This window comes from Syzygium oleosum, unplaced genomic scaffold (genome assembly GCF_021117445.2).
Source record: "Syzygium oleosum isolate NSW1041296 unplaced genomic scaffold, Sole_v2.1 Sole_v2.65, whole genome shotgun sequence".
NCBI lineage: Eukaryota > Viridiplantae > Streptophyta > Magnoliopsida > Myrtales > Myrtaceae > Syzygium > Syzygium oleosum.
The window spans coordinates 687,151-758,423 of record NW_026607549.1 but is presented as its reverse complement, the minus strand read 5'-3'; the positions used below and the strand labels follow the sequence as shown (position 1 = coordinate 758,423).

The following is a 71,273-nucleotide window of genomic DNA, read 5'->3' as shown; positions in this document are numbered from 1 at the left end:
TGATATTCTAACTCTTTTCCTTTATTAGCAGTTACAGCTCAAACCAAAAAATGGTGATACCTGGTAGAAAATTCAGCTGCTGGATCTGGGCTTATAGCAAATGGAAAGAATGTTTAGCGGTTGAGGATCATGGGGTGTACTTACGGGGCTTGCTGTAAGAGCAGAAATTTGTTAGTTTGACATGATAGCTATTTATTTACATCAGTTCTTGATCCCTTGTTACGATCAAATATGTCTCATTGACATTGAGCAAATGTATTGTAAAAAATGCAACAAGCATGAAAAGTAGTATGAAGTGATATTATAACTGAATGAAAATGAGGTGGCTTATTAATTCCATGGGGAAACTGAGTGAAACCTGCAATTACCCAAACTAAACCCTACCCAACACTCGTGATGGCCAAAGATGGGAGTAATTATTGGTCTGCTGTTTTGGGAGGAATGATACGAGGTGCTTTTCAAATGCGAAAGGGTGCATGTTTAAGTGAAAACACATGAAAGATAGTGTGATGGGCATGTTCCAAGTTTTTATGGGAGATCAATCAGATAATAAGAAAGTGGAAAAACTAACTTTTGACACTCTTTAATTGTAGCGATCATACTAAAAATGATTTAGAATTCATATTCCTCGCTCAGTAATGAAACCTGAGCAGTAGTTATAGCTCTTGAGTCCTATTCCCACTCCGCATTCCTACTCGTTGGAATGAGGGATGAATTCCCGTTCCTCTTATGTTACTCCCAACAACCAAACTAGGTCTTATTACAGTGTAGGTAATTCGAGCGTGTTTCCTCTTGAATTAATTGTGCAGTCTAGGGTGAGCATTAGTTTTCTTATGGAATCTGTCCCAAGCTGATTGCAGGTAGTATCCAGGAGTCATAAGCTCATAGGGAACGATGAATTGATAATTCGAAGTTGCACTTGCATCTGATGTTACTGAAATAGGGGATATGAAACTTAGTCTATTCCATTGAGGAGACTCTTTGGCTTGCTCACCAGTTCATTACTTAGGAGTTAGCCACATGCAGGATCTTGAAATTTTTTTTATTGGCATTTGACAGTCACAAAATCTGACCCTAATCAATCCGCATGCCATTCTGGTGTGTGTCTGTGACTGTGTAACTATTGGAATTCGATAGACAAAATCTAACCCTAAACCATCAACAGGCCTGTCATTCTGTTATGGCTTATTATATAAATTGTGCATATTGATTGTTCATTCATTTCCTCTTGCTATAGCCCAAACTTTAGTTTGATGCCATCTCTCGATGATTATAGAACCATGGGCATAAAGATTTGTGCTCCAATCCTAACACTGTTTGCACTTCAAGATTCTACTGTCAAATGATCTGTTCAGACGGAAAACAGCATTTGGGTTAAGGAGAAGGCAATTTTGTGCCTGGAGCTAGAAATCGCTACTTCACATCCTCTGGTGCTTTGTTGAAATCACTCTCCCAGTCGTGGTTAAGCTTTTGACTTTGGTAAGTACAGTCACTCCCATATTTGTCACCAAACTTAATCTGTATGTCCCATCTATTAGCCACAAATTGTAGATTGCACTTCCACATGGCAAATGCAAGAGGATGGGGAGTGGCGAACTAAAGCTTTCAAGATAATTCTTAGGAGCCAAAAGTTTTGATCTTCCAGAAGGTTGAAGTACATATGGGGACAGTGTCAGCTGGTCAAAGTACAAATGTGATACGATGTCCGGTTCCCATGGTTTCCCAGAGAGAACTTGATGTGCGTGCATGCGTGCGTGAGAGAGAGAGAGAGAGAGAGTAGTGCAGTAACTACGAAGGAATGAGGTCGAGAGACCTGCATGTTTCTTGTTTTACTTGGAGAGATATGGTCTGCTGCATGAGAGATTTATGGAAATCATGCTCGGGTGTCCTGGGCCTTAGGATCCACGATTTATTCAGAATATAGATCATATATCTATCGCACATGATCCGGAGGTTACATATCCAAACCTCTCTCGCACATGGCTAAAGAATTGAATAAGCTTGCAATCTTGGTATCACTAAAAATTGCAGGCCATTCTGTTATCCACCATGCCCCTGATGTGGAGTCTTCTTTGATCAATTTGTCCATTCTTGGTGCGGCCTCCGATGTTTCCGCCCAAACAGCTTCTATCTTGTTGCCACAGTGATTGGTTCTGCAATCGATAGCAATAGTTCTGTGTATCTTTATCTTTAGCTTATGTCATTGGTAGCAATCTGATGGTCAAAGCATGCGGTGTGGGCTTAGTATTTGGTACAATACGCGTCTTTCCGTTGATAGCTAGGCAGCAATTATGTGAACTTCACTCTTTTCTCGGCCCTTCGCTCGAGGATCTTGACAAAGTCGGGATTCTCGTAGGTCAATTTCACCGAGTTAATAATTTACACATTCTTTTTTGGATTGGTTATTTGATTGTGTTGTGCCCTAGTTTCATACTCATTATTTTATTTTGTTCCACAATAAGTATCTAATTTTGACGCCTCATGCTATTAACCGTAGCGGTGATCATTGTAGGTATTCATACGATCCGATGTGCTCGAAGTGGCTGTTGACATGAGAAATCTATTCGATGAGAGGCGCGATTTGCTTCAACATGTCGATTCGATCGATATGACAATTTCGTGCTGTGTGGGCGGATGGCCATCGAAAAACCCAATGGAGATACGAACAGAGAGAGAAATCGATGCAGAATTCAAAGGCGCTAAGATATACAGAAGATGGTACCAGAAGAAGCTAGTGTAAAAATTTCAAGGGTTTCCCAAGTATGTCGTGATGAGGAGGAAAAAGTATTAAGTAAATTTGTATTTGCTTATGCCGGAATGATTCTCGTTCTCTGCGGTTCTTTACTCTTTGGCTGCATTTGGTCGACCGTATAAAAGCCAGGGATAGGATATGTTTTATCACATCCCGTGTTTTTTGTGGTGGTCCGGGATAGGATAAGGTCGGATATAGGCGGATATAACCGGATAAAAAATCCGGGGGAGGGTAGGATGGGCCAGGATAGGATTTCTAATACCTATTTTTCCGAAACTCTACGCTCCACTGACTGTCATCTTCATCCCCACACCTTGTGCGCTTTCATCAAAAAAATTTCTCGCTTTTTTTCTTGTTTGACTTCTCGGACCCAGTGAATAGCAAAAAAAAAAAAAAATTTATCTATCCGACTTTAAATCAGTAGTTCGCGAACAAATGGATAGGATATGAAGAAATCCGGGATTCTTATCACTATCTATCCAGTCTATCTGTTTAGAAATCCGGACGACCAAACGCATTCAGCCTTTTTAGGTTTGGATAAGAGCCATCCGTATTGCCCACCTACTATTGAACAACTCAACTACCTCTCTTATTTTCATTTCAAATCAGAAATTTATGGCCCGACTTTACATTCGTCATCGATATCCCAACCGCTAAAACAACTGCTTCCTAGTGAACTTTTGCAAATCGATGATGTACATTTTCTCGAAAAGCAATGCAACAACGACAGTGCAAAATCTGAAACCATATGAAAGACGACAAAGAGTAGTGTACACTGTACAAGAATGAGAAGCTACTTAAAAGGCTTAAAACATTTTGGTTGGAGACACTGGCACATTCCTGCGAAGCTGACGAGAGCAGAATAAGATGCGAAAGATAAGAGGAGCAGGCAAAGAGGAACATGGGTAAGACCCGAAAAGCCCTCATTTTCCGGTCAAGATCCACCGACCCAGTCGTCGTCAGGACGGCATATCCCACCGCAACAATCTGGAAGAGCCATCGTCACTCGGTCAGTGTGTTATGGGTAGGTGTGTGATCTAATTATCATCGTGGGTGCAGGAGTAGCAAATGCACACAGCACATATCTACTACTTACATATATACCTTGAAAAGGAAGGAGGAGAGAATGAGATGGCGAACAACAACCCATCATCTTATTCTGAATGACACGGCACACAGCTCATCCGGACCCTTCTTGTCCATCTCTCTCTCTCTCTCTCTCTCTCTCTCTCACACACACACACACACACTCATCCGCGAACAACAACCCATCATCGAAAACTCATTCAGAACTCAGCCGAATAGGAACGCAACAAACGAGAACGAATTGCACATCCGTACCGATCAAAATTCCCAGCGAGTACAATCCGATCTGCTTGTTCGGCCCCTTCTTCTCTAGAGATGTTCAACTTTTTGCTTTATCCGAGAAGGGGGTGGGTGGGGGCGTGTCTTCCCACCGTCGAATCTCTTTCTTCTTCCTCTGCTTTTTCGAATTCTCGAGAATCCCCAGGATAAACACGCCAAGGAGGACGACCGAACGGGATTACAGTATACTACTAGCACTAGCGTGGATGGAAATAGAGAGAGATTTGTCAATGGAACGAAGAAGAGGGTTCCATTTGCGTTGCGCACATGCTCTGCTTAACCCCACCGACCATCATTAAAAAGAGAGTAGTAATGCTTTGGTTAGTAAAACAAACGCTTCGCTTGTTTTAAGTTACCAATTTATATTCTAGATAACAGGGTGGTGTCTCGGAAATCTTATTTCAATGATCCCATTTTATCAGTAGTTACTTATAAATTTAGAGAATTTTTGTTCGTGATATTAGAGAATATGAGAAAAAATTAAAATTACATATCATCACAGCGGAGACTCTCAATCCAATCCCTGGGAAATCGCACAGACTAGATTTTTATTTAATAAACGATATATAGAGGAATTGACACAAATAGTGCCTGAACTTTGGTTGATGTTGATTTCGTCAATGAACTTTTAATTTGTCCAAAATAATTCGCCAACTATGGATAAATGTTCGAGTCTAGTCATCAGTTTGCTCAAACCGTTAAGCTGATGACGTGAGCAGTTAACTGATGATATGGAGCTGAGTTGGATTTTCTAAATACTAAATAATGATCCAGCAAGTATTTTACAAAAAAAAAACAAATTAGGGCGTCACATAACCCTCTTCTTCCTCCTCCACGATTCTTCAACGATTCTTCTTCCTCTCAACATCAGACTTCTCAAAATGCTTGGGGATCGATACTGAAACGAGGAAGGTTGGGTTGAGGTCGATCTTGGCGACGATTCGAATCTTGGGGTCTTGGAGGACGCGCCACTGCCTGTGCGTGATCCGCTCAATCAGAAATCAAAACGAGGGAAGGAAGTGAGAACCGTGTGAACATCGAAGAATTGAAATATCGGAAGAGCTCGTGTTCTTTATAGCTTGAACGCAAGTTTGTGTTTGGTATGCTTTTTTGGTTCTGGAATTTTGCTTCTTCTTTTTTGTGGGTCGAAGGACTTGCTTCTTTTTTTTTGGGTCGATGGACTTGCTTCTTCTTCTTTTTTGTGGGTTGAAGGACTTGCTTCTTAGAAGCAAAAAAATTGACTGACCAAAATTTCAGAAACAAAAACGCAAGAAGGCGTACAACAGTCGAAGAAAGAAAAAGAACAAAAAGTGGAGATGAAGACTCAATTTGACACACTTGAAGCTAAAACCCATATCTTGTCACACGGAAGACGTTACTCTGTGCCCGGTATGTTGTCTCGTGCGTAATGCTTCCAAAGAAGACTCGGGTCCGTACACGTAGGAGTTTTACAAGGACGACGTGTCCTACAGGCTCCTCCATGGCTTTTATTTAGGGTTATTTAGGGCTTTCTTGAAAATGGGTTAACAAAGGCTTTCTCGAAGATGATAATGCACGGTTTATCCGACTCGATCGAAGCATTGTCATGATGTAAAATGGGAATAGTTTATTTGTGCATGTTGTGCTTTGCAATGCCCTATGAGAGTATTAAAACAATATCGAGTGCACAGTAAGTTTTGTTATAATGTGGTCCCAACTTGCCGTAGTTTTAGGTTGTAGCTTTTTCCTGGCTTTTCAGACGCGGCCCTCATTTGTGTTTGTTTTCTTGTCTTTAGATTATACTTTTGGTGTTTATTTGTTTATATTGTATAAACAATAGAAATAGATTGGCTGGTGTCCTTTATCTTTTTTAGTCTAGCTGATTTTTATGTTTATCTTTTTGCAAATTTACATGGCTGATGAAACATTCCGATTTACTCTATGGGTTGGAGGTAGGTTTGTTCGTGATAGAATAGTAGAGTATGTTGATGGTCATAGTAGTGAGTGGCTCAATGATCCAGACAAGCTGAGCTACTTTGAGATTTTACACTTGGTACAAGATATGGGTTACTCTAATATTGAGAAATTCCACTATTTAATGCCGGGTAAGAATTTTGAGAATAGTCTAAGATTAATTGAAGATGACACTTCAGTACAGGAAATGATGCGACTTTGGGCAAATATTGACTGTACATGTGAGATATTTATTGAACATGGTGAAGACGTGAGTGTTGGCATTGGTGATGGGTTAGTGGGGGGATTGATGAACGTCGAAGAAGATGAAGGAGTTTTAATGCCTATTGATGGGCAAAATCATGAAATCGATTGAGGTCCCATGGTTATCTGACAATGAAGAAGAAGAACTTCAAGCGGCTAGGGGAAAAATTAGAACTTTTAAGGGAGAAAATGCATATAGAGTTGCTAGGTTGCTAGAGATACCTAGTGAAATAGATGTTGAAGTAAGACGAAGATGGGGGAGGAAAGAGGCTATAACAACCCATTGTGAAGATAATGTTGAGTTTGAGACTGAATGCTTTGACTCAAGTGATTCTAATTGGAGCTTTGTCATGAGTGATGAAGATGAACTAGAGACAGAGGAGGCCGTTAGAAGGAAAAGCACACATGCGCAGTTTGATGAAACCACAGAGATACCTCACTTTGCACTAAATATGGTATTTGATGGCCCTAAGCAGTTTAAGGAAGCTATCAACAAATATGCAGCTACCAGAAGAGTTAATATTGATTTTATCAAGAATGACAAGGTGAGAGTTAGGGCCAAATGTAAAGCTAAAAATTGTAACTGGTTAATTTATGCAGCTAGAGATAATAAGACAGGCTTGTTTACAGTGAAAACTTTCAAAGATGAGCACACGTGCTCTTGGTCTTTTCAAGTGAGGAGGTTTACATCTACGTACATGGCGAAGCATTATCAAAGTTTGTGGAGGATAGCTCCTTCAATGAAGTTGCAGGAGTTCAAGAAAATTGTGCGAGAGCAAATGAGCTTAGATGTCACCATAAGCCAGTTTAGAAGGACTAAGCGAAGGGTAATCGAAAAACTAAACGGGATGTACTCCTATGAGTTCAATAGGTTGTGGAATTATTGTGAAGAAATTATTCATAGAAATCCTCGAAATACTGTGAAGGTAAAGTTTATAAGAGAATCACCAAATTCAAGACCCATCTTCCAACGATTTTATGTTTGCTTTGATGCCGTGAGAAAGGGATTCCTTGAAGGTTGCAGACCTTTGATAGGGTTGGATGGATGTTTCTTAAAAGGAATGTTGAAGGGTGAGTTATTGACTGCTGTGGGGAGGGATGCAAATAATCAAATGTACCCTATCGCATGGGCCGTTGTTGAGGTCGAGAATAAGGATTCATGGGGCTGGTTTGTAGAGGCCTTAAAGAACGATCTTGGCACAAAGGATGGTGTAGGATACACAGTGATCTCAGATCAACAGAAGGTAATGATCTTCCTTCATTTTGTATTTTCCATGTGTGCCATATTGTTACCTCATTATATATATGATGATATCATGTATTCTGCTGTAGGGGCTTGTGCAGGTACTGGAGGAGGAGATGTCATCGGCTGAGCACCGACGATGTGCAAGACATATCTATGCAAATTGGTGCAAGAAGAATGGGGGAAATGATTGTCGTACGCAATTTTGGATGTGTGCAAAGTCAACTACAATCCCACAATTTGAAAAACACCTCAAGGAATTGGATAAGATGAGCAAGACAGGAAAGACTGATTTGATGAGGATTGCTCCAAAATATTGGTGCAAGGCTCACTTTAAAACTATATGCAAGTCAGATATTGTGGACAATAACTTGTCAGAAGCATTTAATGGATCGATACTGGAAGCTAGACACATGTCTATCATATCTATGCTTGAGGCAATTAGAGAGAAGATAGTGACAAGAATGCGTGAAAAAAGAGATGCATGTCAAAGATGGAAAAGGGAAATTGCGCCAAGGATATTAGAGAAGATAGAAGGCAATAAAAAAGAAAGTGCCTTTTGTCATGTGATTTGGAATGGAGAAGATGGATTTGAAGTGCGCCATAGGAACGATAAATTTGTAGTGGACATAAGAAACAACTCTTATTCTTGCAGGGCATGGGACTTGAGTGGGATTCCATGCCTTCATGCAATCTGTGTCATACTATTCAAAGGGGAGGAGATAGAAACTTTTGTTGCCCACTGGTATAAGAAGGATATCTATTTAAAGACATACAGTCACTACTTGGAAGCAATGAATGGCGATAACCTGTGGCCTTCTAGTGATAGAGAACCTTTGGTGGCACCAATGCCTCGGGTTATGCCCGGTAGGCCTAAACAGAAAAGGATAAGAGAGGAAGGAGAATCTAAAAATGGATTCAAAGTGTCAAGACAAGGTATAAAAATCACATGCCATTTGTGCTTCAAGCGAGGCCACAACTCAAGAAGTTGTCCATTGAAACAAAAAGAGAAGGTAAGGTTTACTCATTCTATGTCTCTAGTATTTGTTTGTGTCAATATTTTTAACTTAATTTTCTTAATGAACAGGATGGAGAGATAGTCGAACAGAGAGAAGCCAACCCACTTGTCGTGGAGATGCATCATAATAATGCCGCCACACAAAAGGTACTCTTAACCTTACTTTTAAGTAAGTGATCATGTTCTTGAATAATTATAAGTGCCATTTTAACTAGAGTATTGTTGTTCTTAATAGCCTGGACTGGAAGGTAGTCGAGCCATTTCACTATTAAGAAATACCAACCATGATGTGGATGATGCTAAGAAGGTGGAGAGCGCATCTCGCAAAGTTATCACTACAACGGGATTACAGGTGTAGCTTTATGGTAGTAAACTTGTTATGTAAACATTTGACATTTGATTGATTGATGCTTTTCTTTTGTCTAGCGGCAAAAGGCGGACATTATGAAAAAGAAACAAGAAGAACGGAAACAAGCTGTGGAGCATTTGAACGATAGTGGAAGTGTTGGATCAACAATATCTCCAAGAAAGAGGAAAATTTACCAGAAGTAGATGTTTGAAGAGTTGGAAGTAGGATTAGCACTTGTACTTTTTGTTGATATGATACTCTTGAATTTAAGATCAAGAGATAGAGATTGTTTTTTTTTTTTGTAGTTTTGGAAGTGTTTAAGATGTGGCAATGATGCTTGATAGAGCACAAGCATTCTAGGCAAGAAATTTTTACTTTAAGTAGTATATTCAATATTTGAAAAGTGCAGTTGGCCTTATTTTCGTCTACTTTGTTGATGTTAAAGAGTACATTCAATACTCTTGAATAGTTGGCTTGCGCGGCTCGTTTGTTTGTAAAAATTTTGTTACATTTGATCAATGCCACTTCAGTAAAATGGGTCTCAATTACCAAAAAGAGGTCTAAATGAAGGCAATTTCGGTCTTTATCTCTCAAATGGTTTGATAGCTATATGCATGTCAGTTGCATATAAGCAATTCTGTCTTTCAACTTTTACAGATGTAAGATCATATTGATAAGGCTTTGTCAACAATAACAAGCCAAGCTTGTTCAGAGGTAGATATGAATTTTCTTTCCTCACAACATCGACAAATTTTCGTTCTAAGAACACCAATTTTCATTGCAAACACGCACAGTGAATGAGTTTAACATTTTCATTCCTAAAAACATTTTTCTATTGCAACAAATCAAGACCACCAAATGCTAATGTCTCCTCCTCGCTATATGTTTGTTGTTAATATATCTGACTGTGTGAGCTCGATCGATGTCGGATTGGAAAGAGATTGTGATAGACCAGATCACAGAGGAGAAGTTGATGGAGGAAAGAATTGTGAATTGAATTCAGAAATCATCTCCTTTTGCTCATTTGCACTGATATGGTCAAAGCATCCTTTTTTTCCTTCTCCTCTAGTGATACTCTTGCTCGCCCCAAAATCACCACGAGAGGGTTTCAGCTTCAGATGTCAAATTGAGTCTTCATCTCCACTTTTTGTTCTTTTTCTTTCTTCGACTTTGTACGCCTTCTTGCGTTTTTGTTTCTGTGATTTTGGTCAGTCAATTTTTTTTGCTTCTAAGAAGCGAGTCCTTCAACCCACAAAAAAGAAGAAGAAGCAAGTCCATTGACCCAAAAAAAAAAAGAAGCGAGTCCTTCAACCCACAAAAAAGAAGAAGAAGCAAGTGGATCGACCCAAAAAAAAAAGAAGCAAGTCCTTCAACCGACAAAAAAGAAGAAGCAAAATTCCAGAACCAAAAAAGCATACCAAACACAAACTCGCGTTCAAGCTATAAAGAACACGAGCTCTTTCGAGATTTCAATTCCTTGATGCTCACACGGTTCTCACTTCCTTCCCTCGTTTAGATTTCTGATTGAGCGGATCACGCACAGGCAGTGGCGTGTCCTCCAAGACCCCAAGATTCGAATCGTCGTCGGGATCGACCTCAACCCAACCCTCTTCGTTTCAGTATCAATCCCCAAGCATTTTGAGAAGTCTGATGTTGAAAGGAAGGAGAATCGTTGAAGAATCGTGGAGGAGGAAGAAGAGGGTCATTTGAAGCCCTAATTTGTTTTTCTTTTGTAAAATACTTGCTGGATCATTATTTAGTATTAGAAAATCCAACTCAGCTCCATATCATCAGTTAACGGTCCACGTCATCATTTAACAGTTTGAACAAACGGAAGGACTAGATTGAACATTTACCCATAGTTCAGGGACCATTTTGGACAAATTGAAAATTTAGGGATGAGATTTAATATTGAATCAAAGTTCAAGAACTATTTGTGTCAATTTCCCGTACATAAACAGCGTGACGAGTGAAGTCCCCGCTTCACCACTAGTACGTACATCACTTTCCACTGAAAAAAGAAGAAGAAAAAACAGAGAGCAAAAAATGCTCTAAAATAACACCACACCGCACCACACCACACACCACACCAGACCACACGTCCTTCTGTCCTTCTGTCTGTGCTTCCTCCACCCAAGCGTCAAGCGGGGTAAATGCAGGTTCCCCAAGCTTACACAAGGTGAAGAAAAGATTACGTAAGTAAAAATCAAAATAAAACAAGATTTGAGCGAGAGAGAGAGGGAGCGAGGAAGGAGCCACTTACAGGGATCCTCGGAGATGAGGAGTCCGCTGTTGGCGAAAAAGCAGTCGCTGGGGGAGTGTTGGGGCACTGATTGATAGTACAGGTTCATCGCGTATGACGCGTCGGAGACCCTGTTCTGCGCGAATGCACAGGAATCTGAAGATCCATCTAAGTGGCTCTTTTTTTTGCTCAATCTGTTTGTACTTCCATCCAAGCGTCAAGTGGACTGTTTCTAGGAGGCTCGGTAAATGCACGCTAGCGGCACGCCAGGTGCACGTCGGCTGCACTTTGGGGGAAATTATGGTATCAGATATGGTTTGTTTGAATTTGGATCACAACTTGCTTCGATCTTGCGTTTGAGCTAAAGTGTGATTTGGTTTCGTTAGCATTTCACTTTTTGAGTGTAAATGTAGGGATTGGTTTGATTGTTGAAGCTAAAAGAGAGAGATAAAGAAGCCACTTCCATGGATCTTTGGAGATGACTAGTCCCCGGTTGTCGAAATAGCAATCCGTGGGTGAGCGGTGGATCAAATACTTTGTAATGATAGAGCCACTAGCCTGTTTAGACCGGAGAACTTTTTAGAACATAAATATAATACTTTGTAATGACACGAATTGTCAAGATCCCATAATTCGAATTTGACACATGAACATAAATTGCTAGCGCTACTTAAATTTATGTTCTCGAATAAATAAATTCTAATCTTTGCACTTGAATTCTTTCATCTGTATTCAGTTGAACGGTTGGATGCTTTATTTCTTTCTTTCTTTTTTTTGCCAATGTTATAGAAAGAGGAGCTTTCTTAAGGACATTTGTCGTTGCCGATGTCCAATAAATGTCAATTGACATTAGACATGTCTACACATGTACCAGGATAAACAGTTTAGGAATCAAAATAGACTTTTCTTGAATTGAGCTATGGTGCATCGTGCTCTTGGTTTCACGGGATGGGCAATACGATAACGTGATGTTTGGTAGGCCGGAATAGAATAAAGCGAGGATGAAATAGTCGTTCCATGAGAGTGATAGAACGAGAGAACGTGGATGGGACTAGAGTAACTGTTCTCTAATTGGATAATTACACAAATGGTCTCATGAAGTTTGACCCAATGTGCAGTGTTGTCCCTAAACTTTTAATTTATTCGATATGATTCCTGAACTTTTGGTAAATATTCAATTTAGTTCCCAAACCATATGAGAATATCCAATGTAATCTTTCTATTAATTCAAATTAAGGGCGCGCACGAAATCCATTCTGGAGCAAGTTACGCCCATAATGCATTCGAATAGAAATGCGTTTGTTAAAAATTTCCGGAATGCATTACGAAGCAATTTTGCATTCGGAATAAAAATGCGTTTGTTAAAAATACTTGATTCCAGAATGCATTCTTGATTCCAGAATATATTTTTTATTCCAGTATGAGTTTTGGGTAAGAAAAAGAGAAGCTACTTTTTGTAGCTTCTCTCTTCCAGAATGCATTCTCTCTCTTTTCTCTCTTTTTCGTGGCCTTTACAATACATTTTGAGATCTCACTAATTTTTTTTTTTAGAAAATGCATAAAAATTGAAAAATTCCAGAAAAATTCATAAAAATTTCCAGAAAATAAAAAAAAGTCAAATTTCGGTAAAATAGGAAATTTGGTGAATTTTTTTCAAAAAATATAAAAAAATAAAAAAATTTCGAAATTTCACAGAATGGCTTAGAAGCCACCCTTGAGTGAAATTTAAATTTTTTTAGGTGTCCAAAAAAATAAAAAAATCAAAAATTTCAAAACTTCACAGAATGACTTAAAATACCTGTAGCCACCCACTTTGAGTGAAATTTAAATTTTTTGAGGTGCCAAAAAATATCAAAACTTCATAGAATAGCTTAAGAATACATGTGGCCACCCATTTTGAGTGAAATTTAATTTTTTTGAGGTGCCCAAAAAAATAAAAAATTTCAAAACTTCACAAAATGGCTTAGAATATCTTTGACCACCCATTTTGAGTGAAATTTAAATTTTTTGAGGTGCCCAAAAAAATTAAAAAATTAAAAATTTTAAAACTTCACAAAATGGCTTAGAATACCTGTGGCCACCCACTTTGAGTGAAATTTAAATTTTTTTAGGTGCAAAAAAAAATCAACAAATCAAAATAGATTTCTGTTCCAGAAATCAATTTCTAGAGCAGAATTAGTCATGTTTTATCAAACAGATTTCTCCTCCAGAAATCAATTTCTGGCAAGAATTTGATTTCTGGAGCAGAATGGTTACCATTCGCGCCCTAACGGAATTTGCTGATTTGACTTCCAATTCGGTAAGTTTGAATGGTGAACAAAAAAGTAACGTTACACATATCCAGTTATTCAACTCAAATAAAAATATAGTAATCATTTTAATTTTTTAATTTTGTTCAATTTGAAAAAAAATGATTATTTATGTTAAAATTTGATGACGTGGATTATCATATTCTGATTTAAGTTGAATATACGTGGAATAATCCACGTGTAACGTTTTTTTTTCCACCGTTCAAACTAACCAGATTGGAAGCTAAATCAGCAAATTCCGTTGATTTGAATTAATAGAAGGATAATATTGAATATTTTCATATAATCAAGGGATTATATTGAACATTTACCGAAAGTTTATTGACCATATTGAACAAATTAAAAGTTTGGAGATGACGTTGTATATTGTGCCGAAATTTAGGAACCTTTTGTGTCATTTTCCCTTCTCTAATTAAATTTGCAGGAAAGTAATATTTATTGCAAAACTGTGTCTTTGTTTATGGATTAATTAGAACCCACTAGGAATGAGCAGCAATCTTTAAGAGGTCCCATAATTTCGCTTGAAATATAGTCGGTGCTTAATTTCTTCCATTCTCATATTCTCAAATATCACGAATTAATAATTATCTAAATTTATAAGTAGTCATAATATTTTATCTCTGACAATAATTATTATAGTCAACTACTATTTATTGTCGTACTTGTACTAACAACAAAAAATATGGTGTAATCAGCAACAGTAAACTTAAAGTCATAGTATTATTGTATAATATTTGTTCTTGAATAAAATTATGATGGTAATTTAGAGCACATGATTGTCGTTGCAATAGTATAATATTATGTTAAAATAAGTAATTGTTAAAAAATACTAAGTTATTACTTTATCTTGATAAATGATTAATCATAACCCAAATCATATATGATAACGGCATGATAATTATATCGTATAGTCTACATTTAGAATGTCTATATCTATTGTTGAACTTATGATTACTAATTAAGTTTTAGTTATAGGAAAACTAAGCTAAAATAGAAACTATTAGTAATATTTAATTTCTAATTATAAGTAATACTATTACTCATACTTATATTATCCATATATACTTGAGTATAAATTATGTCTTTGCTATAGACAATAATCCGATAAATGATGGTCTAATTACAAATCATAACTTGGTCACTGATATTACTAATATTTCATGATAATCAACAATTGGATCATGAAATAAGATTTCCAATATACCACCTTGTTAAATAGAATAAGGTGCTAATTCCAAAAAAAAAAGCACGAACTTTGCCTTGAATGAGAATTCTGACTCGAACTTTCTTTTGTTTAAAAAAAAACACTAACTTTTACTTGAGTTTCAAATCTAGCATTCCTGATGTGAAATTTTCAAACTGTCAAATTTAAGATTTAAGTGAAAGTTTGTGATTTTGTATAAACAAAAAAAATATTTGGGCTAAAATTGTCACTCAAGATAAAAGTGGTGCTTTGTTTTGAAATTAGGCTATAGAATGAATAATAATTTAAAAGAAGCGGAACATTTTTTTGGCCAGCTCAAATATTGGGCTAAGGAATTACTTTTTCATGATTTGACCTCTAATGGTTGTGAGTAAAAAATGGAATCTAAGGTCTGAAGCTTATCGCGGTACGAGATCAAGCAACTTTATCGGCAGCCAATCCATTCAAGTCCACTCTATAGGTCACATCAATCTTTTTTTTTTTGTGGAATTGATGATATAATTCAATGAATTAAATTTATAAACAGTTAATCACTCTTTTATCTTTAGATTAGTATTACGAAAAATTCAAAACTGGTACACTTATAATAGGATTAATACCACGAAAAATCCTGAACTGGTACACTTGTGACAGATTTACCCCAAACTATTTTTTTGACCATAAAAAACCCCAAACTGGTACATCTGTGACAATTTTACCCCGAACTATTTTTTTGACCACTAATGTCACGCCCCGAACCCGAACGAGCGCGCGATCATCCCTTCGTGGTCGTAATGTACGCGACATCCCAGGACTTGTCGCCGACCCAATCGAAACACTAACGAGTAACGCATGCGGAAGCAACCTCGAACTCTCCGTACAACATATAAACAACGGGATAGTAGAGAGACAAAGAATACACATCAACAAGACACTTTTATAAACATAACATCCATTACAACACATACATTTGCAAGCCTTCTACGAGGCCACTATCTACAAACCACGCACAACAATATGGATCGGGTGGTTGGTAAGCTTAACTCCTCTACAAAAAGGTGCACTCAAAAGACGGGGTAACTCGACCTATCCTCAATCCCCGTAGTATCCTGGTAGCGTCTCCGGATCAATCACGGTCGCGGGTCTGAAATGGTTTGGTTATACAACCATGAGAACACTTCTCAATAAGCAACTACCTAAGCCTCGCTTAGGCCAAAGCGTACTTCCGAACAATTCTAAACATGCAATACCGACATCCAACATGTCATAACAATCACAGGCGCCCTTACCTCGCCTCGGCACATACGTGAGCCCTGCACGTTAGAATATCGCCATAACATGGCCAATTGCCCATCAAGCATGCGCAAAGTAATTCATGGTATGATCAAGCATAACATGGTTAATAATCCAGACGTGCTCATCAATTAACTCAAGCAAAGCATTCCCCAATGCAAATCGCACTCATTAAATCCAGATTATTAACGACCCCTCGGGCCACCGAACTCCCGCCGGTCTTCTGGCGCAACCAGGCATCGTCCCGCTACTTCGGCGACGGCAACGTCCGGAACCCCCGCCCAGACGGCATTCCACAAAGGAGCATCGATCCGGCCTCTACCGCGATCGGCAACGTCTAGAACCCCCGCCTAGACGGCATCCGAACTCCCGCCGGGCATCGTCTAGAACTCCCGCCTAGACGGAACGTGTCGTGACCATGCACACACCTCAACAATCATTATCAATTCTTATCTTTGTAAATTAGCCCAATGTCAACTAAATCCACCAAAATGTCATGGTAACACCGATCAGATCCGAGAGAGAGAAAAACCGAGTATGCACAGAATCGGGCCAAACTGGGCAGTAACATAGTCACCGAATTTCCTTTAAAATAAATAGTAAATCAACTCCAAAAATTCTAAAATTTGGATATGTCGCATAAAACATCTTGGTAAACATTTTCCGTGAAGAACTCGAAACCCAGTTCCTACTGTAAACACCTCTTTTTGTCACTTGAAGGCAGACAAAATTCAACCCGTCCGGTCAGACCGCCTGACCATCAAAATGCATCTCATCCAGTACCCAAATCATTTTGGAAAGCCTTCAAATTTTTATATGTCATAGAAAAAAATGTTCTTAACAATTTTTGTGAAGGAAGTTTGTTGAAAAGAGGTCTGGAAAAATTTGTAGAAAATCGGAGAGACCAGATGGTCGGATAAACAGTAAATCCGGCAGACTGAATCCGGTCCAAAAATGGACTTACGAATGGAACTAAATGATCTCAAAAAATTCCAGATTTAATATATGTCAAACATCAAGATGTTATGAACAACTTTCATGAAGAACACTTCCTCAAATTCGGCTCACACAAGTCACAGTAAAAATAGCAAAATGCAGCGACGCAGCAGCAACCTTACCGGAAATTAACCAACAAGCACCACCAAGCAAACCAAGCACAACCAGCCACTAAACCAACTATTCACAGCCCTTAAACCATCCCTAACATGCTCATTAGTCACCCCTTAGCCTAGTCAAGGGTTAGGAAGCCACTTACAAGAGAGCCTAAGCAAGACAACCTAGCAAGGGAGCAAACAAGAGCCTTGGCACGGCAACGGCTACTCCGGCGAAGCAACGGCGAGGGCGGACAGCGGATGGCAGCTCAGGTGGTCGGTGATGGTGTGAGGGTGATTGTGGGTGGTGGTGATGGCCGAGGGGTGGTGATGGCGAGAGGGAAAAGGGGAAGAAAGCGTCTCGGTAGGGTGTTTGGCGCGAGGAGCAAGCAGCTGCGGTCTACGGCTCGGCATGTCTCCGGGCCGGGCCGGAAGGCGAGGCTGTGGTGGTTGACGAGCAGCTGGTATGGTCGATCGGAATGGGAAGCAGCAAAAGCCAGAGGAAGCGAGAAGCCGAAGAAGCAAGCAGCAGCAGCAACAAAACAGCAAAGAAAAGAAGAGAAGGAAGAAGAAGGCAGCAGAAGGAAGCAGCAGCCACGTGAAGCATCATGGGCAGCAGCATGGGTCAACAGTCAGCAAAGCAACACGTGAAGATGCAGCAAGAAGTCATCAGCGAGAGCAGAAACAACGTGAGGGAGTCAGCGGGCGTGAAGGAAGAGAGGAAGTCAGCGGGCAGCAAGCAAAAACAGAAGTCAGCAGTCAGCAGCACGTGAAGAAGTCAGCAGAAGCAGCAAACAAAGTAGAACAGAAACGTGGGGTCATCAGTCAACAAAACAGGAGCAACGTGAAGATCATCATGGGAGTGGGTGGAAGAAGACAGCAGCAGAGGGAGTCATCAGAAAGGTCAGCAACGGCGTGGGGTTCAACCGGGGAGGAGGAGAGGAGAGAGAGAAAGTCAAACGCGCTTGAGTGCGATCCGACGATCCTCGTTCAATTCCGAAAACGATCCAACGGCCCACGAAATACCCTAATTATAAATTAGGAAAAAGGCCAAAAGATAATAACTAAAGCACACTACGAGGGAGGTCTACTTGTCCAAATCCGCACCCGGTCAAAATTTCACTTTTCGTATATCCCGGGCAATATTGACGCTGGCCACAATAATATCGACACCGTCCAATTAAATTGTCACGAAACTCCGAGAAATTTGACACCAAAGTTCGGGCTCTAAATAACGACCAAATTCGATCGAGTGCGATTCTAGCGAAATCTCAATTTTAAAAACAATAACCGAGAGTGATCGGTTCAGGGCGAGATTTTACTATAAGCACACTGACGAATTACACGTTTTATAAATCCCAAAAATGGGCCGAAATTCGGAATGTCACAACTAAAAACTCCAAACTGGTACACCTGTGACAATTTTACCCCGAACTATTTTTTTGACCACAAAAAACCCCAAACTGGTACACCTGTGACAATTTTACCCCGAACTAATTTTTTAATATTATTTTTTTCGAATTTTTTTAGTTTTCTTTTCTTTTCTTTTTCCTTTCCTTTTCTTTTTTCTTTCCTTCATCTTCATTGGACCAACAATGGATTGTTATATTGTAATTGATCACGCAATAATGTGACCACGTCTATAAATGCTACATTTTGACCAAAAAAAAACATAAACGCTAAATGAAAGACTTTCTTATATGCGCATTTAATTTTAAATGCCAACCACTTTTTTCTACATTTAAATGTCTCGCGAAAAAGGCATTATATTGTTGTCGTGTCTTTATTATTTTTGGGTGCAAGTGGATAGGCAAACTGATGGGGTCCAACGTAGGCTTGTTACCTAAGTTTGGAGTACAGCTGATCAACAATTTATATACGTCTTGCTTGCCAATTTAATTTAACAGATTAATTTACAAAATTAGTATATTTTATATATAAGATGAGAGATATTATATGTGCATGGCGATTCATAAATCAATATGATCACTTGAAATATATAATAAATAAAACTTGAGACATTTAAATGTAGAAAAAAGTGGTTGTCATGAAAATTCATGCATATAAAAGAAAGTCTTTCATTTAGCGTTTATGTTTTTTTTTTGGGTCAAAATGTAGCATTTATGTTACGTGTCACGTTATTGTGGTATCAATTACAATATAACAATCCATTGTTGGTCCAATGAAGATGAAGGAAAAAAAAAAGAAAAGGAAAGGAAAAAGAAAAGAAAAGAAAAACTAAAAAAATTCGAAAATAAAAAAAATAATATTAAAAAATTAGTTCGGGGTAAAATTGTCACAGGTGTACCAGTTTGGGATTTTTGGTGGTCAAAAAAATAGTTCGGGGTAAAATTGTCATATGTGTACAGTTTGGGGTTTTTGGTGGTAAAAAAAATAGTTCGGGGTAAAATTGTCACAGATGTACCAGTTTGGGGTTTTTTATGGTAAAAAAAATAGTTTGGGGTAAATCTGTCACAAGTGTACCAGTTTAGGGTTTTTCGTGGTATTAACCCCTTATAATAAATTTACTCCAAATTAATTTTTTGATTACGAAAAATTCTAAATCGGTACATCTATGATAAATTTACCCAAAACTAATTTTTTAATAAAAAAAGTCCAAAATTGGTATATTTGTGATAAATTTACCATCCGTTAAATTGAATTAATCACAAACCGGTACACCTATGACAAACGGAGGGTAAAACCCTAAACCAGTAGATCCGTCAACTGTTACGTGTTATTCAATTCAGAAATTTAATAGTAAAATTTAACGAAAATTGACAGAGGGTAAAATTATTACAGATGTATCGATTTGAAAAATTTTTAAAAATCAAAAAATTAATTTAAATTATTTATTATAAATATATCAGTTTGAGATTTTTCGTTACAATAATCGTTTGTGTTTTTGGCTACCAAGCATTAATCTTTTTCTTTTTAATTTTTTTCCAAATAGCACTTTCACGATCAAGCGTCCATTTTTTTTCAGTGTGGAAAACGATAACTTCTTGGAAGGGAAAAGGTAGGAGAGAGAGACGGAGCGAAGGACGCGGTTGATGATGATGATGATGATGGAGGGGTTAAGCAAGGGCATGGGCGCAAGGCAAATGGAACCCTCTTCTCTACCCTTCCATTGACAAATCTCTCTCTCTCTCTCTCTCTCCCCCTATTGCTATCAACACTAGTAGCCTACTTTAATCCTCTTCAGTCGGCCTCGTTGTCGTGTCAATCGAAGAAGTGGGGTTCACGTCTTGGGTTGGCTTCGATCCTGGGGATCCTCGACAAATTCGAAGCCGAAATTCGAAAAAGCAGGGGAAGAAGGAAGGGATTCGAGGGTTGGGAGGCCGACCCCCACCGACCCTTTTCTCGGATAAAGCAAAAGCGTTGAAGATCTCTAAGGAAGAAGGAGCAGAACAGGCAGATCGGATCGTGCTCGCTGTGAATTCTGGTACGGATGTGTAATTCGTTCTCGTTCCTTTCGTTTGCTCCTTTTATTTTTTTCTATTAATTTTTGACGTTTTGTCAACTGGGTGTGATTCCATTTGTTGTGTTGCTGTTCGGTTGAGTTCTTGAACGAGTTTTCTATGATTTTAACGTTCTGTCAACTGGGTGTGATTCCATTTGTTGTGTTGCTGTTCTGTTGAGTTCTTGAATGAGTTTTCGATGATTTTAGCCTTCTGTCAACTGGGTGTGATTCCATTTGTTGTGTTGCTGTTGGGTTGAGTTCTTGAATGAGTTTTTCGATGATGGGTTGCTAGCGGATGAAAGAAAAAGAGAGGGAGACGGCGATGGACGACAAGAAGGGCAATGGCGATGGTGCTGATGATGAGAAGAAGCAGAAGAAGAAGAGGAAGGGTCTGGTGTCCTGGATTTTCGGCTTCTTCCGGATGAGCCGGAGTGACGATTTCGAGAAGCGGCTGCAGTACATCTCCAAGGAGGAAGCTGCCGTGCTCTCCCGGATGAAGCGGCGATCGCATTCGTGGCGCCGAATGGCCCGTCATCTCATCCTCTTCTCCCTCCTTTTCGAGGTATATATATATGTAGATACATGCTGTGCGCGTTTGCTATTCTCGCGCGCACGCGATGATATAGATCGCACACCTACACATACACACTGACTGAGTGACGATGGCTCTTCCAGATTGTCGCGGTGGGATATGCCGTCGTGACGACTAGGTCGGTGGATCTTGACTGGAAAATGAGGGCTTTTCGGGTCTTGCCCATGTTCCTCTTGCCTGCTCTTTCTTTCGCATCTTATTCTGCTCTTGTCAGCTTCACAAAAATGTGTAAGTGTCTCGAACCAAATGATAGCCTTGTAAATAGCTTCTCATTCTTGTAGACTCTTCTTTCTTGTTTTCATATGGTTTTAGATTTTGCACTGTCCTTGTTGCATTGGTTTTGAGAAAATGTACATGATTGATTTGCAAAAGTTCACTAGGAAGCAGTAGTTTTAGCAGTTGGGATATGGATATCTCCTGATTGTTTTTATTAAGTTCTGCATGAATGCCAAATGTAAAGTTGGGCCAAAATCCTGATTTAAAATGAAGATAGGAAATGGCGATACGTTGAATTATGTGATGAATCCAAAAGCAGAATTTAGGGACTAAGTAGTAGAAAGATTGTGATAGTGGAAGGTGACAATTGTTTAGTTTTTCTGATGCTGGCTGCGTTATGTGTACCCTTGGTGGTAGTCTGTTGAATATTATTTGGTCTATAGATGGAGTCTTCTCCCTGGATTGAGAAGAGAGAGAATGCTTTGTTAATTGATACTTTGTTGTGATTTATGGGCACACTGCAAAGAGTCGTCGAGGTTCATAATTTGGTCTTTCATTGATTGATTCTGTCTATGTGGATATGCTCAATGCTATTTCTATTATTTAGTGGATCATGAATTTAAAAGTTGCGGAGCATAAGTTTTTTTTGTCTTAATAGAGGTTATGGCGTGGGAAAATGGGGACAATTTACAGAATTGCGGAAGAGCCTGGGACTTACTTAACCGGATAAAATCCCTTTGTTCAATGTTGTCATGGTTTTTTCTTGTGCATTGCAAGAAAAGGCTTGGATAAATAATCAAACGATTTGATTTTCGAATTTCTAACACAATTTTAAGTTGCTTGTTTTCTAGTGTACTTTGCTATAATTGTGTAGCTTTTCTTCTTCATGTTTTTTTCTCAAACTTTTGAGAATGAACAGGTGGAACAAATTAAGCCATGTATGTGATATATTCAAGTAAGGCTGCAAACAAAATCCAGTCTTTCTGTTTTGTTGTTGAAAACACAAAACTGATTGAGGATTGTTTTAGGGGCAGGCAATATCAATCTAGAATTGATCGGACACTATTTAAAGCCCTCATGTTGCCATTGCCACATGCACAACATGAGCAGGGGGCGCGTCCTATTGTTAGTATAGTTTATTAAACAGGTTTCACCGGAGGAATTATGGACATAAAACTGCACTCTCCTGCCAAAATGAAGAAAAACGGGGAGGGATAATGGTAGGGGCGGCATGACCTCCATTTTCTCTCTTTAAGTTAATCATATTGCCCCAAGCACTGAGTGACTAATTAGGAACATGTCCAAGCAGGTGCTATTTTATCTTCTCTAGTGTTTATGTAGGACCTAGAGATGTTGCCTTTTCTTCTTTAAATCTTTAATGGCCTGTTTGACGAGGACTTATTACTGCAGCCAGACACTGTTACCCTTAATCAAATTCTACCTTATGTTCTTGCAACTTTTAATGGTGGGGAAGTTCTTTTTCTGCTGTGACCTTGAGGCTCTGGAATCTAGAGCCATTTACTTGAAGAGCTTGTTTGTACAAGAGAGGCACCTTATAATGTTGATCCACATTCTTTCTGAGGGAGGACAGGCGTGCAGAGTGTGTGGTGACGTCGTAACCGGTGCTTATGCAAACTTGCTGAGTAGCTTTTCACACCGGAGTAGCTTATGCAAACAGCTGGAGTAGATGTTAAGAGTTAATTTTGGGGTAACCAGGTGCAACATTAGAAGATTATAATGATTCACTATGTATTTTCAGAAACTGAAAGCTGGGTGTCATTGGTCACTGCCAGTAGCGCAGAATATCTAAACTAACATTAGAATATCCCATGTATTCACTATGTTGATGTTGAAACTGTATCTCAACTTGGCTAGAGAGCACCTTTGAATTATGCATTGCCATGGGACAAGTAAAATTAGTTGAGCCTTCTTAGGTTACACATCTAATGTAGGTCAAATTGTTAGCTCTACAGGGATGGAACTTTCATTTTTCAGTTCAACAAATATTTGACTTTGCAATGGCTACATTTGGAGGAAAAGCAAGAAAGAAAGAGGAGACCTATATGGACATTTTTTTTATACTATCAAAATTGACTCATTTTGTGAAAATATAGTATCATTTTCGCCATTTTCTAGCCTAGTTGCTCACAAATGTTGTCTTTAAGTTCATTTTCTAATAGCAACAAACTCTGAATTTCTAATTTCAGATCCTTTTTACATATTTCTTGTATATACTGAAAGTAATGTTTGTAGTTTCAATGAGACTAAAGATTTAGGATTATTTACTTTTAACCTTTTGCTTTTTAGCATTAGAGATTTGACTTTTCAACAACAATTAAGACCTCAACTGTAGAAATCTAAACAATGCAAAGTCATTTGAAGTCATCTTAAATTTTTATCAAATTTTTCTAAGGTCAAATAATTCTTTTTTCTTAAACTTTTTGTTTAAAAGAAGTCATAACGGATGGAGCTTTTAATAAATACTTGGCCTGCTCTCAACCAAAATTTATAAATCAATGTTTTTGATCAAACTCTCCTTTAAACTTACTGTGGAGTTCAATTTACTATTTCCGTCCGGCATTTATAACAGAAATCTCTATGGATCAGTTGATTTACAATTCAACTATTTCGTTGATTACATGGCACCTACTTATTGTCAATCGTTCAAGGACCATTTTTTGTAAAACATCTTGTCTGCGGATAACTGGTTGAGTTGATTATTAAATCCACTACTAAATTGCAGATAATTGTTGATGCTGTGTCGTTTACTATTTAGCAAACTTAGGCATCTTGAATTCAGAGAATGGGATAAAAGTTACATCTGCACATTTTTGTTTCTGGTCTGAATGTGTTAGCATGTGTGGCTATGCCTTGGATGATCTGTTTCATATTAGGTGTAGGTTCATCTTTATCTTGATTGGCCCAAATTCCCAACTTCTTGTTCATGATGTTGAATTTGAGATTTTTGATGTATATTGATTGTCTGACCGTTTGATCGTGTTGACTTTAAAGGTGATCGCAAGGACCAAAAAACTGTCGAGCGGCTTCGGACTGAGAGGCAAGCGAAAATTGATGAACTTAAAGAGAAGACTAACTATTATTCTACTCAGCAGCTAATTCAGGTGACGTCTTTTGGGGGTGGGGGGCATTTTCACACTGGTATATTCTATTGTTATTTGTTTGCTTTGTTAAGTCATTTGAAAGAATTGCTCTCTGAAGTAAAAGAGTTAGTACGAGTGATGTTGCTTGAGGCGTTTATTACTCTGCCCCATTTTTTTATTGTAAATTGCTATGTCATTGTTAAGAAGAGAAATTGCAGAATTGTGATGCAATGGTTGGCCAATAAGTTAGGCTGAGGTCCTTTTGCAATGGGACAATGTACGCATTTATCTAAGGGATTTGACTGTCAACCAATAAGTCAAATTGCAGAATCATAATTCTTACTTCATACATTTTAACTCCCGTTCTTTCCATGAACCCACTTGATTGAAACAGGAGTCAATTGTTTGAAGTAAACATCAATTTGATTCCACTACCCTACGTATTGGTAGGATGGGGTCAAATTTTTTTGCTTTCCCTCAAGTTTCTTTTCCACTCTCTCACTCTTTTTTTGCTTTTTGTTTTTATTGTTCGGTTTTGGGTTGGTTTTTTTTGTTTTTGTTTTTTTTGGGGGGGGGTTGCTACTAACCAACGTGATTGATTTTCACAAAATATAGAACTCTGGGTATTTACCTGTTTATTTGATAATAAAGACTGTAGTAAAGCAAGGTAGACTAAATATAAAAAGAATCGACTCCCTGATGCTATACACTTTACGAACACCTAATTTCTGGAACCTGTGTGGATATTCAACTATCAAGTAGCTCTTGAAGGTGTGCGTTTTTGAACATCGACTTATATTCATTGTGAATCTTGACTGAGTTTTTTTTTGGGCCAAAAATTCTGGCTGATAGTTAGCTTTGTTAGTTTGGTACTATTGGTTAGGTGGTTGATGCCCAAGTGCAAATTTTGCGGTATTGGGCTGCAAAAAAGGATCAATCGCATAGTTGGGTCTTTTATCAGTGCAGGGCCTGGGGACTTTAATAAATAGTATCTGGAAATGGAAATAGATAGAAGGGAGCTTGTTGCTAAAAACATCATTTTGCTGTGCTCATGTCGCATGCACTCTGTATAAACACTCTCACTTATGTTTAATGTTCATCAGTCTTTAATTCTTGTTTTTAATCACCATTCATAGCTTAGGAGTAGGTAGTGCAGTAGTCTTGTGAGAGGTACAACTTGGGGAATTAAGTTCATATTGTAATAACATCGAAACATCAAAATACATAAACCAATTATGCAGTAACTATGCTGTAGTTGGAACTATATCTATTTTCTTAGCTATTCCTTGAGCTTTGTACTTTGTTTCATGTACGTTTCTTTCCTCCTGTAGTTTGTGCATCTGTTCTTGGGCATGGTCTTGTATCATTTGCAAAGTCAAGGCGTCATACTTAATGTTGATTTTCTCTACAGCGATATGATCCAGATCCAGCAGCCAAGGCAGCTGCCGCAACTGTCCTGGCATCGAAATTGGGTGCAGATTCTGGCTTGAAGGTGTTTGTAGGAGACGAATCTCAGTCCGTTGCCTCGACGGGGAAGAGCAATGACGTTGAGCTTGCGCAGTCCAGTGGGCTACGGAATAGAAAAGAGTTGCACACCAGGGCTAGCAGTGAAGGGAGTACCATGACGCGTCAATCAGATGGAGGAACACCCACTTCAGCAGCTGAGCACGAGCAATTGGTTGTTGACCACTATTATCCAGATGCATCATCCATTCAGAACAATGGATGGATCGCTCGACTTGCAGCATTGCTTGTGGGCGAGGATCCAATGCAGTCTTATGCGCTCATATGTGGTAACTGCCACATGCACAATGGTAAGCGAGTTATCTTGTTTATATAGTTTGTCATGCTTGTTTTATTTAACAAATGCAGGCGATGATCTTTCTTTTTAGATTGCGATGTCATTTGGTGGGGAGTAACAGCACGGCATTCTTGCTTCTGTGCAGGGCTCGCTAGGAAGGAGGATTTCCCGTTCATCACTTACTACTGCCCGCACTGCCGTGCCCTTAATCAGCCAAAACAGTCGGAAGAGCATGTCTCCGGGTCTACATCCCCGGACATGGGTTCCTTGAGGATGGGTAGCGGAGGAGACACGATTGACAATACCGCTGGTTCAGCGAGCGACAGTGTGGCCACGACGACCGCCACTTTAGGGGCCGCTGAGGTAGTGGAAGCACCAGAAAAGGTTGCGTCAGGCGATTCGGCTCCTAAGGGATAGTAAAATATGCGCCGCTTCTGTTTTTTTTTCTTTTCTAATCCCTTTACGACCTGTTTGTGTTTGCCTGCGACTAGATGGATTTTGTGTAGGTTGTCTTGCTTGGTCGTGACTTCGGAGTGTATACGCCTTTTTGGACAGGATGCATAGATCGCGTGGAGTGGGTATGAGATTTGTGTATCTCAGCTTTTGGAATTGATGTTTTCTCGACTGCCATTAGATGGAACTGGTTAGAGGCAAGATCTTATCTGGAACATAAGTACATTAGCATAAGGTAACCATAAACCTAATATTGACTAAGACTATTCTCCCAAAGATGCTTTAATTTAGTTTGAATTGCTTCTTTGGTGTTACTATCTCACCATATGACAAGACTAATCATCCATAAATCGATGACCTAACTTGCAATCCCTCTTGATCCCGGCCCGCGAATTCGGATTAAATTGTTGGCAAGCCTAGACTTTTGCCTAGAGTCGTATGGAATACCGAGTTGACGTTTAGACACATCCCTTGAAAGGGTTTCTAATCCTGTAAGTACTTCCAGAAGAGATGTATGATCGGAAGGATTGACGCTTTGCATCGCGTACTTAGAGCAAAACTTCGCCTAGGCTCGGAAGTGGGGAGCTCTAAGGTAAAGTTAAACACTTGCTGGAAGATTTGAGATGTCGAGTTTCGGCTGAATGATAGGGTTTTGCCGCAGCCCATGGGCCGTGTAAAAGCTCGTTCTGAAGATGGGCCGACCTGATTGAGTTTTGAGTCGGATAGAGTTGAAAAATTAACCGCAAAGATTACATATTAACGAATCTAGTGTCATCTTGACGAGAGATAAATTGTGAAGAAGTACCTAAGTTTGAGTGGACTGTTCGTTATACGAGTGATATAACATAACTTTGGGATACCGGAGTAGAAAACCGTATATTACCGGACGCATAGGATACATCACTTCACAACAAAGTTATGTCGATTAGACAAGTCCTCCAACGTCACATAGAGAAATCACCGCATTGTAATCCTATTAGATGTTCACATCCTCATCACTAGTAGATGCAATACATAGGCAAGCATGGAAGAAACGCTGAGCATGCACAATTTCATAGGCTTAAGGAAATGAAAGCATTTTCCATTATGTCTTAAATAACCCGTATATTAAAAATTAAGAAAATTCATTCGATTTAAAGTTATAGTAAAATGAAAATTTAATGAACTTACGATACATTTATAATCTAGTTTCTTATGTTACAAATCTCATGTCGCTGACCTTACTAACCATTCAAAATAACATATACGCATATATCCGCATGAAATGCGAGGGAAATAGTTAGTATTATAAAAAAAAAATTGAGATTGGATATATATTTACTATGCTTAGCGTTCTTGTATATTGTAGTTGTAGGAAAAAATGGACACCTAGTTCTTGAACTTGAACTTGAACTAACTTCTTAATATTGTCGTGTAACTTGTATTTGTGCAATGGAGTCACTTGATTGGTGCCGACCAAATATTTGATTTTGAAATAGTTATTGCCAGTCTGTGTCACCAACACTATGCTTGGTTCGCGCGGGCAGTGCAATCCTTGACACGATCACACTTCCAACCGTGTTGTTGTTCACTCTCACTTGTGTTTCCTGTCCCCTTTCCTCTCGTGTTTCACTCTTACACAAGACAACCCAGTATGGGCCTCTTTGTTGGACTAAATATTCAAGGGATGATTACCAAAAAAAAGTCCTAAAACCTATTATTATTATGCCAATTCGATCTTTAACTTTTTAATTATGCTAATTTAGTAATAAACTTTTTACATTTTACCAATTGAGTTCATCCGGTCAATTTTGGCATGAAATCATTGATGTGGACATCGGTTAACCCTGACGTGGACATTTTTCTAATAATATTTTAATATTTGATTGAGGGCTGGCAAGGTTCGCCTGTCGACCCTCGGTGTGGCTGGCGAGGGCCTAGGTGAGGGCTGTGATGCCCTTGCCCGTGCCTAGCGAAGGTGTCCCGGCCCTCACCTATGGCTAGCGACCCTTGCTGGCCCTCGATCCAAAAAAAAAAAAAGTAAAGAAAAAAAAGGAAAAATTATAAAAAAATTCAAAAAATTGTTAAAATATGTCCACGTTAGCGCTAGTCGTGCCACGTAGGACAGGTGTCATTCACGTCAGCGATTTTCGGTTAAAATTGATCGGATGGACTCAATTGGCACAATGTGAAAATGTTTAAGACTGAATTGACACGATTGACAGGTTAATAATTGAATTTGCATAATTATAATAGGTTTAAGATTTTTTTGATAATTTCTCCGAGGATTCGAAGGATCTCTCACTGACACTCACCCAAGAGAGCAGCACTCCAAGATCACTTTTGGACACCAGTTTGGGAGAACGAAATACTACACTAGTCAAAGAATTCAAAGGATATCTTCATGCCCCTAGATGCTTCCTATATATAGCATTTGATAGTTCTATTCCCCTCCCTCGAACACACTATGGCCAATCCTTGTCCATGAACAATACTTATACTTTACTTGTTCTTTTACTCGATCACGTCTATGGCGCGCGGCTCGTGCTCAATTCACCTAATCGACTCGGGTCGTGACATATGGAATAGGATATATCGAGAATTCGGCTAATCGTATATTGGGTGTCGTGTCAGTAGCTTGGTATTGATTCCTTTCCTTCGTTTTCACATCATAGAGTTGGCTAAAAATCGGGTGGGCAGGTCGGCTTTAATTGCCCGGAATTGGAGAGAGAGGGACCTGATTGCAAAAAGTTCGACTAATTGAAGGACTTGAATGCACAAACCACAAATTCAAGAACAGGCGTTGCGTGGGGAGCGCGAGGTGCGAAGTTGAGGACCGCAAATTTCCGATTTTATTAAATTATAAAAAAAATATTTCGCAGCCAAAAAAAAAATATTTACGGCTACGACCGATCCGTACGCCTCTTTGAACCGTACTGTAACAGTCGCTAAAAAGGCGCGCAAAAGAAGTGAATGAAGTAGCGACGACCACGTCGAAGAAGAAGAAGAAGAAGAAGAAGAAAGATTTGTATGGCGGTCATGGATTTGGTCCTATCCCCTCCTTCCAAATCCCTCTTCTCCTCCTCCGCCGCCGCAACCGCCGCCGCCTCCTCCGCCTCCGCCGCCGCCGCCGCCGCCGCAAGCTGCCGCCCCGCCGTCATTCTTCCGGTCTGTGCGTGCTGTGATTGGGAAGTGAACGCTCGTTCTGAACTCGGTCGTTGCTGATTTTAGCCGGAGTTTTTTGTTTTTTTGGCAGGGGTTAGGGAACAACGCGGGGGACTACGGGAAGCTGCAGCTCACGCTGGAAGGCACCGGCGTCCCCAGCGTGGTCGCGAAGGTGTCGCGGCTCGATTGGTTCAGGAACGCCGCCGGATTGGTCGACCCCAATTACTGGCGCGGCACCCTCCGCCCTCGCCCCGTCCTCGACTGGTACTCTCTCCGTCTCTCGCTCGATCGATCGATGCTTGATGTTGGGTTTGGTTTGGTTTGGGCAATTTCGAATGGACGTAATTAGACGTGTTCGTGTCGTTTTTCTCGGAATTGGTGAATTGGCGGAACGTAGGTACTTGAAGAGGGTCGATGAGGCCGTGCGAGAGGCGAAGGAGCTGGCTCGAGGTACGCTGCATTGCATCTCTGAGGCCACTCTATGAGCTTGTTTCTTGCATTTTCGTGTGGTGTCTCGTTGATGTTGTGGGATCTGGAGGAACAAATGTTCCCGAAACAGTCGCATTAGATGTAATCTTTCTTTTGCTTTTTCGCTTTCGATGTGATCGTCATCAGCGTGCAAAACTTCATCGGGCATTTGAAGGTAATTGTAGGTTAATTTTGCATAATGCTGTTACGCCTTTCTTTGCGCTGAGGAACATATTATGCTAATGAACCATAGGACGCAAAAATCTGGACTGTGTGAGGTCGTGCTCGATGCTGGCGTAAGACAAGGTGGTGACTTTTGAACCACTGCAATTTTTCTTTTCTTGAAAACATAGAAAGGTGAAAAATTGAGAGCAGATAAAGCATGGGCAATAATTTTTCGCGAGAGCAAGTTTGACTATCTCAAGATATTTGAATTTTTGAGTGGTCTGTCCTATGAGCTGCGCAATCACTTCTTTAGAGCAGTGTGTAATTTATAAAGCGTAACTCCTTAGCCGAATCCTTTCTGACATAAAATATGGGGCTTGCTCTTGGCTTAACTCTTCATCATGGAAATCTCTCGTCGTACTTTCCCTGCCTCCTTCCACTATATATTTTCCACTGAAGGATTACATTCTCCTTTCCAATCACATGATAGGAGCTCTTTCTCATTCTCGTTTTAGGTGGCTCGTTATCTTTGATCGGACACTCAGCGGGAGGATGGTTAGCACGTGTCTATATGGAAGAATTTGGAGTGTGCGATATATCTCTGTTATTGACTCTGGGCACTCCTCACTCGTAGGTTTCAAAGTTTCTGACTCGATCTCTCTATGCCCCTTCATACCTTGTTCTGGCTCTTTGCCTATAACTATGACGTGCTGTATATCTATTATCTGTACACTGATTTACTTGTTAGATCTCAGTCTGGAACTCAAGGAAACAGTACAATTACTTCATCTTTGTAATCAGGCCACCTCCAAAAGGACTTTCTGGGGTTATAGATCAAACCAGGGGTCTCTTGGATTATGTTGAGACGAATTGCAGAAATGCTGTGTATACTCCAGAACTGAAGTATGTGTGTGTTGCAGGAAGGTACATCTCATCACTTTGGTCCTTTTTCTTATCCTAAAATAGTTTTAAGAACCTCTGGTTAGCTGCTTCATTTTGGAATGTTCATGTAAAAGCAAAGTGATTAGCTAATTGTCACTATAAGATACTACAGTACAGAGATTTATGCAATTGGACTATATCTTGCCATGAAAATTTTATTGTTTCACTAATACACGGCATCTCCTCTTGTTGACCTGACCTAAAACTTGGTGTTCTGACTTAAGATCTATTAGGGGTTTATCCCATGGATGGTACCAACATTCTATACTCCAAGGATTCCTTTCGTGGTAGTTTTTACTCTAGTTGTTGTTCGTTCATTTGGAAAAGTTTTATTGTATTAGGCACCTGGAAGACTGGCTAGAAATTCCTATCCTATAGGGTAATTACCTTTCTCAAAGACTTTGTGGCCAAAATGTCTCTTGTTCTCCATCTTTCTTGATGAGCCTGAATTTGAGAAAACCTTTCCCATATCCTTGTAGCATTTTCTAAGAGGATATTCTAGCATATCCTGCAAGAGAATTTATCTCGTTGTATTAGCGAAGTTTTTGGGTTGCAAAAAGAAAAGAGAAAAACAGGAAAGAACTCATTATCTAATTTCAGCTGTGGAGTAGAATAAGTTTTTAGAGCATGCACCTATGTTAGGATGTAAGAGAATATCGGTTTGTACATGTTTCTCATGCCTTTTTTCGTTTTTTGTTTGGAAATTCGAAGTAGCAAATTTCTAGCATGCTTTGCTGATAGCCAATACGTACATTATGCACTTCTGGAGGAAATTACTTGCTGCTCAATATTGGGATCTGTTTCACAACTATTAGTGAAACAACGCGGCCCTTAAAGTCATCTAAATATTGTGTGATTCAGATGAGATATATAGACATTTTCTCTAGTGAAAGCGGATGCTTTACTGCTAAGCCTCTTGATTTTCCTTTTGGGAAACTTCATTTGGAAATAGAAGCGAGGAGTCCTCTCATTATGGCGCAATTAGAGAGCTAAACATGTTGAACAGATTCCCTGGAAATGGGACTCTTACATGCTTATTATGTATGGCTAACCAACAAGGACAGGAATATTCTGCACATGCTAAAATATCCGTTGAGTCATGCAATTTAAATTTTTTTAAAGAGAAAAAATCTGAAGAGTGCAGTGCTAGCACTCGAAAAAGCACCATGTATACTGCAGAACTGGAGTATTGTATTAGTTGGAACATTATCTCTCCATCTTAATGAAGATCAGACTCAAGTAGCAATTTATTAGCATCTGAAATTTGGACTCTTTTGACCCAAAAAAAAATAAATTTTGGACTCTGAACTGATAGTGCAAAGTCCAGGTATATACAAGGTGCTCGTATATTCGGTGGCTCAGAGATCAATGTTGTGTCCGCAATTCCAGTTGATGGAGATCAATTGATTTCTGAGGTTGCTATTGCTGATGATGTAGAAAGTGCAACATTAAACACCTCCACTTGGCGTGCCCGTTTTGTTGGGCAGGGTTACAAGCAGGTAAAACTAATTTTGGCACCTTGAACCATTCATCTATGGAATTACTTGTGGAGGAATGCATCAGAATTTTTATTTGAGTTCTTCTTCACGCCTATTTCTGAAACTGATGGATAGACATAGCGGAGCTATATGTTGCTAAGGAGTGGGTTGAAATTATTATGTTTTGATCAGGTATGCGGGCAAGCAGATGTATGGGGAGATGGAGTTGTGCCAGAAGTATCGGCTCATTTGGATGGTGCGCTTAACATCAGCTTAGATGGGGTTTATCATTCGCCTGTTGGCTCTGACGACGTATCCAGACCATGGTATGGTTCTCCAGCTATTGTTGAAAAATGGATAGAGCACCTCCTCGATTGAATTTTATCCAATCAATTGAGAAAACCGGGCAAAGAAAGCCTCCACATTAATTTAGGACAAAACTTCTCTAGATATGATTTATCATTGATATCGATTGACCGCTTGGGTAGTTTTTCTTGTTGAATTGTGGCAACTCCCGTATGCTCAGTTGTCGTCTCAATGATTCTGTTGTCGACTTATTTGTTGTCGGTTAGAATCCTAATCAAGCTGAAACTGGCATTCCAAGGAAGCAGCTCCTGTTTCCAGGAAATCAGTATCAAAGATTCGTGAAATGCTGCCTTCACGAAGCTTGGTTTCGTGGCTTGTCTTACCATGTCTTTTGGAGTTGATATGATAGGTTCTGTATTGTTGCCTATTGTGTGATTATGTTTACTTCATAAATAACCAAAAAGAAAGAAGAAAAACAGATGGGAGCAAAAACTTCAAAACACTCTTCGAGAAAAACTTTGGGTGTCTAGTTTGAGTTGGGAGTCGATTACACTTTCATTCATTTTAGTTTTTGTTTCTAGCAAAATGCAGAAAAAGTAAACATTCGTAATCTTGCTATGACAATGGAGACTGTCATTCTTTAGGATTCAAGACGCTTCACGTCCGAACTCCGGCGGTGTTATTGTAACCATCCTGAGATTAAGTGGGGATGTTAGCTGATATTAGAGTTGAATGTTGCCATCTTGAGTATTCAAATGATTTACTGAGTCGCACAGATACTCAGAATATTATAGCTGCCATTATGTTCAGGCTCCTGATGTTGCAAAGCTTTCGCTATTATCTTAGCTTCTCTATAGGATCATCCTTGGGCATTATGAACTACATGATACGATGGATCTTCATATCACTTGTCATATGCTATCGGGGCGAATTGCATGGTTTGTGTGATGAATCTAGAAAAAGAGAATAATGTCGGCTCGATTCTCATTGGTAGTGCCTAATTCCAATTACGAAGAACTTATAGAGTTAATGGTTAAGTGGTGATACGACCACTTTCTTGCTGGAAGCAAAGCCGCTGTTGATACTTTTGGTGTAATATGGAACTTTTCAGAAAACTTGAGGAGCCATTTCGATATGAAACATTTTCATGGGGACGAAATTAAGAAATTTTCAGAATGACTACCCTATCATTTGGGTATGGCAGCGATTTACTCTTTTCACTCTCGATTGCTTCGGAGCATTTTACTCTTTTTTTCTCACCATGGTGGTCCGATGTATGGAAAGAGTAGTCTGGAAATGGGACTTCACTACTCACTGTACCTACATCGTCTTGTCTTAAGTTGGACCATTGGATCAAATTAAAGAGGAAGTAACTAGCGCAGAAAACAAAGAAAAGAGAACATGAAATAACAAAGAAAAACAGCGCACAATGTTCACTATATTCACAATTTGTATTTCTCTGAAACATGAAGATTGACCGTGTGAATTTGGGCTTGTACAACCATCCAAAGTTTCAACAAGAAATCAACAAGAACCTCAAAATTATGAAATGGGGCTCATTTATCTAAGTATCTAACTGATAGCGACACAGTGGGCAGGAGTTACTACTCTCCAACCACCTGATGATGCACGGTCGGTGGAATACATGGGAACAAGGGAGTTCCGTCACCTTTTCCGCCCTGTGAAAGTCTTCTAGACAAATCGAACAGCACTCCCCATCTTCAGCAGCAAAGACCTTCTCCTTGAGCCCAAGAATGGCCGACTTTGCCGCGCCCCTCGTGACGGGGCCCGATTCCGAGTCAAGTTGCTCCATCAACTCATGCATATCCAAATCCTCCGCTTCTGAAATTTCCAAGATCGTCAGGTCCAGAATCGCCGTCATATGGAAACCGAGTGGATGGAGCCTGGACAAACCATGGGCGGCCCTCAGAATCCGCGTCGCGAAGGAGGACCGGTTCCGGCCATCAACGCCGAAAGGGGCGAGCACACAGTCAATGTAGACGTGGCTATCCAACTGCGATTGGAGAAAAGCCGGCGGAAGGACAATCGAGGTTCTTGCCACCTCAGCGAGGCGCCCATATGTTGTCGTGCCGCTCCCGACGTCGTGGAACACTGATTTCCGTCTAACCAACAGATTGAGGACGCCCGAGAATCGGGGGTCGTGACTGGTCTGGGTCGTCCCGCTCAGGCCTAAACTCCAAAAACCACGCACGGAAGGCATTGAGTTTGTCGGGACCAAAGTAAGAGGAAACTCTCTAACAAGATCGGCAAGACAAGACACGACGAAACGAGGACGTGCGAAACTTCAGTTTCGGTTGGGGGGGCGGAGAATCAGAATGCTGTGCGCTTAAAAGAAGCCGTCGAGTTCGTTTAAGTACGTGCGTCTTTGTTTCCTGTTTTGTGCAGCCGAATTTACGGAATAACAAAAAATAATAATAACAATTCTAAATGAGGAAACGAATCTTTTTTCTTTTTTCTTTTAAATTGGAGGGCAGAAGCGAGGTTTCCTTTTTTGCGACGCCAAATTCGCGTGTGTTCTACAAGCTTCTCGATTCGCACGGCCGTGTTTTTACGAGGGAATTTTTTGATAGTTGGCCTAGCTTCTGGGTTTTTTATTGGTTTAATTGACGAAAATTGGGTTTCGTAAATTGGGCCGATGCAAAATGGATAAAACGCCGAATTGGGCTGTCTTTTTATATTATTATTATTATTATCACGAAAAACCTCAAATTAGTACGCTTATGACAAATTTATTCAAATTTAAAATTTTTGACTACCAAAAACTCCAAATTGGTACACTTGTGATAATTTTACACTAAACTGATATTTTTACCATAAAAAACCCCAAACCAGTACATTTGTGACAAATTTACCGTATGTTAGTTTCTATTAAATTCGATTAATACCACGAAAAATCCTAAACCGGTACACTTATAACAAATAGAGGGTAAAACCCCAAACTAGTATACTCGTCAAATTGCCACGTGTTATCAAACTCAGCAATTTGACGGTGAAATTTAACATAAACTAACGGAGGGAAAATTTGTTACATGTGTACCAATTTGGAGTTTTTAATGGTTAAAAAATTAGTTTTGGTAAATTTGTTACAAGTGTACCAATTTGGGGTTTTTCGTGATATTAATCCTCTTTCTTTTTGGTTATGGACTGCAAATTCCTATTTAGGGGACAGGAGCATATATACATTGCAGCTCATTCGACAAGAGGCTTTTTGTTAGTGAACGAAACTCTTAGTCTTAGCTCAATTTTGAGCACCCCCTGTTAGTTTAACGGAAACAATAGAAGAATGTAAATATCGACCAATTACTTGGGTTTGGCCTAAAAAAGAACTGGCAATTCCGCGAAATGACATCCGAACCGCGAATACCGTAACCACTGGAAGTCTTTCGCACGACCTTATCATAATTGAACTCCGCCTCCTTCATTTTCTTAATAGGAAGGAAATAAAGGCCGACTCCGCTTCTAGTGTCTCAATTTTGTACAAGCATTTGAACGCCACTTGATTGAAGAAGGCGCGGAAGGTATTTAGATAAGCTTCCAACGTACCATTTAGTATGGGTGGACTTTTTCTCAACATGCAAAACAACCAAGTCAACCTACACTGACCTGGGTCGGGTCAACCCGTTCTAACCTTGTTTGACCCGGCACGAGAATAAGCTTCTTTATCTTTGGTTTGTTTGAAAATTTTGGAATGGTCAAAGTTACACAATATGCAGTCTTGTTTGTCATGAACTGAAATGGATAATATCCCGAAGAAGTATAAAATTTCTATCATTCCTTATTTTAAATTCGGTGAACAAAAAAATAATTTGAACATCACAAACATACTAAGATTCGCGTCCTAAATTTGTTTGTAACAAAATTTGATTGGTGTTTGAAGGGCCACTGATTTAATTAACCACTTACAAAACGTTGCATCACTTAATAAACTAATTTAGTGGATGAATCTTAGTATCTTTGACATTGCTCGAGTAATTTACGACTTGGCCAACATATGAAGAAATTTATTTTTTCTTTTTGCTTGAATCATCATAGTCACAGTTGAGGATTGAGAATAGTTGAATTTATACAATGCTCATTCTTGTTAGCTAGGATACATGTAATGTCTTGAAAAAATACATGTTATATAATGTCAAAGGAGTGTCACTTTTTTGGTCGAAAGCTAAAAACCGATACCATCGTGCCAAATGTAGGAGCTTTATTTAATTAATGTGTTCTTTTTTTCTTGTTTTTCTTTATTTGTTTAAAAAAATACTCGGTACATTGTTTTCTTTATAAGGTACTCTTTACGAGATTAGCTTTATTACGATATCTAGACATTCTTTTCTTCAATTTGATAATCAATTTGATCATAGTGATTATGAGAATTTGCAAAGTGCTATTTATTTGTTTTTACAATGTATCGAGCAAATTAATTCTGCGGTTATTTAAAAGCTATCATAAGTTTGCGACCAATACACAGATTTTCTATTTCTTTATTTCTCAGAGATATTTTTCTTAAAAATATTTACACATGAACAATATGACCCATTTTTCGAAGAAAAATAATAGGGTAAAAAGAGGGTTACCTTTGTTCGATTAGGGCTAGGTACGGATTGATCAAATCTTGACCTATTTCGAACGATCCCATTTTATAACCCGGACCCGGACCCGGACCCGGACCTGGACCCGGACCCGGACTCGCCTAAACCCGTATGCTAGATCTACGTTTAAGCACAAAACCTAAGACATAACAGAATATCTTTGAAACCTAAGTAAAGCCAATATAACTTCAGTGGAATGAAAAATCTATGGTACGTCAAAATCAGAGCGTCCGGACTTCGATTCGAACTTCTACGTGCGGACCTTACAATTTGATGAATCACCAAACAGGATTCCAAAATCCGGGGCAACCTCAAGCCTTTCTCCATTCTTCCGAGTCGATAGCGTCTGATTGGGAGCTTCTTTGCGCCGATGGAGAACAGCGACACTCTTGAGAATGCGAAAGAACGAACGTAATCATCGTATCTGATCAGGTACGCGGGCAAGCAGTCGTATGATTCTATATATATGATTTGTCTAGGCATGATCCATTTGCTTTGATTTTGATTTCAGTTTCTAACAATGGACACCGTCGTTCTTTAGGATCGAAGGGCCTTCTTATGGCAAGTTTCCTAAATGGAAAACAAGAAATCTTCTCCTCACCTCCATTGGATACCGTCATACAGATTGCTCATATTAATGATTTTCACGAACGAACAAGCACGTTGAAAATGATTCTCTTCATTCTGCATAACCTTATATTCATCCTATTTTTCCTCAATGGATTAAACTGCGGACATCTTTACCGAAGCCCGTCATCCAGAACGCTTTCGCAGCTTATTCTATTATCTTTGGGTCTGTATGAGATCGTCGTTGTGTGTTATGAGCTACACAATGAACTAACCTTCATATTACTTGTCATATGCTATCAGGGCAAATTACATGGTTTGAGTGATGTATCTGGAAGAAAAAGAATAATGCACAATTTAGGGAGAGCCTATTCTTATTGACAAAATTCGGCTCTAATCACGTCGGTACTGCCTAATTCGAGTTACAAATCACTTAAAGAGTTAATAATTGAGTGGTTATATGACCACCTTTCTTGCCGGGAGCAAAGCCGCTGGAGATACTTTTGGGGTTATATGAAACTTTTTAGAAACTTGAGGAGACGTTTTAGAACGAAACCTTTTACCGGGGGCAAAAATAGACTACAAGTGTTTTTTCTTGGGGCAAATAGGAATTTCCCCAGTGACTAGTCCTATAAATTTGGTTAGGCATCAGTAACATTGTTTTTCCAAATTTGGGAAAAACCACAAAAATCCTAAATTTTGATTACTGTGACATATTTATCATAAATTAAAATTCTAAACTTGTACTCATGTGACATATTTACCCTTTGTTAAAGTTTTGCCACTGATAACCATTAAAATCTGCCTATATGAGACGTCAAAAAGAAAACAGTGTTGACATGGTGTCGCGACCTACCCGTCCTAATCGGTTAGGCCAAGAGGTATTTGTTGAAGGATGTGAACATTAATTAATTCGTTTGAAGGACAAATCAAATAGTTCATTAATCCAAAGACCGAGGGACTCCCGAGCCTTATACCTCGTGCGACGAGAGTTGTCTAATGTACGAATTCCATTGGAGCCGCCACTAATCATAATTAAGGGTCGACTAGAAACCCTAATCAAGATGTGGGAGTATCGTCTCGATATGCGCGAAAATCAGAGATTCTAAAGTTCGGAGACTTGATTACACTAACGATCTAACTAGTGCCCTTTCGGTATCTAAACTTGAATGTTCGCTTACTAACGTACCGGACAGCCTATCGAAAAAGCTTAAGGTTCCACCTAACCGTTTTTAAAATAGAAAATAACAATCAATTTATTAAAGGTGTGCAACCAGATAATCATGAAGAAAATAAACAACCAGCGATCTAGCATCGTCTCTAAAAAAGAAAAAGTAGTCAAAAGCCCTAAAGTAAAGCCCTAATGGCTTATTCGATTTTTGAAAATTTTTTTAAAGGCTCATTTTTTACGAGTTTTTTAACTAAATCTAGAATGAAATTAAACACTAAGATTTAGTGAAATTAAGCCAAAAACTGATTTCCAGACATTCCCTAATTTTCTGGAATTTTTGGAATTTTTTGGAATTTTCTGAATTTTTAATGTTTTTTCAGATTTTTTAATATTTTTTGGTTTTTTTAAACATTTTCGCATTGTTTTTGGAATTTTTAATATTTTTTGTTATTTTAATATATATTTTGAATTTTTTAAATATTTTTTAATGTTTTTTTATTAATAAAATAAGGACTTCGAACCGGATCTCCTGACCCGACCGCCCGACACCCGACCTGACCCGACTCTCCCCGCCCGGGACCCACACTTTCCATTTTTTCTATATTTTTATTTCTTTTCTTTTGAATTCCTTACCCCACCTTTTTTTTTTTTTCTTTCTTTCTTCTATTTTTTATTACTTTTTTCTTCCCCTCTGCTTCTCTTCTGCGATGCACGTGATATTCTTCACCGAGATCCCCCTTTAGCATTCTTCGAACTTCGCCGGGAGTGCCCTACCACCGGCCGTCGGCTCGGGCCACCAGCGCCGATGATCGGCGCTGGCCCTACGCCGTCACCGCCGGCCGACGCTCCGGGGACCACTCCGACGACGGCAGAAACACACCCCCTCCCCGCCGCGGCGACCACAATTACTCTCTAACTAACCTGCTCGGCCCCGGAAACTTTTCCTCCCGAACCCATACCGCAAACCAGTAAATAAATGAGCAAACACACACTAAAACGAGGAGGAATGAACTGACTAAGATGGCCTCAAACCGCGGGCTTCTTCTGTGCGGCGGAACGTCTCCGGCGAGGGGATGCATACGCGAGGCCAACTCGGACAACGTTAACATACCGTGGAAACCACATGAAAGGAAACCAAACTCGGAGTCAGTAATAACATTAATGCAAACCACGCATACAACAGAGCTTTAGAGCTCGATTTCACAAGAAAAGAGCTCAAAATTCATTCGGGCATTTCATCGAGCATATGGCGGGCGTGGTTTATTGAGAGTTTTAGGCCGAGATTCGAAGTGGTTTATGGCTCGAATGTGAAGTGTGAAGCTTTAAACATTCATATTTCGCAATAAAATGGTGTCGGTTTGCAAAGAAACGACAAGAAAACAACAAGACCAGATTCGGAGTTTTTGACTCAAAAAGCTTCGTATGGGCATTTCGACAAACAGGTGCGAGGCGCCTAAAAATGGGGTCACAGATCCGATTTTGACAAATTTTACGGTCAATTTTTGACACATAACCTTTGGAACATCCTCACTGGGTGTCAAACACATGTTTTCCTCGGTCGACGGGCCGGGCGACCACCGAATAGGCTCGGTGTGCCCGGCACCCGAGAGGCAGGGGAAGGGGGGCGAAAACAGGGGAAGATAAGGGATGAGAACCCACCTGTTCGTGGCTGGCCGGCGGCAACGCGGCGGTCAGATGCTTGTCGGTGGCACCTTGGGGCCTTCTTCAGGCGGATGGGGACTCCCTACACTCAGATTTTCACCCAAAAGCTCTCGGTCCCTCCACTAACTTTCTCTTCTTTGTCCGTGACGGACCGAGACGAGACGCAATGGCTGGATGTGACGGACGTCCGGCGACGGTGGCCGACTCGCAGGGAGGGGGGAAGAGATTTTCCGGCGATCCTCGCCGGTGGAGGAGCCGGAGCGCTCTCTTCTTAGACCCCCTTCCCTTCTTTCTCCCTCGGTTTCACCTGCTCTGTTCTCTTCTTCTTCTTCTTCTTCTTTTTTCCCTTCAGATGCCCCCTTTTTACCGGATAAAGACGCGCCCCTCTCTCTCCTTTGGGGAATCGTCCTTTTCTTCCTCAGGCTCAAGGATAATCGTCCTTGACAGCCAATATTCCTCGGCGGTTAACGCCAATTCCGTCCTTCCTCCCCGTTTTCGTCCCTCTCGCATTTTGTCCTCTCTGTTTTTTTGTCTCCTCTGACCGAGCGTGAGGACGTGAGCGAGGAGCTTGAGCGGCTGGGCTGGGCCGGAATAAAAGAAGGGAAAGTGGGCTGACGGGCCTGTGAAAAAGAAATAAAAAGAGAAAGGAAGAGGCCAAAGCCCGAAAAAACAAGAAGGGAAATAAGTAAAGGGCTGGGCCCAAGCGAAAATAAAAGGAAAAGGAATGAGGCCAGGGCTGGCGGGCCGGGTCTAATCGGCCCAATTTAATTTTAATTAATTAATTAATTTTTGTTTGTTTGTTTTTTTCAATATTATCTCTCTTTTACACTAATTTGGCCCAATTACAATTTTAAGTACCAATTTACCATACCGGCAAAAATTAGGTGTCAACACATGGCACCCATATGGTTTAAGTGAAATAAAAACGATATTATTTTGACTAAAAAATCATTTAAGTGAACTTTGACGGAGGATAAATGTATCACATAAGTACAAATTTGGGATTTTTTATGTCACAAAAGAAAATTTAAGGCAAATGTGTCACAATAAGCATAGTCTGGAGTTTTTGATTTCCCGGAAAAAAAAAAGTTGAGGGTAGGTTGTTACAATTTATGGCTTTTTCCCTCCAAACTATCTATCACTTTTTTAACCGTTCAATATTGTTGGAGATACAATTTGATTATGATTCTGATTATTCTAATCACGGACTAATTGATCCAATCAATCCGTAAAATTAGATATTCGGACAGTAGAATAGGAAAGGTTATATTGAATATTCTTTCCATTATTCATCCATCTTGTAATATAAATAGGCTTGTAATACATGTACAAAATCAGAGCAATACAATACAATTTCTTCAATATTTTCAAATTCTGTCATGGTATCAGAGCCTCCTTTCCTGGCCTAGCTTCCGCAAATTTTTTTTTTTCGAATTGCCTCTGTTCTTGTTCTCTGATTTGTTGTTGCATTCCTATATTCGCAAAACAAAATCAGCACTTCGGAGGAATTCTTACTTTACGATATCATGCAGAAAAATCATAACACAAGTTCAGGTGAGAACTCACCACGAAATCAGACTTCGGATCAAATAGATTCGACCAAGAAGAGCCTCTTTGCATCCTGGCTCACTGTTCACTGTTCGGGTTCCCGCCCTGTCCGGTGGCCACAGGTCCAACGGTTTCGATTCAAGGCCTCGGAACTCCCGAAACCAATCCAAACGATGTGCCGGGTAGGACATCTTCGAAGCAAAATCCGATGGGTCTAGGGACAAATCCCTACCCAGTTTTCCAACCCGGCTTGGTGCCTTATGCGTTTCCAGCCGCCAGCGGCCGCCCGGAGCCCGGCGACCCACTATACACATCGCCGGGCGACGGACCTGAGCCGGATCATCGGCACAGGAGCTCACTAGGACAGGACAACTACACGACTGGGCTCGGGACTTAGGCGAGCTTTGGTGACAAAGGATAAAGACGGTTTTCTCGATGGAGCAGTAGCCCTTCCGGCCAGATGAGCGGCAACGACAGCGCGCAGGTGCAACCACTCGTGCGCACATGGATCGGAAATTGCACGAGTTCGAGATCGCGCGCGGACTCCCACCGACCGAAGATTCGAAAGCCATGTGGGATAATATCCGAGAGATGTATGGCAAACTCGATCGCGCCAAGCTTTTCTCATTAACCCAAGCCTTGTCGGAATTGAAGCAAGGGAACCTCTCGGTTACCGCTTGCTTCAATCGACTTTCGGCCCTATGGAACGAACTTGAGGCGGCCGAGGAATAGCTCGAAGGACCCGAGTCGACGCTCAAATAGTACCGTGCGATGAAGGACAGAGAAAAAGTCACAAGATTTCTATTGATTATGAACGAGAGCTACTCACATTTCAGATCGCAAATTCTGGCCATGGAGCCGGTGCCGCCACTCGGACGAATATATCAGCTGGCCGTCCAAGAGGAAAGCCAGCGTTTGGCCACGGCTGAGTACGTGCGGGTAGGGAACAACATCACACTTGCGGCTCCGGCGAGACAGGCGCAGCAAGCTCTCGGGAACCATGGAGCTCCACGAGCGGCGTTTGCCTCTCACTCAGCAAAAGAAGGAAACCCTAAGGGGTTTCAGGTGAACGGCCCAGATCAGAAAGAAGGATCTGACGACCAGCAATTGTCCATCCATTTGACCGAATCCAATGGTCCTTATCAAGCCACATCAGCGCCGATTTTTAAACCATCGTATGGTCCACGAAGTGCCACATCATCACATAAGGGGATTGGGCAAAATTCGAAAATAAAAGGTAAATTTTGCGAATATTGCAAACGCCCACATCATACTATTGATACATGTTGGAAACTGCACGGAAAACCAAATGATAAAAAAAAAGAGGGAAGAGAATATTCTGCTTATCAGGTCTCAGCGCAAGGAATCGAAGGGGCATCTCAGACCATTACACAAGATCAATATCAAAACATTATGAGAGCCCTGAATCAATTAAAGACTACCGATAAGACTGCAAGTTTCTCAGGTACTTCTTTCTGCAAGACGAATTCAATTTCGGTTGATGCATGGATAATTGATTCAGGTGCTAGTGACCACATAATATGCAATGATAAATTCCTTTCTCATGCCCACAAGGAATCTCATTCTTCCGTGTCAGTACGCCTTCCAAATGGGGATGTCACATATGTCACCAAAGTTGGCACAGTTTATCTTAGTCCAAATCGTCCTAAAAAATGTCCTTTATATTCCAGAATTTGAATTCAATCTTATATCTGTTTCTAAGATTTGTGAGGACAATTCTTGTCGTGCTATATTCAACTCCAAAAATTGCTTCTTTCAGGACCATTCGACTGGCAAACTGATGGGCTTGGGTAGTATCGCACAGGGACTATATTTTTGGATCAATTTTCCTGATGATTTTGATATATCTTCATTAAATCATAGCATTTTCTGTAATGCTACCACGAGTAATAAAACCATTATTTCTCATCAACGATTGGGTCATAGTGCTCGTTTTCCTCATCCTAAATGTCCCGTTTGTCCATTAGCTAAACAATCACGAGCATCATTCCCAACAAGTACATCTCGAGCTACCAGTGCATTCTCCTTACTTCATATGGATATTTGGGGGCCTTATCATACCCCACATCGTGATGGGTCTCGTTTCTTTCTCACTGTGGTTGATGACTATACTCGTGCCACCTGGACATTTCGTATGCAATCAAAAAGTCAAACTTTTTCATGTCTGTCGAATTTTTTTTCTCTGATTAAAAATCAATTCAACAAATCTGTCCAAAGAATTCGTACAGATAATGGGCGAGAGTTCTTCACTACAGAATGCACTTCTCTCCTATCCTCCCATGGGATACTTCATGAAAGCTCTTGCACCTATACTCCCCAACAAAATGGGATTGTAGAGCGCAAACATCGACATCTCCTAGAAGTAGCCCGAGCTCTCAAATATCAGGTTTCTATACCTGAAAATTTTTGGGGTGATTGTGTGGTCACAGCAGCCTATTTAATCAATCGCATGCCAACTCGAATTCTTGAAGGACGAACTCCGTTTGAAATGCTCTTCGGAAAGAAACCGGAGATCAACCACTTACGAGTTTTTGGCTGCTTGTGTTATGCCACAACTGTGGGCCCTCGGAATAAGATGGATCCTCGCGCACTTCGATGTATTTTTATGGGATATCCTCCTTTACAGAAAGGTTACCATGTCATGAAAATATCTACGGGGCGTTTCTTCGTCAGCCGAGATGTTATTTTTCATGAAGATGTATTTCCATTCCAGGATATGACAACTTCGTCACAATTATCTGTCTCGACATCAAATCATCGTCCATTCTTATCAGAAGAAGATTTATCCGTGGGATCTCAATACGGCTTCATTGTAGCAGATTCTATGCCAGCCGTTTCAAATTCTTTGAATGGGGATATTGAATCATCAATATTATCCCCTGAAGAAGATCATTTGCCTGCCTCGTCAGCGACACCTACCTCATCACTAGGATCTCCAAATCCGTATGTTGATGCTCCTTGCTCGATAGTTACCGAACAGATGCCTATTGAGCAACCTCGACGTTCTGGACGTCACGTTCGTCCCCCTACATGGACAAAAGATTACATATGTCCCACCTTAGATTCTCCAGGTACACATTATTCTGTCTCCTCTTATGTTTCATTTAGTCGACTATCACCAGAACATATGTGTTGCATTAGTCGCATATCCGAGGAGCAGGAACCATCATCTTATAAAGAAGCAGCACACGATCCACGATGGCAACAGGCCATGGAAACTAAGTTACGTGCTCTCACCGAGAATCACACTTGGGACATTGTTCCCCTGCCTTCACATCGGAAACCAATTGGTTGCAAATGGGTATATAAAATTAAGTACAAGGCAGATGGCTCTGTTGAGCGCTACAAGGCTCGCTTGGTTGCGAAAGGATTTACTCAAAAGAAGGTTTCGATTATCATGAAACCTTTTCTCCGATCGCTAAGGAAGTAACTATTCGTTCTTTCTTGTCTATTCTTTGCCACTGATTGGAAACTACATCAAATGGACGTCCATAATGCTTTTCTCCATGGAGATCTAGACGAAGAAATATATATGGAACTTCCACAGGGCTTACGAAGACAGGGGGAGTCTCGGGTGTGTCGTCTCCGTAAATCCCTATATGGGCTCAAGCAGGCATCTCGGCAATGGTACGCAAAATTTACCACTACACTCACAAATGCAGGTTTCCAACATTCCAAATATGACTATGCCCTATTTACCTGGACTAAAGGTACTTCATCAATTTATCTGTTGATATATGTCGATGACATACTTATTATGGGAAATGATGACTCCGCCGTTGGAAAATTTAAAGAATATCTGCATTCTACTTTTCATATCAAAGATTTGGGACCTCCCAAATATTTTCTTGGGATTGAGATAGCTCGATCCGATAGAGGAATTTGCCTCAGTCAGCGGAAGTTCATTTTAGAAATTGTTTCGGAAGCAGGACTATCAGGATGCAAACCAGCTGTCATACCAATTGAGCAAAATGCTAAACTAACGACGCATGAATATGATGCGGGTTTATCATCATCCGATGAGGATCCATTGCTTAAAGATCCATCAAGATATCAACGACTCGTCGGGAAGTTAATTTATCTTACCATGACCAGACCTGATATATGTTATACAGTGCAAATACTCAGTCAATTCATGCATAGCCCGAAACAATCTCATATGAATGCAGCTCTGAAAGTTGTGAAGTATTTAAAAGGATGTCCAGGACTTGGTATACTTTTGTCTCGTGATTGCAACATGAAGATGACAGCCTACTGTGATACAGATTACGCCACTTGTCCTATGACCCGAATATCCATTACTGGTTTTTGCATAAAATTGGGAAGGTCCTTGATTTCATGGAAAACAAAGAAGCAATCGACTATCTCATTATCTTCAGCTGAATCAGAATATCGAGCTATGGCAAAAACTGTTTGCGAAATAGTATGGATACGGGGATTACTTTCTGATCTTGGAATGCATGTAGATGGGCCAAGCGTATTGTTCTGTGATAATGACGCCACACTCAAACTAGCGGCAAATCCAGTATTTCATGAAAGAACAAAACATATAGAGGTTGATTGTCATTTCACTCGAGACAAAATTCAAGAAGGGATAATCATAACAAAAGGAATTGGAACGGAGGAACAACACACGGATATCTTCACCAAGCCACTATGTCGAAACAACACGCATATCTGTGAGCAAGCTGGCGTCTTCGACATATACAAGCCGCCGACTTGAGGGGAGTGTTGGAGATACAATTTGATTATGATTCTGATTATTCTAATCACGGACTAATTGATCCAATCAATCCGTAAAATTAGATATTCAGACAGTAGAATAGGAAAGGTTATATTGAATATTCTTTCCATTATTCATCCATCTTGTAATATAAATAGGCTTGTAATACATGTACAAAATCAGAGCAATACAATACAATTTCTTCAATATTTTCAAATTCTGTCAAATATATTCATTCCTTTTTATGGTGCAAAACTTCTTTAGTCAGAATACAAATCCAGTCTGCAAACCAATTTCGGACCATGGATTTGCCCATAATCTAGGGACGAATGCAATCTGATTAGAACATCATAGAGGTGAAGAGATGAGAGTTTGCATCAAGCCAGCAACTGATAGTACCGATTGTACGCTATTGGTTTGGTGAGAGTTGAGACCTAGCCTCGCTGCTACGTCTTTGATCCTTAGTCTAAGCATACTCTTGCTGAAAATAGTGTTGTTACGAGAGGACCATTAGCTCGATTGTTTATAGCATGATATAATGGCAATGCTGAAGCAATGACAAAAAGTTGAAACGACTCTTGCCGTGCTTTTTCGGTGCTTTCGATGTGCTTTGTAAAGCGAAAGAGAGACCCCGTGTTCATAGTCAAGAACATGGGTGTTTCACTGGTAAATCTACAATTGCATGCGTTGGTGTTACGGTAATGCGAAACAATGGGAACCGGCATAACTCTTGACATCCCAATGCGCCCTTAATCAATTCAAGCTAATGACCCGAAGCGTCTGCAACTCATTTTCGAGCAGTGACTAGGAAGAAAGAAACTGCACGTCCATTCATGCTGGCCAGGCATATTTGTCTTAGGATGTTTCTTGCCCTTCTTTATCAGGCACGCCGAAGAGGTTTATACAATTATCTATCTATTCAAGGAGGAGTCGCTTTGTCTCTCATCTCCTTGAGCATATCCTTAAACAATCCACAGCTCGTGATCGGTTTTGACAATCCACTGCAATGGCGAGGCATTCTTTGGCCATCGTTCTCATTGCTCTCGTCTGTCTTTGGTGCTCCAACAAGAATGCAGGTGCCAGTACTAAACCCTTTGAACTTTTTGTCTATTTGTATGTTCATTTCATCTCTAATGGAGTTGCCAAAAGCGATGGGAGCTTTACAGGTAAACGATGTCTTTACCCACACTGCTCCCCAGCTAGCATCCATAGGAGATAAGAGTTTAAAGTTTCAATTTCTCTTTTGGTCTCAAATAAGCATAAATCTCGTTGTTGGCTCAGTCCACAGGAGGCCAAGTCAGACCATGCTCGACCCATCAAATGAGAGGCTTTGGTACATTGTGAAGCCTTCGACGGATGCCGATTAGCTCCAGGACAACGTAGACTTTGCTTGCAAGAAATTGGTGCAAACGGTTGACTGTGGATGGATGTAGCCAGGGGAGTATGTTATAAACAAGGTCTCCGAAGCATCGTTCGACATGAACTTCTACAGTATCATCTATCGAAGAAGTTCGACATGAACTTCTACAGTATCATCTATCGAAGAAGCAATTGCTTGCCTCTCTCATCTCCTTCATCATATTTCAATGTATCATAATGAAAAGTTTTTATTATATAACTATTCTATGATATATCTCAATCAAGATATGCACCATTAAAGAAATATAATGGTGCAATATAAACGTGCAATTAAAGGGAGATATGCGTGCACTGTGCGTGCAATATTCGTGCAATCTTCCCATGCAGCTTGGGGCAAGTGCAAATATCTAGCCTCCCAGAATACCGTATAGCTACGCCCGCTCAAGTCTTGGAAGCACAAATAAATAAAGGATGGGACACAAATGGTAGATGCCATGATGCTTTAGAGCATTTTTCCCCTTTGTAAACTTTTTAGTCACCAGTAATGTAGAAGTAGTCGTGAGGTGGGACTTCACTCCTCGTTAGACCTTTCAAACGGTCAGGTCAGGTCGGGTCATAAATGACCGACCTAAATTGACCTATTTAACCCGTTTATGACCAATTTATCACAATGTGAATTTCTCGACATATACCCGTCTCGACCCGACTTGACCCATTTAACTAATTGTAGGAAAGCTTGTTTTTGATGATTTAAAAAAATATATATATTGCTAAAATACTTTCATGCAATACAAATCTAGTGCACAATTTTTATATATTTTTTCAAAAAAATTGAGATTTCGTTTGTTTCACAGAAAATGTGACATTTTTGGAAAAAGTTTTCTAGGAAGTCATTTTCCAAGAAAATGACAATATTTTGAAACCTTTAAATGAATTGGAAAATATTTTCTGCCTTTTGGTATGAAAAATCTAAATTTTATTTTCCTTTGTGCACTCATTTTAATAATTTTTTTTAAATCATATTTTAATTATTTTCCTTTTTTCTTTTTTCTTCTTCCTTCGTCGGTGGTCCGCCACAGGCAAGGGATGAGCTCGCCGATCTGGCGTGGCCAAGGCCAGTGCCAGAGTTCGGCGAGGCTGAGTCGGCAAGCTAGCGAGCTCGAGTCTTGCTAGAGATTCGCAAGGCCTCAGCCTTGCCAAATTGGTGAGCTCGAGTTCGGCCCAGGCCGGCGAGCTCGAGGCTCACCAGATTGGCAAGGCTTGAGGTTCGCCATAGGCTAGCGAGCTTAAGATTTGCCGGCGTCCCACAAGTTCATCCCTTGCCTGTGGCTGGTCGTTGCCGTGGCCAGCCACTAGTGGAGGATGAAGAAAAAGAAAAAGAAAGAAAAACATAAATAAGTATAAAAAATTCAAAAACTTCAAAAAAACTAAAAATAAAAAATGACATGTCTATGGTCCACTTAGGCTTGTTATGTAATTCATTTATGATCCATTTAATACCAATTTAAGATCCATTAAGTTAATAGGCAACCAATTTATGACCCATTTAAGTTTATTTTTAAAACTAAAACTGATCCATTAATGACCCATAATCATTGAATATGAGTTAATATATGGGTTATTGACCCATCCCGCCTCTTCTACTCCTCGCTGTACATATATTGTTTAAATAAAATTTTAGAGATTGAATTATTCTCTATGATGATATGTGTTAAGCCACGTGTGAGCAGATCCTTCATATAATACGGATAGAATTGTCACCAGAATATATCCTCGATGTTCATCTGATTGATCGTTTTTATCACTTGGTTAAGATCATAAGCAAATAACAATAGTCACAGTTAATTTACTACCAATCGCTGTCCCACTTGCCCAACATTTGCTTTATCAATAACAGCGGTCTACTCATTTCTCCGGATGCCATGTAAGTGGCTTTTTTTACCAGCCTTGCACCTCCTCCTTTATCTATATCTTTCTTGCTCAAACTTTTTTACTCAGATCATATATACTGAACCAACACAATTGCTTATATGGTATCTCTTCTTCACATGTAACTTGGGGCAAGTACAAATATCCAACCTCCTAGAAAACTGCATAGCTGCACCAACTTGAGGCTTGGAAGCACAGATAAATAAAGGATGTGACGGAAACAGTAGATGCCATGTTACTTTAGAGCTTTTTGCTCCTTTTTAATCTTTTTAGTCAAAAGTAATGTAAAAGTAGTCGTGAAGTGGGACTTCACTCCTATAAACATCTAGACTTGTGATTCCCAGAAATTGAAGCATCCGCTATGATGATATGTGTTAAGCCACATGTGAGAAGAGTCTTCACATAATATGGACAGAATCTTCGCCAGTTTCGATTTTCTTCTGAATCATCATATATCATAAGTCAGTTATCACTTGGTATTCTATTTCTTTACTGGTTGTTTACCTTGGCCCAGGTATTACCTCTTTCCATTAATGTAGTTGATTATCCTTTTCCTCTTTTCTTTCTTTCCTGCACTGCAAATCCAAGCAGCCTTTGGCCTCACAATCGAGTCTACAATCTGTTTTGCTGAACAGATAGGAGGCATACATAGTTAAGATCAGAAGCAAGTAACAATAGTCAGTAAAGGACTTTATCCCTTTGGAATTGCTTTTAGACCTATCTGATATGAACAGCGTAGATGTTTCTATCTCCCCTGCCAATTTTCTTTTCATGCAACTCCTTGGGAACAATTTTATAGTCATCTCCTGCAAATAAGGGACCTCTACCAATCAAACTTTTACAAAAAGCACAAATTATTGAACGACATTAAGTATTCTTAGTCCGGACCATAGGTGTTACACTGGTAGAACCTATCATTCATTAAGCATTATGCTTATGCAAAACAGTAGAACTTTCTGAATCTAACATGCCATTGTTAGACCTGATAAATGTATTTTTCAAGCAACAACACTTGACTTGAGCAGGTCCACCATTATTCAGGAAAAAAATAGAAAAGAAAAGAAGGCGCTACTCATTTTTGTGCGGTGACAACCAAGAAAACAAGAATATGTCAATTCTAGCTGGCCAGGCATGTTTGAGTTAGACAGTGATTACCTTGCATAGATTGAGCAAGATGAATGAATGTTCTGCATTTCCATACTAATGGACTAGTGTGAGGAATAAAATGCTCATGCTTTCAATCTCACCAAATGTGGATAGAAGTGTAGAGAGAATCTTTCCGTACCTTTGTTAATTTATGCAAGCTTCCTAAAGGAAGGCAAAAAATTATCAAACAGACATTCTCAATTTATACAAAGTTAAATTGAAATAAACAGAATATCTTTGAGGACACGGTGTAATTAAGCTAGTCAATTCAAATTGCTTTGATGAATTAGCTCCTTTTTCCCTAGGATTTGATTCAGGGACCGCATATTGATAGTTGCAATCAAACCTGTAGAAGTATGTCACAACCTGTTAGAAGTATCAAGGGCAAAGTGGTCTTTAGGACTCTTAGGGTTTATTGGGTTACCATTGTATAAGTACGGTATTTTGCTGAATAATACAATGAATTTTTCCCTCTCTAACATGGTATCAAAGCCACAAAAATTCTAAACCCTAAACAGCCGTTTACCACCGTCTACCACCAGTCGCCGCCGTGAACCATCCACCGTCGACCACCAACCAATCCCCTTCAATCAACCCCCTTCTCACCGGAATCTTTAGATCTCGCATTGCCCAGGCCCAGCGAGCTCAGATCGAGTGTTACCGAGATCCGGCGAGCCTTGTCGGGGCGTCATCTAGGCCGGCGAGCCTTGCCAGGGCGTCGCCTAGGCCCGGCGAGGCCAGATCTAGAGTCAGAAAGACCTAGCGTCCCATGTAGAGACGTCGTCCAGCAACAGTGAGGCATCGTCCATTATCAGTGAGCCAGATTCAGCACACATGTCTCTCAGTTAAGACCCACAGGTTTGATTTTTTAGCGGCTTGATGGTTACTGAGCTTCACAGCAGGAATTTTGAGGCGTTATTTGTTGATTAGGCTTGATAATGATGTGGGTAGCGCTTTATTAGAGATATGGATGTGTTTGTGGAATGTTTTTGAATTTTTCGGAACTTATGCGATGCTGATTAGGTGAATTTTGGTGATTTTGGAGTTAATTATTTGGGGCTCTTGTGGATTATTGAATTGTTAAGGATGGGTGATCCGAGTAAAATTGATGGTAGTTCTGGAAAGAGTGATACCATGATGACTGAGGTAATTTCCTCTTCATCTTCTCGAATTACTGACAAGAAGCTTGAGGGTATTACCAATTTTCAACAATGGAAGAACATTGTTAAGTTTGTTTTGATGGGTAGAAATCAGCATATGCACTTGACTGAAACTAAACCTACTAATGATGCAAATTGGGATGTTATTGATGCACGTCTTATGGGTCAGCTTTTGAATGGGTCAGCTTTTGAACTCCATGGAGAGCAATATTGTAGACTTGGTAACTCATATTGATACAGTCAAGGACTTGTGGGAGTACTTAGATGTATTGTATTCTGGCCAGAACAATATTTCCAGGATATATGAACTATCACAGGAGTTTCATCGATCTGAGAGCAAAGGGCGTTCTATTGATCAATACTTTGTTGATTTTAATAGAATGTATGAAGAATTGAATTCTCTCCTTCCTATTTCTTCTAATGCTGAACAAATGCGACTCCAAAGATAACAGTTGACTGTAATGAATTTTCTAGGAGGTCTTGGTCCAGCCTATGATACTGTTAGGTCTCAGATTCTTGGAGGAGAGACTATTGCGTCACTTAGGGATACATATGCTCGAGTTCTTCGAGCATCCCGTGGTTCTTCTCAGAGCACCACAGCTGTGGTTGATAATTCAGCTCTTGTTTCTTAATATCGAACTAGTGGAGGTAAGGGTGACGAAGGAAATCATGGATGGTATAATGGTCGTGGTGGCCATGGTGGTCGAAGCACAGGAATAGGAAGAGGCCAAGGACAAAGGCAGCTTTATGGATCGCCCCAAACTACTGCTGAGAGCTCAGGGACTATTCGAACTTGTTATTATTGTGGAAAACCTGGCCATATTCAGAAATTTTGCTACAAGTTACATGGTAGACTAGGACAGCAACAACAGTTTGCAAATGCTGCATCTGGCACTGACTCTTTGTCCCTACCACAGCCTTCACAAGGCAATGTAGTGGTTATGTCTGATGAGAAATTTGCACGGTACAACCAGTCTCAGATTTCACTACCTACTTCGTCTTCCACTGCTACTCTAGTCCAGACAGGTAATGCTACTGCATGCGTTTCAGCTAGTTCTCACCCTTGGGTCATTGATTCAGGGGCATTTGATCACATGTCAGGTCTTTCAGGTATATTTTCCTCTCTTACTCCATCATCGTGCACCGTTACTTTAGCTAATGGTTCATCTACACATGTTAAGGGAGTTGGCACAGTTCATCCAACTCCTTCTTTGCCTTTGACCTCGAGTGCTTTATCTTCCACAATTTCCTTTTAATCTCATATCGATCGGTAAGTTAACTAAAACCTTTCGGTGTTGGTAACATTCTATCCCGATTCTTGTATATTCAGGATCGCTACGAAGAGGACGATTGGTAAAGGACGTGAGGAAGGGGGACTATATGTGCTTGAAGACTCAACTTCCTTTGCATGTTACGGTGTTACTTCTCTACATCGATTCATTGTCGTCTTGGTCATCCTTCTCTACACAGTCTTCAGAGATTGAATTCCAGTTTTAAATCTATTTCTAGTTTAGAGTGTGAGTCATGCCAACTTGGCAAATTACATCGTGTTAGTTATCCGCCTTGAGTCATTAAATGAACAGAGTCTCCATTTTTGTTAGTTCATTCAGATGTTTGGGGTCCATGTCATGTGACTTCCAAGTTGGGTTTTAGATATTTCGTTACTTTTGTTGATGACTATTCCAGAGTTACTTGGTTATATCTAATGAAAAATTATTCTGAGTTGTTTTCTATATTTCGCGCATTTATATTTGAAATCTTTACTTAGTTTGGTGTGCATGTTTAAGTGTTGCGTTCTGATAACGCTAAGGAGTACTTTTCTGCACCTTTTTCTGATTTTATGACACAGCATGTTGTGATTCATGAATCTTCATGTCCTGATGCACCACAGCAGAATGGTGTTGCTGAGAGGAAGAATAGACATTTGTTGGAAGTTACTAAATCTATGTTATTTGAGATGAAAGTCCCTAAAGTCTTTTGGTCTGATGCTGTCTTGACTGCATGCTATCTCATTAATCGCATGCCTTCCTCTGTTCTATGAGGTGGTATTCCATTTTCTACTTTGTTTCCAAATCAGCCACTATTTGCCTTACCACCTCGTGTATTTGGTTGTGTCTGTTTTGTCTGTGATCATCGACCTGGAGTATCCAAACTTGATCCCAAGGCTATCAAGTGTATGTTTCTTGGTTACTCCCGTACTCAAAAGGGTTAACATTGTTATTCTCCATTATTGAACAAATACTTCATAAGTGTTGATGTCTCATTCTTCGAATCCACTCCATATCATGATGTTCCAATTTCCGTGTCTGAGTTGGACGAAGAATTACATGTGACTACAATTCGGTCAACTACTCCAGCTGTTTCACCTGCGTCTACACAGGAACCACCTCCTCTACAAGTTTATACTCGGCGTCCTCGGGTTCATACTCCCCCCTTCCTTCTGTCACAACTGCGTCATCTTCCGTCCCAGATCCATCATTAGTCGACTCTCCTCATGTGTCATATCTTGATCTTCCAATAGCTCATCGCAAAGGTACACGTGCTAGTACACAACATTCTATCACAAATTTTATTTCATACTCTTCTGTGTCTCCTTCTTTTCGATCATTTTTATCTACTGTTGACCAATATCCTATTCCCAAGTCTGTATCTGAGGCATTTCAAATTTCTGGGTGGAGGACAGCAATGGAAGAAGAGTTAAAAGCTCTACAGGTAAATCAAACTTGGGACTTGGTACCTCTTCCTTCAGGCAAAACTGCTATTGGTTGTAGATGGGTGTATGCTGTCAAAGTTAATCCCGATGGTTCTCTTGCTCGCTTAAAAGCGAGACTTGTTGCGAAAGGGTATGCTCAGATGTATGGGATTGACTATCTAGATACTTTCTCTCCTGTTGCCAAGCTTACTTCTGTTCGTATTTTGATATCTCTTGCTGCCACCTATCATTGGCCTTTATTTCAGCTTGATGTTAAGAATGCCTTTTTGCACGGTACTCTACATGAAGAAGTTTATATGGAGCAACCTTCAGGGTTTATTGCTTAGGGGGAGTCTGGAGGAATGGTTTGCAAATTAAAAAGATCTTTGTATGGTTTGAAGCAGTCTCCTCGGGGCATGGTTTGGAAGATTTTCTGAAGCTGTACTTTCTTTTGGACTGTCTAGATGTGACAATGATCACTCTTTCTTTTATAGACAGTCAAGGAAAGGCAAATTATTCTTGATTGTCTATGTGGATGATATTATTATCACGGGAGATGATTTAGTTGGTATAGATGAACTAAAGATCTATCTTCAGAAACAGTTTTAGACTAAGGACCTAGGAAAATTGAAGTATTTCTTAGGAATTGAGGTGGCACAGTCACAGAAGGGTATTGTTCTGTCACAACGAAAATATGTCTTGGATTTACTCATTGAGACAGGCATGTTAGGATCCAAGCCTCTTGATTCACCCATGGAACAAGGAGTTAAACTGGTTGCCGAAGGAGGAGAGCTATTCGATAGTCCTGAGAGATATAGAAGATTGGTAGGCAAACTAAATTATCTCACAGTTACTCGACCAGACATTGCCTTTCCGGTTAGTGTTGTCCGCCAATTTCTGTCTTTTCCTCGTACTTCTCACTGGGATGCAGTAATTCGAATTTTAAGGTACTTGAAGAAGACTCCAGGGAAAGGCATTATTTATCAAAATCATGGTCATAGTAGAGTTGAAGGATTTTTTTATGCTAATTGGGCAGGGTCTCCAGATGATAGGAGATCTATTACTGGCTACTGTACATTGGTTGGACGAAATCTAGTGTCATGGAAGAGTAAGAAACATAGTGTTGTTGCCCGCTCCAGTGCTGAATCAGAGTATAGAGCCATGGCACAAGCATCATGTGAATTAGTGTGGATTCAGCAACTGTTGACTGAGTTAGGCTTGAAAGTTTCAATTCCTATGTCTCTATGGTGTGATAATAAGGCTGCAGTACATATAGCATCTAACCCGGTGTTTCATGAGAGAACAAAACACATTGAGGTTGATTGTCATTTTATTCGAGAGAAGCTACAAAGTGGAATGATTCTTCCTAGTCATGTTAGAACCGATGAACAACTTGCAGATATTTTTACTAAATCTTTGGGTAGCGGGAGGATAGAATATATTTGTAACAAGCTGGGCATGATTAATATCTATGCTCCAGCTTGAGGGGGAGTGTTAGAAGTGTCAAGGGCAAAGTGGTCTTTAGGACTCTTAGGATTTATTGGGTTACCATTGTATAAATATGATATTTTGCTGAATAATACAATGAATTGTTCCCTCTCTAACACAACCTAAGCATAAGCTTTAAGCCCTTTGCAACTAAAGCCTGATTTCACCGCAGAAATGCCAAACCCACATCTGGGTAGCCCTGATGACCCAAGCAGTCGATACTACTTTCTTGTTTGGTCAGGTCCATCTGTGTAGCAAATTCTTTTCCCTTATTTCTTGGGCATATCACCAACCAGAATTGCGCAATATCATCTATTTAAGAAGCCATTACTTTGTCACTCTCAACCCTTGATCACAGTGCTTGATCAATTTCAACAACCAACTGCAATGCCGAGACACTCTCTGGCCACATCCACGTTGCTCTCATTTATCCCTTGAGAGCCATCAATGATGCAGGTACCAAATATGCACTTCAAACTTTATATTTAGTCGATTCCAACCATTGATGAAGCAATGAGTGATTGCGACGCCAACTAGTGTGATAGTATGCATAAAACTTTGCGAGAAACTGCAGGCCTACACCATCATCTCGTCTACTGTATATTGATGTTATCTGTAATGGAGTGGCTATGTTTTAGTAGAGGCAAAAAGTGTCACATATGAAGAAACACCCCAAGACATTTGAACTTTACAGGTATGGTCTCATTACCCACAGGTCCACAACATTGATCGATGGAGTTTAAAGTGTTATAATACTTCAAGTAGGTCAACTTCTCTTTTGGTCTCAATAAGGATTAATAGAGGAAACATAGCTAAAAGAAGTGCACACCTGAACAGGTTTCTCATCAATCTTCTGCAACACATGAGCCTGTCATTCGAATTAGCAACCAAAACCAGCCAATTCCGTCTCATCCTGGCATAAAGGAAAATATTTCAAGGTAATTGTGCAGTTTGAAGCATCAAATGCAATGACTTCCATAACCTGAAGCCACAAGTGATCCACTTGAACTGAAAAATGAAGTTTAGCAAAGTATACTTAGCTGTTGCAGTACAGAGAACAAAGATTGGATTGTCATTTCCAAGACCTCTTTTTAATTGCACATTTGTATATGTAAAAATAAGAGAGAAATGATGAAGAAAGAAAGAGGTTCAGGTTCATGTTTGCACAGCCGAAGTTTAAATCTTCCCATACTGTCTCCTAATTGAAAGCCTTACAAAGCTAAGACAAATTTGAAAAGCTCGCTCAGCAAGGTTTTACGTAATTCTCACTCTAGCTGTTGGTTCAATGCACAAGAGACCAAGTCGGCACTGCTAGATACATTAAACTGAAAAGTTTGGTGCATTGCAAAGCCTTCAACCGATTTTGATCAGCTCCAGGACAACATAGGTTTTGCTCGCAGGCAATCGCCCAATGCCGTTGACTGTCGACCCACACAAAAAGGGGGCCACTGTTACACTCCAGGAAACAAGGTCTCAGAAGCATCATTTGACATGAACCTCTACTACCAGTCACTGTCCTGCTCATCCGGCGATTGGTCCTTCGACAAAAGTGGTTCATTCATTTCTCAGGATCCGTGTAAGCAGCATGTTTCCTAGTTCTAAGTTTTTTATTCAGATCATATACGATGAACTGACACAGTTACTTATATGGCATCTCTTTTTCACGTGCAGCTTGGGGCACCTGCCAATATCCAGCCTATTAGAATACCACATAGTCGCTTGAGGCTTGGAAGCACAAGTCAATAAAGAATAAGATAGAAATAATACATGCCATATTGCTTCAGAGCATTTTACTCTTTTTTCCCTCTTTGTGGTCGTCGCTCGATATTTTCTTTCTGCATGGTTAGTTCACCTTCACCCAGTTATTGCCTCTTTTCATTGACTTTGCCCTTTCTCTTTTTTGGCAAAAGTGCCAATCTTTCCATTTTCATTTGTTTTGTGCACTGCCCATCCAAGCCCCTTTTGTTCTATGACTGATTCTACGTTCTGTTCTTCCTCTTTCCATTGGTGGAGTCACTTCTCTTTCTGGGCATAAGCAAATAGACATTGTTTGTCAATGTCAGCGCATCTCTTTGGAATGCTTTTGGAGACCAACCATAGCAGGACCTTAGACAGCTCTGATGATAATTTATGTCATTGTGTTTTATATTGTCGTGTCTTATATTCAGAAAACCTATGACAAATGGATCTAATTAACAGGAAGTAATTTCTAGAGTAGTATTAACTGTCCTAATAGACTATGCTATTGTACATTGTTCTATGGGATGATAAATACTGTATCTCATAAATCAAGTGACTGCACGTTATATAGGTACTTCATGTTCCTAACCAGATAAATGGTTTTAGCCCCTTGTACCGGATTATATATGCTTCTCAGACTTACGAGTTTCTTTATACAACTCTTGATTACCGAGGGAATTATCAGACTATAAGTTGTGCCATGTCCACTAGTGATTGCAGTTCTGTTCAGGGTAACAATATCTGCTTTAATGTTCAGGCTTAGCAACAGAAAAAGACAGTTGAATACCACAAAACAGTGAGGGGAAAAAGCAGTAGAAAAATTGGATAAAAAAAGACTAGCAGCAACGGTGGAAATTACCACACTTTTGTAGTGATTACCAATCGACATTTTATGAACAGAGGAACTCAATTACAGAAGATAATAAGAGTTACAGGGTTTCTGCAGCAGTGATGGAAGACAGATTGTGGATTGTAAGATTGCTCATGTTGAGAGAACTACACTACTTGTTCTAATCAATCCTCACTTCTGCTGTCATGTGATTCCATTGTAGGGAACATCTAATCCTTGCATTAATGGAATTCAAAACTGATCCATAAATACAGAAATCAAAGTCTTACAGCAATGTTTCTTAAGTTTAGAATTGATTAAGGTATAATGATGATACTAGCCTGGTCTCTAAGGATGATTTAAGGATGTAGCACGAAGAAGGTGAATCCAGGGAGAATGGTCGGTAGAATTAAGTTTCTGGTCTCATCGTAAGTATTTCTTTAAAATGCCAGTTTATATGAAGAAAAGAAGCAGATAAATTGGATCGGTTGAATAGCGTCTTGGTCAAAGGACAGGATCTGCACCATGATTAAGCCAATGCAGCAAATCTTAGTTTCTTTAGTCTACATATCCAGAGAGATTGTTCTTCTGAAGTTGATGACCATTTGATCTTTATGAGGTGGATTATCAGGTTTAAATGATGACAAAGCTTACCGCATTTACCACGAATGCTATTCCAGATTCTGCAGATAACATGGCGATACATCTTAACTAGGATTTTTCTTGCCTTGTACATGAAAGTAGACATCGACTCACTGAGTACATGAAAAGTAAAGACTGACCGGGCAGTACAATATGCCAAAAAAGCAACAGAATATTACAAGATTTCGAGAAAATTAATTATTTGCTCCAGTAACAATTTTGCTGATTTTCTCCCAAATTCATTGTGATTCAAAAATGTCCAACTAACCCTTAAACTCAGACTCATCTCTTTTACAAATTTTCGCATCTAGTTGAGGGAACAATAGCGCATTTCTTCTTGAATGGAGACCTTGCTACATAATGGAACATCTTAGAACAGAAAAACAATGAAATGATCCATTGTTGGAATTAAGGAATCGAATTGAGATAAAGAAATAGAACTAACATTCCTTACCAAAAAAAAGAAATAGAACTAACATGGTAAAAGGGGATGTAACGTCTCTTAATACACAGCACTAGCACATATTTAAGGGGAGAACGCAGGGTATTGACTGCAAATTCCTATTCAGTGGAGAGGAACATATATCCTGCATTTCATTCAATAAGATGCTTTTATTAGTGAACGAACTCTTAATCTTAGCTAAATTTTGAGCATCCCCTGTTCGTTTAATAGAATAAGCAGAAGAACGAACGTAAGTATTAACGGGAAGTTCCACCATGCAAGCAAACAGCATCTCAATTACTAGGGTCTGGCCTAAAAAACTGGCGATTCCACACAATGACATCAAGAAAAACGAATATTGTAACTATTGGAAGTCTTTCACATGGACTTATCATAATCGAACTCTGCCTTCCTAATTTTCTTAATTGAAAGGATATATTGACCTGAACTCACTTCTAGTACCACCATTTTATACAAGCATTTGAACACTGATTGATTGAACGTGCGGAAGCTATTCAAATAAGCTTCAAACATACCCAATTCTGAGCAGTTTACTCACTGCAGGTACGACCTCAAAGTGAAAGAAACTAAGATAGCTATGGATTGTCACTGAACATAGGCAAGAGAGAGAAGTGATGACAACCATTAACAATTACTTCTTGACGAAAAGAGTGTTCCCGATGTCTTAGTATAATCATTTGCGAAGAAGACTCTCCTGGGGGCCTCGGCAAGGGCAAGTACCCTTGCACAGTGGTGGTACCGTTTGTCGGCGAATGCTGCAAAGGGGCAAAGGAGAATCCTATGTTTGTTAAGGAAGAAAAAGGAATTTTTGTAAAGAGAAAAATGAATAAAGGATGGACTTCACACTTCACGTGCATGCACAATACCAGGTGCAAAAAGATTTTTTCATGTACCGAATTTGATTTGGGTATCCGAATGTGAACTCTCGTCTGGCAAAACTTAGAAAAGAGATGCCAACTATCCCATATATTCTCAATCCTCAGTTCTATCAAAGGTTGTACCTAAATTATTCAACTCTAAATTAGAATTTGAAGATTAAATTTCCTTAAAATCGGGCCTCAAGAGGATACGTTGAACATAATTTTTCAAGACATGTTTTTTGAGTTTGAAAGATCTTGTCCAAGTAGGTACTAATAATCTCTAGCTAACCCAAACTACAGACACGGACCCGAAATTCGGATCATAAATGACTTTCATGTGACATTCATGTCACCAGATATCTCAAAGTTATTCACTCAAAATATGATCGAAATCGCACCGTTACATGATTAACAATTCAGAAAACTATCAAATCACGAAAAATAGATAGGCAAGAAAAACATAAAATATGTACCACTTCCCAGTTGTCTACATGATTACAAAGAGGTAAAGCCGAGAAGAAAAGGTACACAACAAGATCTTCCATCAGGGGACTGACGCCCATCCTCTATGCGCCATTCTCCATGGTCATTTGGGAAAGACCCTGGCTCTGCAACAGTTTCTCTATGATACTCTTCAAGGCTGGTGCACTAGCCGTGCATCGCTGATCCACAAAACATGATCTACCTTCTTCAGCCGCCCTGCAAAGTTGTGGGTCCAGTGGTACCTTACCAAGAAAAGGTACCCCCATCTCCCTGCACATTTTCGCTGCACCACCGCCGCTACTGTCAAACACTTCACTCAAAGCAATTAAATTCAGCAACTCCGGTGCCTTGTCTCTCATACATTGCAAGGCCCGCTCGGTGACGTCATTCTGTTCTCCCGTTTCTGTGATCTTTGTGAAGCGGAAATCACTCAAGGGCTGAGCCAAGCCACTCATGTTTTCCACAACCCCAAGAACTGGAACTCCAACTTTCTTGCAGAAACTGACCTCTTTCCTCACATCAATCAATGAAACCTGTTGCGGGGTTGTGACTATAATTGCACCATCCAAGCCAGTTGCCTGAAGACATTGAACAATAGAGATGTGCTCATCAGAGGTGCCAGGTGGTGCATCAACCACTAAAACGTCGAGTTCTCCCCAGTACACATCCTTCAGGAATTGCTTGATCAGCCCATTCTTACGTGGCCCCCTCCAAATGACAGCTTCATCAGGATTGGGTAGCATGAAGCCAATGGACATAACACCAAGGTTGGACTCGACATACACAGGAGACCACCCGAGGTTGCTCTGGTGGATTTCTTGACCTTCAAGTCCAAGCATCTTTGGGATGCTCGGACCACAGATGTCTATATCGAGCAGACCAACCTGGAAATCTAAGGCAGCTAATGCGAACGAAAGCTGTGCTGAAAATGTACTTTTACCAACTCCACCCTTGCCTGATAAGACCAGGATCTTATGCTTGACAGTAGCCATTCTTTCAGCTATTGCAACCAAGTCTGGCAGATAAGAAAAATGCAGGGTATTTACACATGTTTCTGGAGGCCAATGTGTTGGTCAAGCCAACCATACGAGGGTAGATATGAATGCAAAACAAATTAATTTCAACACAGCAATTAGTGATGGAATTGTGAAATTTTTTTTTTAACAATGATAGGATAGAAAAACACGGTGCAACTTGAATGTAACCAGCAACCGCATCGCGGAGGATACAAAGCTCAGAGACGGAGCATCCCTCATTTTAATCAGTCATATCACACAGCAGTCATCTTTTTGCATCACATCTTTTTTTAGAATCAATGTTCTTTTTGGCTTCACCATAGCAGTAACATAATGTCAAAAGGAAATAATTCCCAAGAAAAGATTCCTTATACAATCTCAATTTCCATTCAAACAGCATATGAGTCTTAGATTCTGTTTCATGGATCAATCCTGCCAAGTATATTGAACTTATATTTAGTTGCAGTCACATTAGAGCTCTATCATGGATTTGTCTGACAGTGACAGAGCATAAAACAATGCCCAATGGGCCAATGATACGAGCTTTCCCAACGGCAATCTCCATATATAGGCAAACATATATTTGGGATTTTCCCAAGGTCCCGGGATGAGGTCAAAAGAGAAGAACTTGACCATGAACTTAACAAAGACATGGCTCCAAAGTCAACAGATACATGGTGACAGCAACGCATATGTGTGATAACAGGATTGTGCGTATCATCATACATTTTGTTGAATGCCAATACAAAGTATAAAAGACTTATCAATTTGACCAACTAAAATGTTTCACATGGCTATTGAAACAGGTGCTTGGCCTATAGGTCCCCTGCTATGCATGAAGCACATTCTTGCATCCAAGATGCCTAGTTTTCATCCTAAGGAAAGATTGTTCTAATCGAGAGCAACTGATATTCACACGAATACAAATTTCCCACTGCTTAACATATCTCAAAAAACACCTCCTCCCTGTCCTCCCTCCCTCATCTCAACACGAACAAGTAGCTTCTACCCCTCTCCTCTTCTTTCCCATGAAGACAAGGGATTAATGAAATTTCAACAGCTTGACTATGCGGCTATAATACCATAAAATTTGTTTCTCCTAGACAATCACATCAAACTCCACAACAGAAACAGCTAAGAAGGGGTTAACCGCTGCACATAGTCGCCGAATCACTACGGTTGACACGGTACACAACTTCGCACCGGGAATTGCAACAACCAATCTGTTTCTAAAAACGCACACCTCCCCCGCTTCAACTACCCTCGCACACAACTCTTTTAACAACCCGCGAAAAACGAGAAAAAAAAAAAAAGCAAAGTCAAGAAATGCAAAAACCAAGAACGCAAAACAGACACAAAACCGAAGACCCCTCGAGCTGGAAACCTTGCCCAACACAACCGTCGAAGTTCACAGTCAAACGGAGCCGCAAGATAAAACACCCTCGATACGATTAGCCGAAGGGGAACACAGAGATAGGGAGAGAGAGAGAGAGAGAGAGAGAGAGAGAGAGGGAGGACCTGGGTCGGGACCCTTAGGAGCAGTGGCGCAAGCTTGTTGGTTCGGACAACCTTGGCAAGCATCTGCCTTTCCAGCCGCTTCCGATAGGGTGCCGGGGCAATCTGCGCAGCACAAGCCTCGGAAATCAACCAACCCATCGATCGATCGATCGCTAACTTCTTCCCCAGAATTCGGGGACAGAAAGAGAGAGAGGGAGAGAGAGAGAGAGAGGGTTACGTTCGTTCGCGTTCTCGGGGACCTCGCCGTTCTCCATCGCCGCGAAGAGGAGGGCTCCGGCCGGGCGCTATCGTCTCGGAAGAATCGAGAAAAGAGGGGCTTCGAGCGCGCAGGTCGACGGCGGCGGCGCCGCGTCGCGCAGTGCTTCGGATTTATACGTTTTCCTCCCCCCACGACGTTCGGCTCGAGTCGGCGTGGCTCTCTCTCTTCCTACACGACGCCGTTTCCTCCAGGAGTCCGAAACAATAAAAGAAAATTTAAAAGAAAGAAAGAAAGGAAAGAAAATCTTGACGTAAGCGATGGCGTCGCCTGCTTGCTTATCATATTGGTTTTCCCTTCTTCTTTCGTTTTTCCTAGGGTTAATATCACGAAAAACTCTAAATTGATACACTTATGATAAATTTACCCAAAATTAATTTTTTGACCATCAAAAACCCCAAACAGATACACATGTGACGAATTTATCAAAAACCACAAACTAGTATATTTGTGACAAATTTACCCTCTGTTAAATTGGATTGATACCACGAAAAATAAAAAACTAGTAAACATGTGATAAAACCTCAAACCGGTACAGCCGTTAACTGCCACATGCCATCCAAATCAGAAATTTGAAAGTAAAATTTAATGGAAACTAACGAGGGGTAAAATTATCACAGGTGCACCGGTTTTGGGTTTTTGTTGATCAAAAAATTGGTTTAGGGTAAATTTGTCACAGTTGTACCAGTTTGAGGTTTTTCGTAATATTAACCCTTTTTTCTAAATAAAACTCCGTTTGTTTCGTTGATAACAGATGATTTGAAAAATATTTTACTAAAAACAATCTCTTGTATTTCTTATAAAAATAAATGAAGAAAAAAAAATTCGTTATCAACGAAAATATATAAACATAAATTGTTGTTGGTAATGAAAATATTTTTTATTGGCTAATTATTTTAAGCAATATAAGCGATCGTTTTTAGGAAAATGTTTTCCAATCAAATGCACCCTAAAATTTGCAATCCGTCCGACCAAGAAAGGTGGGTCGGCCCAATGCAATGAAAATGTCGGTCAGTAATATACGGGATGGAAATTAAACAATACGCGATACGAACGGATATATATCTTCGTGACAAAAGCTCGACATTATTAGAATAAAATCTAAAAATACTGTTATCTTGAGTTGACCTTAATTATACTAAGAAGGAGCAAAATTGCCTATAAGATGTTACCGATTTTGATCGTACTTACTTAATTAAAAACACCGATTTCATAGTTGCGTTTTGTTATTATTTCGTACTATCTAATGATAAATCAAAAGGATATTATATTTATTAATGTGAATATGGCATGATATTCGGTATATAAAGGATATTTGACTTATTATATCATTAACTGATTGGTGAAAATGTAGATAATAAATAGAAAGTACGAGTGTAATACGCCATGTATAATATATATGTAAGTTCGGCAGCGTTCGGAAGATTGAAGCATTATCGACAATAATGTACATCTGTGTAATTTATTAAAAAACACAAGTATTTTACTAATAGAAATATATTTAAGGGCATGTTTGGTAATATTTCTATTTTTTTGTTTTTCTGTTCTTTTGTTTCCCGAAACAAAAAAAATAACATAAATTTATTTATGTACGTCGGTTAATTTTTCTACTCCCAAAAAATAGATCAGTGGCCAGAGAATATATTTGGAACCGAAATAAGAAGTAAAAAATTCTACTTTTTTGTTCCTGGAAACAAAATAAGAAATAAGGTCATTTTAGATAATCAAGTTCAACATAACGTACGCCCTAAACCCTACACCCTAAACCATAACGCATAAATCTTAAATCCTATACCCTAAACCTTACACCCAACACCCTAGACCCTAAACCCCAAACCCTACCCCTACACTCTATACCCTAGACCTTAAACCCTACACCCTAAAGCTTAAAAAGTATATGAACTTGTTTATTGTAATGCCCAAAGATTTACTATCATCCTCTTCATATTGTGAGTTATAAACTAGTGGGACTCTCTACTGTCATTTTTAGCCATCCATATTTGACTAACTATTACATTGGATTTTCTAAGGCTATCTTATAATATCTTGATCAGTTAAGTCCTTACAAAAATCCAGTTTTATTCCTTACCAAAAAAAAAAACAAAAATCCAGTTTTATCCAAACATGAATTGTTAAGTTTCCATTGACATTTTTATAATTAAATGAAAAAAAATTGGGAATAGAAATTTTTAGGGTTGTACCAAACGCATTTCTATTCTTTTTCTATTTCGAGAATAAAAATTTTGTATAGTTACCAAACGCTTTCTTTTGCTTAGAAACTCGTCTAGTGAATAGAAATAAAAAAATTAATTTATGAACATAAATTGTTCCCGATAACATAAATGTTTCCATACACACCCAAAGAAACCGAAACCAAGTTTATTCGGGTAGGTTCGAGCTTGCTTGGATTTTGGATTTTCGTGTTCTTTTTAGGCAAAAAAATCCTATTTCGTGATGTTTAGCCAAGAAAAGATGTGAATCATGATTTTGACGTGCAATAATTATTTAGGTTGTATGCTTAAATGTAGACCTAGCAATCAGACGGATTAAGGCAGGTTCGGATCCTGACCCATGTCCGGGTTTAAGCCGTTAGAGGGGTCGTTCTAAATAGGTAACATTTGATCAACTCGTACACAATCCTTTTCAAACAAAGTTAACGCTTGTTTTACCCTATTTTTGTTTTTCCGGTGCAAATATTTCTAAGAAGTATATCTTTGACAAGTGAATAATTAGAAAATTTGTGTAATGGTCGCGAATTTATGATAGCTTTTATATAACCACATAATTAATTTGCTCAATACATCATAATAACAAATTAAACAGAAATTGGAAAACTCTTAGAATGACTATGATTAAGTTCCGTTTGTTTCTCGGAAAACATTTTCATTATTTTTCAGTGTTTGGATCATTTAGGAAAATGACTCAATGAAAAATATTTTCCTAATCAACGAAAGACCTATGCTTATATTTAGGAAAATGATTTCCTCTTTCAAAAATCAAGAAATTGTTTTCCAATATATGATTAGATACCATCATTTGGACTAGAGACACTGTGCTTGGACACAAAAACCCTAACAAGGGTCCACAGAAAACAGGCTTGAGACCTTGTCGCTCGTCCTTAAGACGTTAATCCTTGTGCCTTGGACCTGCCTAGGCCCTTGTCCAACGAAGCCAATCTTGAGACCCCAATGTCTGTGCCCGAGTCCTCAGAAACTTGGCCCGAGTCCATGGAAGCGGGGCCTGTGCCTAGTCCCTAGCTCTCGAGCTCAGGTCCATTGAGGTTGGACTTGAGACCCCAATGCCCGTGCTTGGATTGCTGGTACCAAGGTCCATCAAGATTGAGCTTAGGACCCCAAAACTCGTGTTTGGCTCCCTGGCACCAAATCCTCGGTCTAACAAGGTTGGGTGCGGGTCCATGGAGTCTGGGCTTAGGACCCCAATGTTCGTGCTTGAATCCCTGATGCTCTAGCTCGGTTCCATCAAGGTAGGGCCCTGGACCCCAGAGCCTGTGTTTGGGTTCATAGCACCCGAGCCCTAGTCCACCAAGGCCATGCTTGGGTCGTCAATACTCGGGATCGGGTCCCTGGTACATTGGCCCGAGTCCATGGATGTTAGGCTAGGGACACTAATGCCGAAACCCTAGTCCCTTCTCTTAGGCTTGGGTCCTTGGCTCTCAAGTATGAGTCCATTGGGACCAAGCTTAGGACCCTAGTACCCATGCACGAATCGTCGACGCCCAAGCTCAGGACCCCAGAGCTTGTGCCCAGTTCTTGACGTTGGGGCTTGGATCCATTGAAGTCGGACTTAGGTTCATCGAGTTCGAGCTGAGGACCTTGGTGCTCATGCCCAAATATCTAACACTTGGCTTTGGTCCATCAATGTCGGGTCCGAGTCCACATCGGTCGGCTAATGCTCAGGTTTTTGGCACCCGGGCTTGAGTCCATGGAGGTCGGGCTTGGGTTGACAAGGTCAAGCTTGGGTCCATTGATCTTGAGCGTGGAACACTCTCGGGGTCCCAAATGTGGCCTCAATTAACCCTCGCCTAGCCTTGATTGACTCGGGCGTGGGTGCTAGAGATTCAGGCACGAGCAATAAGATCCTAGGCTGGTCTCTATGGACTAGGGCCCGACCTCGACAAACCTAGGTGTAAGCACTGAGGATTAGGGCATGGGCATCAGGTTCTCGGCCCAACCTTAGTAGACTCGAGCCTGGGCACCGGGGTCCTAGGATTGGCCTTGATGGACGCAAGCCTAGGCACTCAGATCCTGGGCCCGAGCTATGTGGACCCAGGTGTGAAATCCATGAACTGAGGTCCAAGCGTCGGGAACCTAGGCATGGGCGTTGAGGTTCAAGATCTGGCCATTGTGGACCCAAGTGCTCATGTCCATATCCCTGCCTATCCGTGTCCAAGTCATTAGCACCCAATACTACATGTTTCTTTAGCAAAATAAAGTAAGTTCACTTACCAAACGACATAAAATATTTTCTCGTCCGTTTTCACGTTTCAGCTAAATATCGAAAAATATTATCATTTTCCTGGAAAATTCTTGAACATTGCCCATAAATGTCATATTTTCCGTGAAGCAAACGGAATCTAAATAGACTATTGAATCAAAGAAAAAATGTTTAAAAATCATAATAAGGCTAACCACCTAAAGAGTATCATATAAGGAAAACATTGTACCAGATACCTTTTTTTACTAATTAAGAAAAACAAAAATTTATGCTAATAAAGCTCAGACTTTAGCACGATGGTATCCAATTTTAGCTTCCCACCAAAAAAGTGATACTCCTTTGAAATTATATAAATTATGTTTTTTTATCCAATACATTACATATATCTTAACTGTGATTATGATGATTCAAGCAAAAACAAAAAAAATGAAATTTCTTCATATTTCGGGTCAAGTCAGGTCAAATGTAGTTTGACCCAATCCAACTAGTAAATTATTTGAGCAATGTCAGCGTTACTAAGATTCGTGTACTTAATTTATTCAGTGATGCAATGCTCTGTAAGTTTTTATTCGAGTCAATGGCCTTTTAAGCCAACCAAATTTTGTCATGAACAAATTTAGTAAACGAATCTTAGAATGTCTGTGTTGTTCAAATTGTTTCGATTCATCGCATTCATAATACGGAATCATAGAAAATATATGCTTCTTCCACGGCTAACAAGACGGGATATTGTGTGACTTTGACTATTTCAAATTTTTATATCTTCAATTATGATTCAAACAAAAAAAGATAAAGAAGCTTATCCTCATGTCGGATCAAACCGGGTTAAAACAATTTGACTCGATCTGATCCAACCCAACCCGGAAATTTACAAGTCATGGCACGTTGAATTGATTTTTTGCATGTTGGAAAAAGTCCACCCATACCCTATTCTCAGATCAGGTTCTTTTTTTTTTTTGAACATGAAATATTCATTTACTAAGAAAAGATAGTAGGGCCCGATAAATGAGCTTCAGTACATAAGAGTTCCCAAAGGGAATGGAGAGGGGACAAAACCCAATTTGGTGGCAAAGAGTTTCTCCTGTGGACTTTAGCAACCCAGTCCGCCACTGAGTTGGCCTCTCTTGGGTAATGAGTTTGGGTGGATTATCGGGTTCAAGTTTGTTTTTGCTGGGTACACTTACGTCTGGTTCCCAAAATCTTCGAATTGCTTTCGAGCCGATGTGCTTCTAGCTAGAGATCCGTATGAAAACTAAGAAACCCCATCATGGGTGCAAAAACGACTAGCTATTATTTGAGTTAAGTACGCTATTTATCCTTTAACTCGTATCATCAAATGTGAAATAGGATCTTGAAACTTCTTGTTTTGCCATCAAATCCTCTAAGTTGTTTTGTTTTTTTTCTTTCACACAGTCGCAAAGAGATTGTTGAGAAAGGGTATTGGCTTTGAGTGCATGATTTACTTACAAACACATGAAAGAACTCTTGTGATTTTGTGGATTGCATACTTTCTGAGGATAACGACCTAAAATAAGGTCGCTATCTACACTAAGTAGTCAAAGTTATTCCAACGGGTACATGATTATGAGATAACAAGTAGAAGCAAAATCTTAGTTGTAGTACATGATTATGAGATAACAAGATACACTCAGCCAAGTAGTAATCCACCAGAATCATCATTAGAAAGGCTTCAATGAATTGGCAATGTCAATGACAAATCGATACTTAACATCGGCTTTTAATATACGCTCCATGGCATTGTTCACATAATCCA

General features: G+C 39.9%; 6 protein-coding genes and 1 long non-coding RNA gene across 10 annotated transcripts in view; 3 read left to right on the top strand and 4 right to left on the bottom strand.

The window, feature by feature from the left end:
* Window positions 1-2,806, top strand: part of LOC115692376 (uncharacterized) — a 4,042-nt gene extending 1,236 nt beyond the window's left edge. For 2 of the 3 annotated variants that reach the window (XR_008815787.1, XR_008815788.1), the window contains 2 exons: window positions 1,330-1,479; window positions 2,513-2,635. Coding sequence is in view for 1 of the 3 variants with exons in the window: in XM_056308034.1 (XP_056164009.1) it covers window positions 2,513-2,740 (228 nt within the window). In the remaining 2 variants the exon portion in view is untranslated. Of the gene's footprint in view, window positions 1-1,329; window positions 1,480-2,512 lie in introns of all 3 variants that reach the window. The other variant, XM_056308034.1, reaches the window with a different exon arrangement.
* A 513-nt stretch (window positions 2,807-3,319) lies between these two features.
* On the bottom strand, window positions 3,320-3,889 carry LOC130137230 (uncharacterized). The gene is made up of 2 exons (XR_008815789.1): window positions 3,857-3,889; window positions 3,320-3,739 (listed from the first exon to the last, which is right to left on the bottom strand). It is a non-coding gene; the product is annotated as an uncharacterized LOC130137230 (long non-coding RNA).
* Window positions 3,890-20,142: 16,253 nt separating this feature from the next.
* Window positions 20,143-26,964, top strand: LOC115692364 (uncharacterized protein At2g24330-like). 2 transcript variants are annotated; one of them, XM_030619189.2, is made up of 6 exons: window positions 20,143-20,486; window positions 20,797-21,066; window positions 21,180-21,324; window positions 24,325-24,434; window positions 25,825-26,227; window positions 26,360-26,964. In XM_030619189.2, exons 2-6 carry the CDS (start codon window positions 20,800-20,802, stop codon window positions 26,629-26,631), a joined length of 1,197 nt encoding a protein of 398 aa, XP_030475049.1. In that variant the 5' UTR covers window positions 20,143-20,486; window positions 20,797-20,799; the 3' UTR covers window positions 26,632-26,964. The 2 variants fall into 2 exon arrangements, with proteins under 2 accessions (XP_030475049.1, XP_056164005.1); XM_056308030.1 differs by lacking the exon at window positions 20,143-20,486 and adding an exon at window positions 20,680-20,694 and having other exon boundaries at window positions 20,775-21,066.
* A 2,697-nt stretch (window positions 26,965-29,661) lies between these two features.
* LOC130137215 (uncharacterized) lies at window positions 29,662-33,595 on the top strand. The gene is made up of 7 exons (XM_056308021.1): window positions 29,662-29,814; window positions 29,903-30,075; window positions 30,209-30,261; window positions 30,960-31,074; window positions 31,246-31,368; window positions 32,714-32,885; window positions 33,057-33,595. The coding sequence occupies exons 1-7, from the start codon at window positions 29,677-29,679 to the stop codon at window positions 33,240-33,242; spliced, it is 960 nt and encodes a 319-aa protein (XP_056163996.1). The 5' UTR covers window positions 29,662-29,676; the 3' UTR covers window positions 33,243-33,595.
* Window positions 33,596-33,662: 67 nt separating this feature from the next.
* LOC130137216 (probable E3 ubiquitin-protein ligase RHA1A) lies at window positions 33,663-35,396 on the bottom strand. Its single transcript, XM_056308022.1, has one exon. It carries the CDS (start codon window positions 35,389-35,391, stop codon window positions 34,735-34,737), a length of 657 nt encoding a protein of 218 aa, XP_056163997.1. The 5' UTR covers window positions 35,392-35,396; the 3' UTR covers window positions 33,663-34,734.
* Window positions 35,397-62,085: 26,689 nt separating this feature from the next.
* Window positions 62,086-65,164, bottom strand: LOC115662041 (cytosolic Fe-S cluster assembly factor NBP35). The gene is made up of 3 exons (XM_030584209.2): window positions 65,006-65,164; window positions 64,789-64,890; window positions 62,086-63,269 (listed from the first exon to the last, which is right to left on the bottom strand). The coding sequence occupies exons 1-3, from the start codon at window positions 65,040-65,042 to the stop codon at window positions 62,338-62,340; spliced, it is 1,071 nt and encodes a 356-aa protein (XP_030440069.1). The 5' UTR covers window positions 65,043-65,164; the 3' UTR covers window positions 62,086-62,337.
* Window positions 65,165-71,158: 5,994 nt separating this feature from the next.
* The window catches only part of LOC115662040 (probable mannitol dehydrogenase), a 1,669-nt gene continuing 1,554 nt past the window's right edge, over window positions 71,159-71,273 (bottom strand). Inside the window, exon 5 of the mRNA XM_030584208.2 lies at window positions 71,159-71,273. This exon is cut by the window's right edge and continues 108 nt beyond it. Coding sequence (XP_030440068.1) covers window positions 71,179-71,273 — 95 coding nt within the window. The 3' untranslated portion in view covers window positions 71,159-71,178.

Coding starts and splice junctions, on each gene's coding strand:
- LOC130137215 (XM_056308021.1), top strand. CDS start 29,677: ATGGCGGTCATGGATTTGGTCCTATCCCCTCCTTCCAAATCCCTCTTC. Junction 29,815..29,902: donor GCCCCGCCGTCATTCTTCCG/GTCTGTGCGTGC, acceptor TTTTTTTGGCAG/GGGTTAGGGAACAACGCGGG. Junction 30,076..30,208: donor CCTCGCCCCGTCCTCGACTG/GTACTCTCTCCG, acceptor GGCGGAACGTAG/GTACTTGAAGAGGGTCGATG.
- LOC115662041 (XM_030584209.2), bottom strand. CDS start 65,042: ATGGAGAACGGCGAGGTCCCCGAGAACGCGAACGAAC. Junction 64,891..65,005: donor CCCCGAGAACGCGAACGAAC/GTAACCCTCTCT, acceptor TGTGCTGCGCAG/ATTGCCCCGGCACCCTATCG. Junction 63,270..64,788: donor TCCTAAGGGTCCCGACCCAG/GTCCTCCCTCTC, acceptor CTTATCTGCCAG/ACTTGGTTGCAATAGCTGAA.
- LOC130137216 (XM_056308022.1), bottom strand. CDS start 35,391: ATGCCTTCCGTGCGTGGTTTTTGGAGTTTAGGCCTGAGCGGGACGACC.
- LOC115692364 (XM_030619189.2), top strand. CDS start 20,800: ATGAAAGAAAAAGAGAGGGAGACGGCGATGGACGACAAGAAGGGCAAT. Junction 21,067..21,179: donor TCTTCTCCCTCCTTTTCGAG/GTATATATATAT, acceptor TGGCTCTTCCAG/ATTGTCGCGGTGGGATATGC. Junction 21,325..24,324: donor TGTCAGCTTCACAAAAATGT/GTAAGTGTCTCG, acceptor TTGACTTTAAAG/GTGATCGCAAGGACCAAAAA.